This window comes from Erinaceus europaeus (genome assembly GCF_950295315.1).
Source record: "Erinaceus europaeus chromosome 6 unlocalized genomic scaffold, mEriEur2.1 SUPER_6_unloc_75, whole genome shotgun sequence".
Lineage (NCBI taxonomy): Eukaryota > Metazoa > Chordata > Mammalia > Eulipotyphla > Erinaceidae > Erinaceus > Erinaceus europaeus.
This window is the reverse complement of record NW_026647186.1, coordinates 97,218-169,306: the sequence shown is the minus strand read 5'-3', so window position 1 is coordinate 169,306 and position 72,089 is coordinate 97,218. Positions and strand designations below refer to the sequence as shown.

The following is a 72,089-nucleotide window of genomic DNA, read 5'->3' as shown; positions in this document are numbered from 1 at the left end:
CAGCAAGACACTGATATAGTAATTTTCTACAATGTATGTGATATGACATTCAGACAATTGATTGCTAAAACCTGGAGAGAAACTGTGCATCAGGAAAAGAATTGTCCAAAGGAGTAAAATCTCCAAATTATTAGCTATATGGAGCTCCAACGGGACCTAGCGAAAAAGGCTTGAGAATGATCTCATCCAGGAGACACTACACATGGACAGGCACCGCAAGTTTCCTAGTCTGGCAACACACACAGGGCAGCTGCTAGTTCCCAGTGCAAGCCTCAGTGCAAAAACCTCTCCCTCTTCAGTGTCTTGTAGTTTAAATAGGGAACATTCTTTAGAACCATGCAATAGTAATCCATTGTGCCTTGGATGTCACTGTCAAAAACAGGGCAGTAGTAGTTGTAGTAGTGTGTAGTATCTGCAGAAGGAAATGTATTGTGTGTCCAAAGTTCCCTTCAATTATAAGAGAAAATCTATCCGGCAGAAGAAATGACCCCCCATGTGATATTGGACTAAATATATAAATGAATATTCAAATATATGGGGATGTTCTAGGAGGATTTGAAAAATTAAAAAATAATAAAAACCACAGGAAGACCATAGGTCGAAAATTCTAAAAATGACAGATATATATATATGTATATTTATATATGTATATGGATGTATATCTTTATTATAAAGTCTGAGAGATACTGCCATGGATATGAGGAGACAGAATATGGCTTGTGTCAGAGAGATTTACAAAGCTGAGGCTCCAGTAGCCTAGGTATAATCACCAACAAAACAAGCCAGAGCTCAGCAGTGCTCTGGCAACTCTCTTTTTATATCTGGGCCTGTCAATAAAATAAGGATATAAGTACAATATTACTGAGTGCAGACAGAGTGAGTGAGAGTCTGTGAGAGTCAGACACAGAGAAGGAGAGAAAAGAAATAGAGGAGTTGGAAATAGACCAGAAGTCAAAAACCCCAGAGACTGTGTTCATTCATGACAGGTTCAAACCTGGATTGTAGATATTGTAAGGCAGCAGCTCTAATGCCCACAGACCCCAGACAAACCAAGCCTTCACCATATGTGTGTACTATTTGCAACAGGAAATGTATTGTGCGTCAAAAGTTCCCTTCAATTATAAGAGAAAATATATCAAGCAGAAGAAACGACCCTCATGTGATACCTGACTAAATAAATAAATATGAAAATAAATGGGGATGATTTAGGAGGACTTGAAAAAATAAAAAATAATGAAAACAAAAACCACAAGAAGACCTGATTGCAGTAGAAACATAGAACCATCTGCTGAGAAACAGAGGGCTGCTTCAAAAATTCCCTAACACTGCAGGGTCCAAAGAAATTAAGATTTCTGGAAATAGAAAACAAACACATACATATTGTAGCTTACACTAGAAAAAGGAGGGAAGTTCTGGGTTAGGATAACTACAATAAGGATGCTGACAGAAACAGGATTAGAAATGCTACTGGAAGTTTCTATTATTTATAATTGTATTAAATCCTGCTCCAACTATGTGGAAAATTATTTCTGAAATCTAGGCTTTTATAAATGTGGTAATTCTGAATTAAGGTCAAATACATAGGTCGACAATTCAAAAAATGACAGATATATAAATATATATGTTTATATATATGTATTTATCTCTGTATTATAATCTCTGAGTTATACTGGCATGGAAATGAGGGGACAGCATATGGATTGTGTCAGAAAGACTTACAAACTGATGCTCCAGTAGCCTAGGTAAATCGCCAACACAACAAACCAGAGCTCAGCAGTGCTCTGGTAACTTTCTTTGTATATCTTGGCCTGTCAGTAAAATAAGTATATAAGTAAAATATAAATGAGTGAAGACAGAGGGTATGAGACCATGTGAGAGTTAGAGACAGAGAAGGCGAGAAGAGAAATACATGAGTTGGAAAGAGACCAGAATTCAAAAACCTCCTACACTCTGTTCATTGATGACAGGTTCAAAGCTGGCTTTTAGATTGTAAGGCAGCAGCTCTCATGCCCACAGACCCCAGACAGCCCCAGCCTTCACCATATGCTGTACTACCAAACCTGACAGTTATGTGTGTGTGTGTGTCTGTCTGTCTATCTGTGTGTGTCTGTGTGTGCTCTGAGCTCACCTATAGTAGTCTCAGAGCATGGGTGTCAAGGTAGCCACCGTCACCTGCAACTTATGTACAGAGAAACTAGCTGGTCAGTGCAAGCCAGCTAGCCCAGATTCTGGCTAAGCAAGAATGCATATGCAAAGGGGCTCTCATGTCTCACTCTCCTGAGTTCCCCATTCAATCCCATGCTTCACTATCAATCAAACACTGCCAACGTGGGAAGCTGGGGCACCCCTCAGAATTCAGGGGCATGAGCCTGTCCAGTTATGTTTGGCTGCCTACTCAGCCTCCAGGCTCTCAGTCCACTGCTCAGGGCAGCAGATTACAAGCACAGAAAGTACCCAGAAATAGCTGTGTTTCAACATAGATGGGAACTGTGTTCGACCAAACAATAGTGAATGAACCAGGTCCCTTACACCTACCCTTTGGGTCCAGCTAAGGCAATTGCTCCTGTGGCCTCACAATCCCTGATCATGGTGTACTGGTGTCCACTCATCACACTAAGAGAGATTTCCAGATAGGTATGCATGAGTGTCCCATACAAAGTCCCTCTGCTTGCAGGAAGCACAAACTCCCCGGGCCCTTGCTATGGAGAGACAAAAGGAAGATGGATGCCTCCATTGGCTGAATTAGGAGCTACCAGTGGAGATCACAGTCCCGTCCCTCATCTGAGGGCCTGGCTGTTGCTAATAAAGGCAATTGGAAACATTTGTTACCACTTGGGGCCTGATGACATACTCAGGAGTCCCTCCAGGAGCTAGCAGTCTGGCAGACCTCCTGACCCCGGGATAGGTGTGCTCCTAGTTGGGAAGGACTTCTGGCCAGAGGTGAGAATATTCCCTAGAAACAAGAAAGAAATTCAGGTTTCAAATGGATTTTAAACCCCATGAGGCACATGGAAAATAATTTTCACAGCCATCAAAACACCCTCTTTCTGAACCCTGGAAGCTTCCGTTTTGCGTAAAAAATCTGGAGACTGGTGTGGTCATCAGTACCACAGATACTTTACATTGGGCCCAATAGACGGAAAGCACAATGTGTGTGCCAGGGGGATAGAGTTTCACTTCTCTTGATCTGGGGTCTCATGGAATAAGGCCAAGGATGCGGAGCAGGAAATTTTGGAGGGCTGAATTTAGGCTAAGTGTCAGCCGCAGGGCCCTGGAGAATCGGAGTCAAACATAGAGGGCCTGGACAGATGCAGCCAGAGATGGAAATATGCCTGTTACCTGCAGCAGGATCGCTGTCTCCTCAGTTCCCCAATATACTACGCCATATGCAGGAGAGTGAATAATCCAAAGGGCAAAGAAAGACAAATTTCAACACCAGGAAGTCCGAGTTAACAATTCATGCACTGACTTCCATAAAGGCCCAGTGAAGAAGGAATGTAGAGAGAGTCAGACAGACAGAATGACAGTGGCAGAAAAGGACTGAAATTCTGGCCCTGTGTAGATCAGTGCCAGAGCACTGAAGACAAGAGGCACTGTTATTTTATGTTTGTGAGGAAAGGTTACACTTAGAACATCTAGGTCTTAGCCCACTCTGAGATGCAACACTTGGCCTGCAGCCCACTCTCCAAAATTGCCCTCGCCTCTCCAATTTGTAAGTATTCTTAGTGATGCTCCATCCAATATGCAGGCTGGCATATTGCACTCCCTGCTCCAGCCTCAGACTGTCCTGTGTGCAGGGAACTGCACTATGTCTATTTATTCTTTGATTTACAGTTGGGATAGGACTTGGTGGACAAAAAGAGCAAGAGGGAAGTAGATGATTTGGCAGCGGTAGTTTGTGCTAAGAGATATTTGTAGAGTGATAAGAGGTATATGAATGCCTATGTGAGATGTTTCTCATGATTGTGGCTCAGAAGGGCCAAGTGTATCCGCATTCTTACCCTAATCCAGAGCTGTGCAGGTCTCTAGCTAAAAATATTTTCAGACCTCTACATGTTACATATATACATATATATATATATGTATGTATATATATATATATATATGTATATATATATATATAGAGAGAGAGAGAGAGACACTGATGCAGTCATTTTCTACAATGGATTCAATATGACATTCAGACAATTGATTGCTAAAACCTGGAGAGAAACTTTGCATCAGGAAAAGAATTGTACTAAGGCGTAAACTCTCAAAATCATTAGCTATATGCAGCTCCAAAGGGACAGAGCGAAAAAGGCTTTAGAAGGAACTCATCAAGGAGACTCTCCACATGGACAGGGACCACAAGTTTCCTAGTCTGGCAACAGACACAGTGCATCTAGTAGTTCCAATTGCAATCCTCAGGGCAAAAACCTCTCCCTCTTCAGTGTTTTTACATCTGAAAAGAAGCAAAGTGACCATGGTCAAAAAGAGCTACAATGGTGTCAGTATTGAGCTGTAAATCAGAATGTACCAAGTGTTTTGCAAAAAATCACTTTATTATAAACTCTGAGTGATACTGGCATGGAAAAGAGGAGACAGAATATGGCTTGTGTCAGAAAGACTTACAAACTGAGGCTCAAGTATCCTAGGTGAATTCGCCAACACAACAAGCCAGAGCTCAGCAGTGCTCTGGTAACTCTCTTTTTATATCTGGGTCTGTCAGTAAAATAAGTATATAAGTAAAATATTAATGAGTGAAGAGAGTTTGTGTGAGATCATATGAGAGTTAGAGACAGAGAAGGCGAGAAGAGAAATAGATGAGTTGAAAGAGACCAGAATTCAAAAACCTCCTACATTGTGTTCATTCATGACAGGTTCAAACCTGGCTTGCACAGATTGTAAGGCAGCAGCTCTCATGCCCACAGACCCAGACAGCCCCAGCCTTCACCATATGCTGTACTACCAGACCTGACAGTAATGTGTGTGTGTGTCTGTCTGTCTGTCACTGTGTGTCTGTGTGTGCTCAGAATTCACCTATAGTAGTCTCAGAGCATGGGTGGCAAGGTAGCCAGCCTCACCTGCAACTTATGTACAGAGAAACTAGCTGGCTAGGGAAAGCCAGCTAGCCAAGATTCTGGCTCAGCAAGAATGTATATGCAAAGTGACTCTCATGTCTAGCTCTCCTGAGTTCCTGATTCAATCTCATGCCTCACTATCATCCAAACACTCCCAATGGTGGAAGCTGGGGCACCCCTCAAAATTCAGGGGCAGGACATTTTCCAGTCACGTTTGGCTTCATACTCAGCCTCCAGCCTCCCAGTCCACTGCTCAGGGCAGCTGCTTAAAAGCCCAGAATGAACAAAGAAAGAGCTGTGTTTCAACATAGATGGGAACTGTGTTTGACCAAACAATAGTGGATGAACCCGGCCCTTTCCACCTACCCTTTGGGTCCGGCTAAGGCAATTGCTCCTGTGGTCTCACAATCCCTGATCATGGTGTCCTTGTGTCCACACATCACACTCAGAGAGATTCCCCGAAGTAGGCATGCATGAGTGTCCCATACAAAGTCGCTTTGCTTACAGGAAGCACAAACTCCATTGGCCCTTGCTATGGAGAGACAAAAGGAAGATGATGCCTCCATTGGCTGAATTAGGAGTTTCCAGTGGAGAACACAGCCCCGCCCCTCAACTGAGGGCCTGGCTGCTGCTAATAAAGGCAATTGGAAACACCTGTTACCAATTGGGTCCTGAGGACATACTCAGGAATCCCTCCAGGAGCTAGCAGACTGGCAGACCTCCTGTCCACGGGATAGCTGTGCTCTTAGTTGGGAGGGCCTTCGGGCCAGAGGTGAGAATATTCCCTAGATACAACGAACTTCAGGTTTCAGAAGGATTTGAAACCCCAGGAGGCACTTGGAAAAGACATTTTACAGCCATCAAAACACCCGCTTTCTGATCCCTGGAAGCTTCCGTTTTGCATGGAGACTCTGGACACTGGTGTGGCCATCAGTACAACAGAGACTTTACATTCGGCCCAATAGAGGGAAAGCACAATGTGTGTGCCAGGGTGGTAGAGTTTCACTTATCTTGACCTGGGCAGCTGCAGCTGGAGATGGACATATGCCTGTTACCTGCAGCAGGATCACTTTCTTCTTAGTTCCTCTCTGTACTATGCCATATCCATGAGAGTAAATAATCCAAAATGGCAAAGAATGGAAAATTTCAACTCCAGGAAGACTGAGTCTACAATGCATGCACTGACTTCCAGTAAGGGCCCAGTGAGGAAGGCACATAGAGACAGAGAGACAGGATGACAGAGACAGAAATGGACTGAAATTATGGCCCGCTTTTGATCAGTGCCAGAGCACTGAAGACAAACCCTCCATGCCCATGCATACTTCTTACAAGTGGCATTGTTATTTTATGTTTGTGAGGAAAGGTTACACTTATAATATCTAGGTCTTAGCCCACTCTGAGAAGCAACACTTGGCCTGCAGCCCACTCTCCAATACTGCCCTTGTCTCTCCAAATTGGAAGTAGTCTTAGTGATGCTCCAGCCACGATGAAGGCTGGCATATTGCATATCCCTGGTCCAGCTTCAGCCTGTCCTGTGTGCAGGGATTTGCACTATGTCTAATTCTTCTTTGAGTTACAGTTTTGGGATAGGACTTGGTGGACAAAAAGAGTAAGAGTGAAGTAGATGATTTGGCAGCTGTCTTGTAGGTTAAATAGGGAACATTCTTTAGAGCCATGCAATAATAATCCATTGTGCATTGGATGTCACTGTCAAAAACAGGGCAGTTGTAGTTGTAGTTGTGTGTAGTATCTGCAGGAGGAAATGTATTGTGTATCCAAAGTTCCCTTCAATTATAAGAGAAAATCTATCTGGCAGAAGAAATGACCCCCCATGTGATATTGGACTAAATATATAAATGAATATGCAAATATATGGGGATGATCTAGGAAGATTTGAAAAAATTAAAAAATAATAAAAAGGATATAAGTAAAATATTACTGAGTTCAGACAGAGTGAGTGAGAGCCTGTGAGAGTCAGACACAGAGAAGGAGAGAAAAGAAATAGAGGAGTTGGAAATAGACCAGAAGTCAAAAACCCCAGAGACTGTGTTCATTCATGACAGGTTCAAACCTGGATTGTAGATATTGTAAGGCAGCAGCTCTAATGCCCACAAACCCCAGACAAACCAAGCCTTCACCATATGTGTGTACTATTTGCAACAGGAAATGTATTGTGCATCAAAAGTTCCCTTCAATTATAAGAGAAAATATATCAAGCAGAAGAAATGACCCTCATGTGATACCTGACTAAATAAATAAATATGAAAATAAATGGGGATGATTTAGGAGGACTTGAACAAATAAAAAAATAATGAAAACAAAAACCACAAGAAGACCTGATTAAAGCAGAAACATAGAAACCATCTGCTGAGAAACAGAGGGCTGCTTCAAAAATTCCCTAACACTGCAGGGTCCAAAGAAATTAAGATTTCTGGAAATAGAAAACAAACACATACGTATTGAAGCTTACACTAGAAAAAGGAGGGAAGTTCTGGGCTTTGATAATTACAATAAGGATGCTGATAGAAACAGGTTTAGAAATGCTACTGGAAGTTTCTATTATTTATAATTGTATTGAATCCTGCTCCAACTATATGGAAAATTATTTCTGAAAAACTAGTTTTTTAAATGTGGTAATTCTGAATTAAGGTCAAATACATAGGTCGACAATTCAAAAAATGACAGATATATAAATATATATGTTTATATATATATGTATTTATCTCTTTATTATAAACACTGAGTGATACTGGCATGGAAATGAGAAGACAGCATATGGATTGTGTCAGAAAGACTTACAAACTGATGCTACAGTAGCCTAGGTGAAATCGCCAACACAACAAACCAGAGCTCAGCAGTGCTCTGGTAACTCTCTTTGTTTATCTAGGCCTGTCAGTAAAATAAGTATATTAGTAAAATATTAATGAGTGAAGACAGAGGGTATGAGAGCATGTGAGAGTTAGAGACAGAGAAGGCGAGAAGAGAAATACATGAGTTGGAAAGAGACCAGAATTCTACAACCTCCTACACTGTGTTCATTGATGAAAGTATCAAACCTGGCTTGTAGAGATTGTAAGGCAGCAGCTCTCATGCCCACAGAACCCAGAGATCCCCAGCCTTCACCATATGCTGTACTAACAAACCTGACATTAATGTGTGTGAGTGTGTCTGTCTGTCTATGTGTGTGTCTGTGTGTGCTATGAGCTTACCTATAGTAGTCTCAGAGCATGGGTAGGAAGGTAGGCAGCCTCACCTGCAACTTAGGAACAGAGAACCTAGCTTGTCAGGGAAGCCAGCTAGCCCAGATTCTGGCTAAGCAAGAATGCATATGCAAAGGGACTCTCATGTCTCGCTCTCCTGAGTTCCCCATTCAATCCCATGCCTCACTATCATCCAAACACTGCCAATGAGGGAAGCTGGCGCATCCCTTAGAATTCAGGGGCATGAGCCTGGCCAGTCATGTTTGGCTCCCTACTCAGCCTCCAGGCTCTCAGTCCACTGCTCAGGGCAGCAGATTACAAGCCCAGAAAGAACCCAGAGAGAGCTGTGTTTCAATATAGATGGGAACTGTGTTTGACCAAACAATAGTGGATGAACCCAGCCCCTTACACCTACCCTTTGGGTCCGGCTAAGGCAATTGCTCCTGTGGCCTCACAAGCCCTGATCATGGTGTACTGGTGTCCACTCATGACACTCAGAGAGATTCCAAGAAGTAGGCATGCATGAGTGTCCCATACAAAGTCGCTCTGCTTGCAGGAAGCACAAACTCCCTAGGCCCTTGCTATGGAGAGACAAAAGAAAGATGGATGCCTCCATTGGCTGAATTAGGAGCTTCCAGTGGAGATCACAGTCCCGCCCCTCACCTGAGGGCCTGGCTGATGCTAATAAAGGCTATTGGAAACAGATGTTACCACTTGGGCTCTGAGGACATACTCAGGAATCCTTCCAGTAGCTAGCACGCCGGCAGACCACCTGACCATGGGATAGGAGTGCTCCTAGTTGGGAAGGCCTTCTGGCCAGAGGGGCGAATATTCCCTAGATACAAGAAAGAACTTCAGGTTTCAAAAGCATTTGAAAACCCATGAGGCACTTGGAAAAGACATTTTACAGCCATCAAAACACGCTCTTTCTGAACACTGGAAGCTTCCGTTTTGCGTGGAAAATCTGGACACTGGTGTGGCCATCAGTACCACAGATCCTTTACATTTGGCCCAATAGAGGGAAAGCACAATGTGTGTGCCATGGGGATAGAGTTTCACTTCTCTTGACCTGGGCTCTCATGGAATAAGGACAAGGATGCTGTGCAGGAAGGTGAGGAGGGCTGCATTTAGGCTGAGTGTCAGCCTCAGGGCCCTAGAGAATGGGAGTCAAGCACAGAGGGCCTGGACAGCTGCAGCTGGTGATGGACACATGCCTGTTACCTGCAGTAGGATCGCTGACTCCACAGTTCCCCACTGTACTACGCCATATGCATGAGATTAAATAATCCAATGGGCATAGAAAGGAAAATTTCAACACCAGGAAGACCGAGTTAACGATGCATGCACTGACTTCCAGTAAGGGCCCAGTGAAGAACGCATGTAGAGACAGTCAGAGAGACAGAATGACAGTGACAGAAATGTACTGAAATTCTGGACCTGTGTTGATCAGTGCCAGAGCACTGAAGACAATTCCTCCATGCCGATGCATACTTCTTACAAGTGGCATTGCTATTTTATGTTTGTGAGGAAAGGTTACACTTAGAACATCTAGGTCTTACCCCACTCTGAGAAGCAACACTTGGCCTGCAGCCCACTCTCCAAAACTGCCCTCACCTCTCCAAATTGGAAGTAGTCTTAGTGAGGCTCCAGCCAAGAAGCAGGCTGGCGTATTGCATCTCCCTGGTCCAGCCTCAGCCTGTCCTGTGTGCAGGGAACTGCACTATGTTTATTTCTTCTTTGACTTACAGTTTTGGGATAGGAGTCGGTGGAGAAAAAGAACAAGAGGGATGTAGATGATTTGGCAGTGGTAGTTTGTGCTGAGCGAGATTTGTAGACTGATAAGATGTATAGGAATGGGTCTGTGAGATGTCTCTCATGACTGTGGCTCAGAAGGGCCAGGTGTATCTGAATACTTACAATAATTCAGAGCTGTGCATGTCTCTAGATAAAAATATTTTCAGACATATATATATATATATATATATATATATATACAGAGAGAGAGAGACTGATATATTCATTATCTATAGTGGATTCGCTATGACATTCAAACAATTTATTGCTAAAACCTGGAGAGAAACTGTGCATCAGGAAAAGAATTGTCCAAAGGAGTAAAATCTCAAAATCATTAGCTATATGCAGCTCCAACGGTACTGAGCGAAATAGGCTCAAGAAGGAACTCATCCAGGAGACTCTCCACATGGACAGGCACCCCAAGTTTCCTAGTCTGGCACCCACACAGGGCAGCTGACAGTTCCCAGTGCAAGCCTCAGGGCAAAAACCTCTCCCTCTTCAGTGTCTTTACATCTGAAAAGAAGAAAGGTTACCAAGGGCCAAGGAGAGCTACAATGGTGTCAATATTGAGCTGTAAATCAGAATGTGCCAAGTGTTTTGCACAAAATCACCTGTGCCACAGTGATTCTGTTGTTCTCTGTCTCTCACTCCCTCACACACACACAAACACACACTCTCACAGTCACACACATGCACATATCCACATATGCACAGGCACAAATGGAGTTATACACATGCGCACTGGACATCTTCTGCAAGGCAGGGCCCTGGGCTGAACACTGCTTGGCACTTCCTGGAAGCACTCCCAGGCTTTTAAGGCCAGCACTGAGCTCCCATAGTCGGGCTTCCTTCAAAAGGCCCGCCCACAGGGCACCAGCCATTTTCTGATAGGACAGAGGCCTAGGCCACGCCCAGAACCCCTGCCACCAATCTCATTGGCCAGTTTGCTTGGACACGCCCAGGAGGGTCTGCACTCCTAGTGATTGATTGTCCAGCGGCCTTGAGCACCAACACAACTGCCTTGGAGAACGCTCATTGGGCATCCTCTGGAAGGCCCGCCCACCAGCCACATCAGCTCAACTCTGATTGGCCTTTTGCCCCAGGGACACGCCCCCAGCCAGCCAGAGAATGTGAGAGTTAGAGAAGGTGAGAAGAGAAGTAGATGAGTTGGAAAGAGACCAGAATTAAAAAAACCTCCTACACTGTGTTCACTGATGACAGGTTCAAACCTGGCTTGTAGAGATTGTAAGGCAGCAGCTGTCATGCCCACAGACCCCAGACAGCTCCAGTCTTCACCATATACTGTACTACCAGACCTGACCGTAATGTGTGTGTGTGTGTGTGTGTGTGTGTGTGTGTGTGTGTGCTCAGAGCTCACCTGTAGTAGTCTCAGAGCATGGGTGTCAAGGTAGCTAGCCTCACCTGCAACTTATGTACAGAAAACCTAGCTGGTCAGAGCAAGCCAGCTAGCCCATTTTTTGGCTAATCAAGAATGCCAGAGAACTATGTAGAAGCCCAAGAACTCATTTTGAGCCCCTGGTCACCACTTACACAATTAGGGAAAAGCTGGGCTAGTGGCAAATCAGAGCTGCAGCTGTCTCTCTCTCTCTTTTCCTGCTTGGGCCCTGCTCTCTCAATTTATGACTGTTTCCTTCTCCTCAATAGGAAAGCTACAAATGACATACAGAAATACAGGGAAAGTGGGAAAAATTACCCCCATAGCCACTATTACATGTAACTGTTGACTGTAAAGCATTCATCCCCCAAGAAAGAACAGAATAAATATTTGTGAGGTTAAAAACATTGTAGGTTAAATAGGGAAAATTCTTTGAGCCATGCAATACTAATCCATTGTGCATTGCATGTCACTGTCAAAAACAGTGCAGTAGTAGTTCTAGTAGTGTCTAGTATCTGCAAAAGGAAATGTATTGTGTGTCCAAAGTTCCCTTCAATTATAAGAGAAAATCTATCAGGCAGAAGAAATGACCCCTTATGTGATATCTGACTAAATATATTGTTGTTGTGGTGGTCTGTTTTCGGGCTGCACCACGGAGAAGAGAGCGGACGTCCAGAGCAAATGGGTACACAAATCTTTATTATAGGCTAGGGGGGTTTGGTTCAGACCACGTGGAGTCAGCCGACAATGGCCGTCCCCACTATCTGACCATGGTGGGCAGAGCAGGAGCCAGATCTCAGAGAGGGAGAGCTGAGAGCCCAGAGAGAGAGTGGGGGGTGAGGGGGCTTTTTATTGGGCGACAACCAGGGGTGACGTGTAGGGCCAGGATTGGTTGAAAGGGGGCACTCTAGGATTTTGCGGGGCATAGAAAAACCTGGGGGCAGAGACTGCATCAGAATAACTCCTCAGCAACATCTCCTCCTATCCCTTTATATCTAAATGGACACAGTAAAGAAAAATGGAATGGAGCAGGCTTAAATGTTTTAGAGGAATGCCATGCTCAGGTGGGAAGATGTAGGACTTTCTGTGGAGGAGGGAAGGCTTAAATGGCTGCAAACCTTGTGACATTTATGCGTCCTCCTGTGCTCAACCCCTCTTTAAAAAGAGAGACTTACCTGGAGAGACTCATCTCATAGGTTTAAGTTCAGCCTGCTCAACCATCTCTTCACAATATCTCTACATCTTTTCTATCTTTCTATCTAGTCATTGTATAAGATGTACAAAATCTGTAAAAGACTATCATGGGGCAGAAACCTTTTGGGCATAAGCCTAAATGATATAACAAAATAGGAAGGGACAAGTAGGGGAGTAGTAAAAGCCAGTGTGGTGTGAAGGGAAGGATTGGTGTGTAAAGGAACATTCCCTGCTTGGGTGGGGAAAGGGGCAAGGGTACATAATGAGGGGGAGGCGGGAGGCATGACCCACCAAAAAGAGGGGCTATTTGGCATTGTATAGTCCTCAAGGCAATAGTCAGTAAAGTCTATGAATTACTCAGGATCAGTCTATGAAAAACCAGCAGCGTGAAGGGAAATAAGCTGCTTCAAAATTGTGTAAAATGTATATAGGGTATGTCAGAAAGTCCGATACAAGTCTCAGTCTGAAGTAGATGGCTATGGGAAGAATTTTCAGGGGATGCAACGCTGCATGAGGGAGGTCAGCCACTGGAATGTTGCTTTTCTGTAGATAGCCAGCTGGAACTGCCAACACGTGACAAGCAGGTCAGAAGCAGGAACGGTAACCAGGCATGAAGAAAGTTCTGTCCTTGATGTCTGTGTATCAGGTTCTTCAGATCGCATTGAGTGACATCTAGAGTTTTGGGGGGTGTGCCACGGTAGTCGTGCCATCTAGTGGGTGACTTCAGGGTGTGCAGGTGTTCAGATGGTTTTTCCGGGATTCCTGTGAAAGAAACACAAACAGTCTGCTTCTCGTGGTTAATTTGAACTTGTAACAAGTTATAGGTTTGTTATAGTTGATACCTCAATGATTATAATTGGTTTAGAATCTCTTTATGATTTTATTTAAAGGTCACCTAATGTGACCTCCTGTAGCAGCCTCTACCACAGGATCTTGAGACCAATTTTAGCTAAAATATATATTTTAAACAGACTCAAATTGCTTAGAGAGTTAACGCATATTCGTGACAATGATTTTAACGTTTACCGTGCCAGATTGATGCCAGATCTGTTGTGGATTAATTTCCACAAGATAGTTTACAGGGCACCTTTGGGGGCCCTTCAAAGGTGTCCTGTATATAAAATTTATATAGTTTAGTTTTGGGAATGAATAGTCACATTGAACATTTAGACTTTTACCTAAATAGTAAGTTACCTTAACAAATTAATTTTTACCTTGTCTGGTAAAAGTGTAGCTGTAGGGTTACACTTTTGACCGTTAAGTTAGTTTACCAAACTTGAGACATACCCATAAACATTTAGTTATAACAAACTGGAGGAAAAAGAATTTTTATTATAAAAACACATTATTTAAAAACAAATTTAAATATGTCATTAGTCACACAGTTTAAGACTAAACACTTACATATATACCAAAACTATATATAAAATTCAAAAGAGGGAGAAAGAAAAAAAATTTGGAATGTTTCTGGACGTCTCCAGAAATTTTGGCTGCATCCAGCATTTTTATATAAAGCCAATTACCTTTTAGAGTACTCCAAGCAGATGGGTCATGCAAAAAAAAAGTTTGTTTTTTTTTTGTCATTCAACACACTCACTCACAAAAACAACTGGCCAGTAATAACATAAGACACACAGGGAAAGGGTAGGAGAGAGGTCTCTGAGAGCCAGATTTTGTAGGTTCTGCCATGTCGTATTACGGTTCCTGGGATGTATCCTGCATCTGGTCCTCTTGTAGTATTTCTTGTTCTTCAGGAATAACAGCGCCCTCCTGCGGGTATTGTCGGACATGGCGGGCAGGAACCCAGACAGGTTTAGAGAAATTTTGAGGAAAAATGCATGCAAAACCCCTTCCCATGGTCAATAATGGGTCAGGCCCTTTCCAAATTTTATCTAGTGGGTATCTCCAATTGACCTTAATAGATGGGAGGGTAAATGGTGTTTTCCAGTGAAGAATAATAGGGGGGAAGACCGAGTTATTGTAAATATGAAAGAGATTTAATGTAGTTAAGGCTTTTGCTAGATGGATATTGGGGGGATATGTTCCTCCTTTATATTTATTTAGTTGAGCCTTCAGAGTTTGATGGGCCCTCTCGACAATGCCTTGTCCCTGTGGATTGTAGGGAATGCCCGTGGTATGAATAATATTCCAGAGGGAACAAAAATCTTTAAATTGTTTGCTTGTAAACATATGTGCATTGTCTATTTTCAAAAATAATGGGACCCCCATAACGCAAAACAAGAGAGTATATGGCTTACAAGCTTTTTAGCACTTTCTCCTGTCTGAGCCCACATAAATTTAGAAAAGGTATCAATTGAGAAAAACACATAGTTTTCATTCCCAAAGTTTGGTATGTGGATGACATCAATTTGCCAAATAGCATTAGCTTTTAAACCTTGGGGGTTAACCCGAAGGGTTCTGGATAGCAGGTGTCTTTATGAGACTTGCACAAGAAGAGCATGTAGCAAGGATATGTTTTAACTGTGGTACAGGAACATCAGGTAATCGAGCTTGAAGGCCTTTAAGATTAACATGGGTTAGAGAATGAAAATTAGCAGCATCAGAGACAGAGACTGGGAAAGTTCCCATGAAGGCAAGGCGGTCAACTGCAGCATTCCCTTCAGAAAGGGAACCAGGAAGAGGGAACGAAGGTGTTGAATATACGGTGGTTGGGTTCGAGAACAGAGCATAGAGGCGATTTGAATCAAGAGAGGGGAAAGTGGGTTGTCATCAATTTTCACATACGAACGAGCAAGCCATGGAAGTAAGTTAACAGTATACACACTGTCAGAAAAAAGGTTGAAGGATTCTGGTACAGCTTTTAGTGCAAGAAAAACAGCATAAAGTTCTTTGTACTGAGGGGAATTATCAGGAAGCTCAGTAAAGAGAGGTTTAGGAGATTGTTTGTCTGGGTAATATATAAGGGCAGCAGCTCCCCTTTTTCCGCGATCAGTAAAGATTGTAGGAGCAGAGGGAATGGGATCCCGAGAGAAAAGTTTAGGTGCTAGTAGAGGCAGAAGTGGTAAAGAAGCTATCAATTTATTAGAACGAAAATGGTTAACTATTTGTCCTGGAAACCCCACAAAGCTTATGGCAAAGTGGGAATGATGGCGTATAAGCCACTCTGTATCAGTGAGAAAAACGGGCAGAATGATTAAATCCGGTTCTTTCCCTAAGACCTGCACAGACCTATTTCTCCCTTGGCGAACCATGAATGCTAACGCGTCTATCTCAGTGAGGAGTCTTGGAGCTCCTCCTACTGGCGTGTGAAGCCATTCAAGAACCCCATGGTCTTGCCACAGTGCCCCTACTACTGTGGGGGTGGAGTTGAAGATTAGAAGGTTTACTGGAGAGGAGGGGGAGAATCGAACAAGGTGCATGTCCTGGAGGTCCTGGTTAACCCTTTCCAGTGCCAAGGAGGCCTCAGGAGTTAAGCTGTGCTCCTAGTTGGGAGGGCATTCTGGCCAGAGGTGAGAATATTCCCTAGTACAAGAAAGAACTTCAGGTTTCAAAAGGATTTGAAACCCCATGAGGCCCTTGGAAAAGACATTTCACAGTCATCAAAAAACCCTCTTTCTGAACCATGGAAGCTTCCGTTTAGTGTGGAAAATCTGGACACTGGTGTGGCCATCAGTACCACAGATCCTTTACATTCGGCCCAATAGAGGGAAAGCATGATGTGTGTGCCAGGGGGATAGAGTTTCACTTCTCTTGACCTGGGATCTCATGGAATAAGGACAAGGAAGAGGTGCAGGAAATTGAGGAGGGGTGCATTTAGGCTGAGTGTTAGCCTCAGGGCCCTGGAGAATGGAAGTCAAGCACAGAGGGCCTGGACAGCTGCAGCTGGAGATGGTCATATGCCTGTTACCTGCAGCAGGAACGCTGTCTCATCAATTCCCCAATGTACTACGCCATATGCAGGAGACTGAATAATCCAAAGGGCAAAGAAAGGAAAATTTCAACACCAGGAAGTCCGAATTCACGATGCATGCACTGAATTCCATAAGGGCCCAGTGAAGAAGGCACGTAGAGACAGTCAGAGAGACAGAATGACAGAGACAGAAAAGGACTGAAATTCTGGCCCTGTGTTGATCAGTGCCAGAGCACTGAAGACAAACCCTCCATGCCCATGCATACTTCTAACAAGTGGCATTGTTATTTTATGTTTTTGAGGAAAGGTTACACGTACATCATCTAGGTCTTAGCCCACTCTGGGGAGCAACACTTGGCCTGCAGCCCACTCTCCAAAACTGCCCCCGCCTCTCTAATTTGGAAGTAGTCTTAGTGATGCTCCAGCCAAGATGCAGGCTGGCATATTGCATCTCCCTTTTCCAGCCTCAGACTGTCCTGTGTGCAGGGAACTGCACCATGTTTATTTCTTCTTTGATTTACAGTTTTGGGATAGGAATCGGTGGATAAAAGCAAGAGGGAAGTAGATGATTTGGCAGTGGTAGTTTGTGCTGAGAGAGATTTGTAGAGTGATAAGAGGTATGCGAAAGGCTCTGTGAGATGTCTCTCATGACTGTGGCTCAGAAGGTCCAGGTGTATCTGCATTACTACCCTAATCCAGAGCTGTGCAGGTCTGTAGCTAAAAATATTTTCAGATCTCTAAATGTTACATATATATATATATATATATATATATATATATATATATAGAGAGAGAGAGAGAGAGAGAGAGAGAGACAGAGAGAGAGTGAGACACTGATGTAGTCATTTTCCACAATGGATTCGATACGACATTCAGACAATGGATTGCTAAAACTTGGAGAGAAACTGTGCATCAGGAAAAGAATTGTCCAAAGGAGTAAAATCTCAAAATCATTAGCTATATGCAGCTCCAATGGGACAGAGCAAAAAAGGCTTGAGAAGTAACTCATCAAGGAGACTCTCCACATGGACAGGCACAACAAGTTTCCTAGTCTGGAAACAGACACAGTGCATCTGGTAGTTCCCAGTGCAAGCCTCAGGGAAAAAACCTGTACCTCTTCAGGGTTTTTACATCTGAAAAGAAGAAAAGTGACCAAGGGCCAAAAAGAGCTACAATGGTGTCAATATTGAGCTGAAAATCAGAATGTAAAAAGTGTTTTGCAAAAAAATCACTTTTTTATAAACTCTGAGTAATACTGGCATGGAAATGAGGAGACAAAATATGGCTTCTGTCAGAAAGACTTACAAACTGAGGGTCCAGTAGCATAGGAGAAATCGCCAACACAAAAAGCCAGAGCTCAGCAGTGTTCTGGTAACTCTCTTTGTATATCCGGGCCTGTCAGTAAAATAAGTATATAAGTAAAATATTAATGATTGAAGACAGAGTGTGTGAGAGCATGTGAGAGTTAGAGACAGAGAAGGCGAGAAGATAAATAGATGAGTTGGAAAGAGACCAGATTCAAAAACCTCCTACACTGTGTTCATTGATGACAGGTTCAAACCTGGCTTGTAGAGATTGTAAGGCAGCCACTCTCATGCCCAAAGACCCCAGACAGCCCCAGACTTCCCCATATGCTGTACTACCAGACCTGACAATAATGTGTGTGTGTGTGTGTGTGTGTGTGTGTGTGTGTGTGTGTGTGTGTGTGTGTGTGTGTATCTCTGTCTGTGTGTGCTCAGAACTCACTTATAGTAGTCTAAGAGCATGGGTGGAAAGGTAGTCAGCCTCACCTGCAACTTATGTACAGAGAAACGAGCTGGTTAGGGAAATACAGCTAGCCCAGATTCTGGCTCAGCAAGAATGCATATGCAAAGGGACTCTCATGTCTTGCTCTCCTGAATTTCCGATTCAATCTCATGCCTCACTATCATCCAAACACTGCCAACGGGGGAAGCTGGGGCACCCCTCAGAATTCAGGGGCAGGACCCTGTCTAGTCACGTTTGGCTGCATACTCAGCCTCTAGGCTCCCAGTCCACATATCATGGGACAGCAGATTACAAGCCCTGAAAGAACCCAGAAAGAGCAGTGTTTCAACATATATGGGAACTGTTTTTGACCAATCAATAGTGGATGAAACCGGCCCCTTACACCTCCCCTTTGGGTCCTGCTAAGGCAATTGATCCTGTGGACTCACAATCCCTGATCACAGTTTCCTGGTGTCCACACATCACACTCAGAGAGATTCCCAGAAGTAGGCATCCATGTGTGTGTCCCATACAAAGTCACTCTGCTTGCAGGAAGCACAAACTCCCCAGGCCCTTGCTGTGGAGAGACAAAAGGAAGATGGATGCCTCCATTGGCTGAATTAGGAGTTTCCAGTGGAGATCACATCCCCGCCCCTCACCTGAGGGCCTGGCTGCTGCTAATAAAGGCAATTGGAAACACCTGTTACCACTTGGGACCTGAGGAAATACTCAGGAATCCCTCCAGGAGCTAGCAGGTAGGCAGACCTCCTGACCCAAAGATAGCTGTTATCCCAGTTGGGAGGGCATTGAGGCCAGAGGTGAGAATATTCCCTAGTTACAAGAAAGAACTTCAGGTTACAAAAGGATTTGAAACCCCATGAGGCACTTGGAAAAGACATTCACAGACATCAAAAAACCCTCTTTCTGAACCCTGGAAGCTTCTTTTTTGTGTGGAAAATCTGGACACTGGTGTGGCCATCAGTACCACAGATCCTTTACATTCGGCCCAATAGAGGGAAAGCCCAATATGTGTGCCATCGGAATAGAGTTTCATTACTCTTGACCTGGGCTCTCATGGAATAAGGACAAGGATGCAGTGCAGGAAATTGAGGAGTGCTGCATATAGGCTGAGTGTCAGCCTCAGAGCCTTGGAGAATGGGAGTCAAGCACAGAGGGCCTGGACAGCTGCAGCTGGAGATGGACATATGCCTTGTACCTGCAGCAGGATCGCTGTCTCCTCAGTTCGCCAATGTACTACGCCATAATCAGGGGACTGAATAATCCAAAGGGCAAAGAAAGGAAAATTTCAACACCAGGAAGTCCTAGTTCAGGATGCATGCACTGACTTCAATAGGGGCGCAGTGAAGAAGGCACTTAGAGACAGTCAGAGAGACAGAATGACAGAGACAGAAAAGGACTGAAATTCTGGCCCTGTGTTGATCAGTGCCAGAGCACTGAAGACAAACCCTCCATGCCCATGCATACTTCTAACAAGTGGCATTGTTATTTTATGTTTGTGAGGAAAGGTTACACTGAGAACATCTAGGTCTTAGCCCACTCTGAGAAGCAACACTTGGCTTGCAGCCCACTCTCCAAAACTGCACTCGCCTCTCCAATTTGGAAGTAGTCTTAGTGATGCTCCAGCCAAGATGCAGGCTGGCTTATTGCATCTCCCTGGTCCAGCATCAGACTGGCCTGTGTGCAGGGAACTGCACTATGTCTATTTCTTCTTTGATTTACAGTTTTGGGATAGGACTCGGTGGACAAAAAGAGCGAGAGGGAAGTAGATGATTTGGCAGTGGTAGTTTGTGCTGAGAGAGATTTGTAGAGTGATAAGAGGTATACGAATGGCTCTGTGAGATTTCTCTCATGACTGTGGCTCAGAAGGGCCAGGTGTATCCTCATTACTACCCTAATCCAGAGCTCTGCAGGTCTCTAGATAAAAAATATTTTCAGATCTCTACATGTTACATATATATACATATATATGTATATATATATAGAGAGAGAGAGAGACAGACAGAAAGAGCGAGACATTTATGTAGTCATTTTCTACAATGGATTCAATAAGACATTCAGACGATTGATTGCTAAAACTTGGAGAGTAACTGTGCATCAGGAAAAGAATTGTCCAAAGGAGTAAAATCTCAAAATCATTAGCTATATGCAGCTCCAACGAGACAGAGCGAATAAGGCTTGAGAAGGAACTCATCAAGGAGAATCTCCACATGGACAGGCACCACAAGATTCCTAGTCTGGAAAGAGTCACAGTGCATCTGGTAGTTCCAATTGTAAGCCTGAGGGCAAAAACCTCTCCCTCTTCAGTGTTTTTACATCTGAAAAGAAGAAAAGTGAACAAGGGCCAAAGAGAGCTATAATGGTGTTAATATAGAACTGTAAATCAGAATGTACCAAGTGTTTTGCAATAAAATCACTTTATTATTAACTCTGAGTGATGCTGGCATGGAAATGAGGAGACAGAATATGGCTTGTGTCAGAAAGACTTACAAACTGAGGCTCCAGTAGCCTAGGTGAAATCGCCAACACAACAAGCCAGAGCTCAGCAGTGCTCTTTTAACTCTCTTTGTATATCTGGGCCAGTCTGTCAAAATATATATATAAGTAAAATATTAATGATTGAAGAAAGAGTGTGTGAGAGCTTGTGAGAGTTAGAGACAGAGAAGGCGAGAAGAGAAATAGATGAGTTGGAACGAGACCAGAATTCAGAAACCTCCTACACTGTGTTCATTGACGACAGGTTCTAACCTGGCTTGTAGAGATTGTAAGGCAGCAGCTCTCATGCCCACAGACCCCAGACACCCCAACCTTCACCATATGCTGTACTACCAGACTTGACAGTAATATGTGGGTGTGTGTCTGTCTGTCTGTCTTTGTGTGTCTGTGTGTGCTCAGAACTCACCTATAGTAGTCTAAGAGCATGGGTGGCAAGGTAGTCGGCCTCACATGCAACTTATGTACAGAGAACCTAGCTGGTTAGGGAAAGACAGCTAGCCCAGATTCTGGCTAAGCAAGAATGCATATGCAAAGGGACTCTCATGACTTGCTCTCCTGAGTTCCCAATTCAATCTCATGCCTCACTATCATCCAAACACAGCCAACGGGGGAAGCTGGGGCACCCATCAGATTTAAAGGGAGGACCCTGTCCAGTCACGTTTGGCTGCATAATCAGCCTTCAGGCTCCCAGTCCACTTCTCAGTGGACAGCATATTACAAGCCCAGAAAGAATCCAGAAAGAGCTGTGTCTTAACATAGATGGGAACTGTTTTTGACCAAACAATAGTGGATGAACCCGGCCCCTTGTGGCCTCTCAATCCCTGATCAAGGTGTATTTGGGTCCACACATCACACTCCGAGAGATTCCCAGAAGTAGGCATCCATGAGTGTCCCATACAAAGTCGCTCTGCATGCAGGAAGCACAACCTCCCAGGTTCCTTACTATGTAGAGACAAAAGGAAGATGGATGCCTTCATTGGCTGAATTAGGAGTTTACAGTGGAGATCACAGCCCCACCCCTCATTGACGGCCTGGCTGCTGCTAATACAGGCAATTGGAAACACCTGTTACGACTTGGGACCTGAGGACATACTCAGGAATCCCTCCAGGAGCTAGCAGACTGGCAGACCTCCTGAACCCAGGATAGCTGTGCTCCTAGTTGAGAGGGCATTCTGGCCAGAGATGAGAATATTCCCTAGATACAAGAAAGAACTTCAGGTTTCAAAAGCATTTGAAACCCCATGAGGCACTGAGAAATGACATTTCACAGCCATCAAAAAACCCTCTTTCTGAACCCTGGAAGCTTCCGTTTTGCGTGGAAAATCAGGACACTGGTGTGGCCATCAGTACCACAGATCCTTTACATTCGGCACAATAGAGGGAAAGCACAATGTGTGTGCCAGGGGGATAGAGTTTCACTTCTATTGACCTGGTCTCTCAAGGAATAAGGACAAGGATGTGGTGCAGGAAATTGAGGAGGGCTGCATTTAGGCTGACTGTCAGCCTCAGGGACCTGGAGAATGGGAGTCAAGCACAGAGGGCCCGGGCAGCTGCAGCTGGAGATGGACATATGCCTGTTACCTGCAGCAGGAACGTTGTCTCCTCAGTTCCCCTCTGTACTACACCATATGCACGAGACTAAGTAATCCAAAGGGCAAAAAAGGGAAAATTTCAACACCAGGAAGACCGAGTTCACGATGCATGCACTGACTTCCATGAAGGGTCCTGGGAAGAAGGCACGTAGAGACAGTCAGAGAGACAGAATGACAGTGACTGGAATGGACAGAAATTCTGGCCGTGTTGATCAGTGTCAGAGCACTGAAGACAAACCCTCCATTCCCATGCATACTTCTTACAAGTGGCATTGTTATTTTATGTTTGTGAGGAAAAGTTACACTTAGAACATCTAGGTCTTAGCCCACTCTGAGAAGCAACACTTGGCCTGCAGCCCACTCTCCAAAACTTCCCTTGCCTCTCCAAATTGTAAGTAGTTTAGTGATGCTCCAGCCAAATGTAGGTTGGCGTATTTCATCTCCCTGGTCCAGCCTCAGCCTGACCTGTGTGCAGAGAAAAGCACTATGTCTATTTCTTCTTTGATTTACAGTTTTCGGATAGGACTCGGTGGAAAAAAGAGCAAGAGTGAAGTAGATGATTTGGCAGCTGTAGTTTGTGCTGAAAGAGATTTGTAGAGTGACAATAGGTAAACGAATGGCTCTGTGAGATGTCTCTCATGACTATGGCTCAGATGGGCCAGGTGTATCCGAATTACTACCCGAATCCAGAGCTGTGCACGTCACTAGCTAAAATATATTTTCAGACCTCTACATGTTATATATATATATATATATATATATATATATATATATATATATATATATATATATATATGGAGAGAGAGAGAGGGAGAGAGAGAGAGAGAGGGCAAGACACTGATATAGTCATTTTCTACAATGGATGCGATATGACATTTAGAAAATTGATTGCTAAAACCTGGAGAGAAACTGTGCATCAGGAAAAGAATTGTCCAAAGGAGTAAAATCTCCAAATCTTTAGCTATATGCAGCTCCAAATGGACCTAGCTAAAAAGGCTCGAGAAGGAACTCATCCAGGACACTCTCCACATGGACAGGCACCACAAGTTTCCTAGTCTGGCAACACACACAGTGCAGCTCCTAGTTCCCACTGCAAGCCTCAGGGTAAAAACCTATCCCTCTTCAGTGTCTTTACATCTGAAATGAATAAAAGTGTCCAAGGGTCAAGGAGAGCTACAATGGTGTCAATATTGAGCTGCAAATCAGAAAGTGCCAATTGTTTTGCATAATATCACCTGTGCCACAGTGATTCTGTTGTTCTCTCTGTCTCTCCCTCCCTCACACACACACACAAACACACACTCTCACAGTTATACACACGCACACATCCACAGAGGCACAGGCACAAACGGAGTTATACACATGCACACTGGACAGTTTCTGCAAGGCAGGGCCCTGGGTGAACCCTGCTTCGCACTTCCTGCAAGAACGCCCAGCCTTTTAAGGCCATCTCTAGCTCCCATTGTTGGGCTTACTTCAGAAGTTCCGCAGACAGGGCACCAGCCAGGCTCTGATATGCCAGAGGCCTAGGCCAAGCCCAGAACCCCTGCCAGCAATATCATTGACCAGTGCGCTAGGACACGCCCAGGAATGTCAAGGCCGCTAGTCATTGATAGGCCAGCAACCTTGAGCACCACCCACACAGCCCTGCAGCACGCTCATTGGGCAGCCTCTGAAAGGACCGCCCACCAGCCACATCTGGTGGAAAGAGATGAGAATTCAAAAACTGCCTACACTGTGTTCATTGATGAAAGGTTCAAAGCTGGCTTATAGAGATTGTAAGGCAGCAGCTCTCATGCCCACAGACCCCAGACAGCCCCAGCCTTCAACATATGCTGTACTACCAGACCTGACAGTAATGTGTGTGTGTGTCTGTCTGTCTGTGTCTGTGTTTGCTTAGAGATCACCTATAGTAGTCTCAGAGCATGGGTGGGAAGGTAGCCAACCTCACCTGCAACTTATGTACAGAGAACCTAGCTGGTCAGGGCAAGTTAGCTAGCCCAGATATTGGCTAAGCAAAAATGCACATCAAAGGGACTCTCATGTCTCCCTCTCCTGACTTACCAGTTCAATCTCATGCCTCACTATGATCCAAACACTGCCAACGGGGTAATCTGGGGCACCCCTCAGACTTCAGGTGCATGAGTCTGTCCAGTCACATTTGGCTGCCTACTCAGCCTCTAGACTGTCAGTCCACTGCTCAGGGCAGCAGATTACAAGCCCAGAATGAACCCAGAAAGAGCTGTGTTTCAACATAGATGGGAACTGTGTTTGACCAAACAATAGTGGATGAACCTGGCCGCTCACACCTTCCCTTTGGGTCTGGCTAAGGCAATTGCTCCTGTGGCCTCACAATCCATGATCATGGTGTCCTTCTGGCCACATATCACACTCAGAGAGATTCCAGAAGTAGGCATGCATGAGTGTCACGTACAAAGTCGCTCTGCATGCAGGAAGCACAAACTCCCTGTGCACTTGCTATGGAGAGACAAAATTAAGATGGATGCCTCCATTGGCTGAATTAGGAGTTTCATTGGAGATCACCGCCCCGCCCCTCACCTGAGGGCCTGGCTGCTGCTAATAAAGGCAATTGGGAACACCTCTTGCCACTTGAGGCCTGAGGACATACTCAGGAATCCCTCCAGTGTCTAGCAGGCTGGCAGACCTCCTGACCCCGGGATAGCTTTGCTCATAGTTGGGAGGGCCTTCGGGCCAGAGGTGAGAATATTCCCTAGATATAAGAACGAACTTCAGGTTTCAAAAGGATTTGAAACCCTAGGAGGCACTTGGAAAAGACATTTCACAGCCATCTAAACACCCCCTTTCTGAACCCTGGAAGTTTACGTTTTGCGTGGAAACTCTGGACACTGTGCCAGGGGGATAGAGTTTCACTTCTCTTGACCTGGGCTCTCATGGAATAAGGACAAGGATGTGGTGCAGGAAATGGAGGAGGGCTGCATTTAGGCTGAGTGTCAGCCACAGGGCCTTGGAGAATGGGAGTCAAGCACAGAGGGCCTGGACAGCTGGAATTGGAGATGGACATATGCCTGTTACCTGCAGCAGGATCGCTGTCTCCTCAGTCCCACTCTGTTCTACGCCATATGCATGAGACTAAGTAATCCAAAGGGCAAAGAAAGGAAAATTAAAACACCAGGAAGATGGAGGTCACGATGCATGCACTGACTTCCACGAAGGGCCCAGGGAAGAAGGCACGTAGAGACAGTCAGGGAGACAGAATGACCGTGACTGGAAAGGACAGAAATTCTGGCCCTGTGTTGGTCACTGCCAGAGCACTGAAAACAAACCCTCCATTCCCATGCATACTTCTTACAAGTGGTATTGTTATTTTATGTTTGTGAGGAAAGGTTACACTTAGAACATCTAGGTCTTAGCCCACTTTGAGAAGCAACACTTGGCCTGCAGCCCACTCTCCAAAACTGCCCTTGCCTCTCCAAATTGGAAGTAGTTTTAGTGATGCTCCAGCCAAATGCAGGCTGGCGTCTTTCATCTCCCTGGTCCAGCCTCAGCCTGTCTTGTGTGCAGGGATCTGCACTATGTCTATTTCTTCTTTGATTTACAGTTTTGGTATAGGACTCAGTGCACAAAAAGAGCAAGAGGGAAGTAGATGATTTGGCAGCTGTAGTTTGTACTGAGAGAGATTTGTAGAGTGACAAGAGGTAAACTAATGGCTCTGTGAGATGTCTCTCATGACTGTGGCTCAGAAGGGCCAGGTGTATCCACATTACTACCGAATCAAGAGCTGTGCATGTCTCTAGCTAAAATATTTTCAGACCTCTACATGTTATATATATATATATATATATATATATAGAGAGAGAGAGAGAGAGAGAGAGAGAGAAACAGAGAGAGAGAGAAACAGAGAGAGAGAGAAACAGCAAGACACTGATGTAGTCATTTTCTACAATGGATGCGATATTACATTCAGACAATTGATTGCTAAAACCTGGAGAGAAACTGTGCATCAGGAAAAGAATTGTCCAAAGGAGTAAATTTCCAAATCATTAGCTATATGCAGCTCCAACGGGACCTAGCGAAAAAGGCTAGAGAAGCAATTCGTCCAGGACACTCTCCACGTGGACAGGCACCACAAGTTTCCTAGTCTGGCAACACACACAGGGCATCTGCTAGTTCCCAGTGAAAGCCTCAGGGCAAAAACTTCTCCCTCTCCAGTGTCTTTACATCAGATAAGAAGAAAAGTGACCAAGGGCCAAGGAGAGCTACAATGGTGTCAATATTGAGCTGTAAATCAGAATGTGCCAAGTGTTTTGCACATCACCTGTGCCACAGTGATTATGTTGCGCTCTCTCTATCTCCCTCCTTCACACACACATACAAACACACACTCTCACAGTTACTCACACTCACACATCCACAGAGGCACAGGCACAAACGGAGTTATACACATGCACACTGGACAGCTTCTGCAAGGCAAGGCCCTGGATGAACCCTGCTTCGCACTTCCTGGAAGTATGCCAAGCCTTTTAAGGCCAGCTCTGAGCTCCCATTGTAGGGCTTACTTCAGAAGGCCTGCAGACAGGGCAGCAGCCATGCTCTGATATGCCAGAGGCCTAGGCAACGCCCAGAACCCCTGACAGCAATGTCATTGGCCAGTGTGCAAGGACACGCCCAGGAGTGTCAAGCCCCCAGTCAGTGATTGGCCAGCAACCTTGAGCACCGCCCACACGGCCCTGCAGCACGCTCATTGGGCAGCCTCTGGAAGGCCCGCCCACCAGCCACTTCTGCTGGAAAGAGATGAGAATTCAAAAACCTCCTATACTGTGTTCCTTGATGACAGGTTCAAAGCTGGCTTGTAGAGATTGTAAGGCAGCAGCTCTCATGCCCACAGACCCCAGACAGCCCCAGCCTTCACCATATGCTGTACTATCAGACCTGACAGTAATGTGTGTGTATCTGTCTGTCTGTCTGTGTGGGTCTGTGTGTTCTCAGAGCTCACCTATAGTAGTCTCAGAGCATGGGTAGGAAGGTAGCCAGCCTCACCTGCAACTTATGTACAGAGAACCTAGCTGGTCAGGGCAAGCCAGCTAGCCCAGATTCTGGCTAAGCAAGAATGCACATGCAAAGGGACTCTCATGTCTCCCTCTCCTGAGTTTCCTATTCAATCTCATGCCTCACTATCATCCAAACACTGCCAACGGGGTAAGCTGGGCCACCCCTCAGAATTCAAGGGCAGGATCCTGTCCAGTCACGTTTGGCTGCCTACTAATCCTCCAGACTCTCAGTCCACTGCTCAGGGCAGCTGATTAGAAGCCCAGAATGAACACAGAAAGAGCTGTGTTTCAACATAGTTGGGAACTGTGTTTGACCAAACAATATTGGATGAACCCGTCCCCTTACAACTACCATTTGGGTCCGGCTAAGGCAATTGCTCCTGTGGTCTCACAATCCCTGATCATGGTGTCCTTGTGTCAACACATCACACTCAGAGAGATTCCCAGAAGTAGGCATGCATGAGTGTCCCATACAAAGTCGCTTTGCTTACAGGAAGCACAAACTCCATGGGCCCTTGCTATGGAGAGACAAAAGGAAGATGGATGCCTCCATTGGCTGAATTAGGAGTTTCCAGTGGAGAACACAGCCCGGGCTCTCAACTGAGGGCCTGGCTGCTGTTAATAAAGGCAATTGGAAACACCTGTTACCACTTGGGGCCTGAGGACATACTCAGGAATCCCTCCAGGAGCCTGCAGACTGGCAGACCTCCTGACCCTGGGATAGCTGTGCTCTTAGTTGGGAGAGCCTTTGGGCCAGAGGTGAGAATATACCCTAGATACTAGAACGAAATTCAGGTTTCAAAAGGATTTGAAACCCCAGGAGGCACTTGGAAAAGACATTTCACAGCCATAAAAACACCCTATTTCTGATCCCTGGAAGCTTCCGTTTTGCATGGAGACTCTGGACACTGGTGTGGCCATCAGTACCAGAGATGCTTTACATTCGACCCAATAGAGGGAAAGCAAAATGTGTGTGCCAGGGTGGTAGAGTTTCACTTATCTTGACCTGGGCAGCTGCAGCTGTAGATGGACATATGCCTGTTACCTGCAGCAGTAACACTGTCTCCTCAGTTCCACTGTATACTACTCCATATGCACGAGACTAAGTAATCCAAAGGGCAAAGAAAGGAAAATTTCAACACCAGAAAGACCGAGTTCAGGATGCATGCACTGACTTCCAAAAAGGTTCCAGGGAAGAAGGCAGACAGAAACAGTCAGAGATACAGAATGACAGTGACTGAAAAGGACAGAAATTCTGGCCCTGTGTTGATCAGTGCCAGAGCACTGAAAACAAACCCTCCACCCATGCATACTTCTTACAAGTGGCATTGTTATTTTATGTTTGTGAGGAAAGGTTACACTTAGAACACCTAGGTCTTAGCCAACTCTGAGAAGCAACACTTGGCCTGCAGCCCACTCTCCAAAACTGCCCTTGCCTCGCAAAATTGGAAGTAGTTTTAGTGATGCTCCAGCCAAATGCAGGCTGGCATATTTCATCTCCTTGGTCCAGCCTCAGCCTGTCCTGTGTGCAGGGAACTGCACTATGTCTATTTCTTCTTTGATTTACAGTTTTCGGATAGGACTAGGTGGATAAAATGAGCAAGAGGGAAGATGTTATGGCAGCGGTAGTTTGTGCTGAGAGAGATTTGTAGAGTGATAAAAGATATGGCTCTGTGAGATGTCTCTCTTGACTGTGGCTCAGAAAGGCCAGGTGTATCCATTATACTACCCTAATCCAGACCAGTGCAGGTCTCTAGCTAAAAATATTTTCATATCTCTACATGTTACATATATATATATAGAGAGAGACCTCTACATATATAGAGATAGAGACACTGATGTAGTCATTTTCTACAATGGATTAGATATGACATTCAGACAATTGATTGCTAAAACCTGGAGAGAAACTGTGCATCAGGAAAAGAATTGTCCAAAGGAGTAAAATCTCAAAATCATCAGCTATATGTAGCTCCAACGGGACCGATCGAAAAGGCTTGAGAAGGAACTCATCCAGGAGACACTCCACATCGACAGACACCACAAGTTTCCTAGTCTGGCAACACACACAGGGCAGCTGCTAGTTCCCAGTGCAAGCCTCAGGGTAAAAACCTCTCCCTCTTCAGTGTCTCAGATTTCAAAAAAAACTCCTACACTGTGTTCATTGATGACAGGATCAAACCTGGCTTGTAGAGATTGTAAGGCAGCAGCTCTCATGCCCACAGACCACAGACAGCCGCCCCTCACCTAAGGGCCTGGCTGCTGCTTATAGAGGCAATTGGAAACAGCTGTTACAACTTGGGCCCTGAGGACATACTCAGGAATCCCTCCAGTAGCTCGCCAGCTGGCCGACCTCCTGACCCCAGGATAGGTGTGCTCCTAGTTGGGAAGGCCTTCTGGCCAGAGGTGAGTATATTCCCTAGATTCAAGAAAGAACTTCAGGTTTCAAAAGGATTTGAAAACCCATGAGGCACTTTTAAAAGACATTTCACTGCCATCAAAACACCCTCTTTCTGAACCCTGGAAGCTTCCGTTTTGCATGGAAAATCTGGACACTGGTGTGGCCATCAGTACAACAGATCCTTTACATTCGGCCCAATAGACGGAAAGTACAATGTGTGTGCCAAGAGGATAGTGTTTCACTTCTCTTGACCTGGGCTCTCATGGAATAAGGACTAGGATGCTGTGTTGGAAGGTGAAGAGGGCTGCATTTAGGCTGAGTGTCAGCCTCAGGGCCCTAGAGAATGGGAGTCAAGCACAGAGGGCCTGGACAGCTTCAGCTGGAGATGGACATATGCCTGTTAACTGTAGTAGGATCGCTGCCTCCTCAGTTCCCCACTGTACTGTGCCATATGCACGAGATTAAATAATCCAAAGGGCAAAGAGTGGAAAATTTCAACACCAGGAAGACCAAGTTAACAATGCAAGCACTGAGTTCCAGTAAGGGCCCAGTGAAGAAGGCACGTAGAGACAGTCAGAGAGACAGAATGACAGTGACAGAAAAGTACAGAAATTCTGGACCTGTGTTGATTAGTGCCAGAGCACTGAAGACAAATCCTCCATGTCCATGCATACTTCTTACAAGTGGCATTGTTATTTTATGTTTGTGAGGAAAGGTTACACTGAGAACATCTAGGTCTTACCCCACTCTGAGAAGCAACACTCGGCCTACAGCCCACTCTCCAAAACACCCCTGGCCTCTCAAATTGGAATTAGTATTAGTGATGCTCCACCCCATATGCAGGCTGGCTTATTGCATCTCCATGGTCCAGCCTCAGCCTGTCCTGTGTGCAGAAAACTGCACTATGTTTATTTCTTCTTTAATTTACAGTTTTGGCATAGGACACGGTGGAGAAAACGAGCAAGAGGGAAGTAGATCATTTGGCAGCGGTAGTTTGTGCTGAGAGAGATATGTAGCGTGATAAGAGGTATAGTAATGGCTCTGTGAGATGTCTCTCATGACTGTGGCTCATAACTGTGGCCTGGTGTATCCGCATTACTACAATAATCCAGAGCTGTGCAGGTCTATAGCTAAAAATATTTTCAGACCTCTACATGTTACATATATATATATATATATATATGTATATGTATATATATATATAGAGAGAGAGAGAGATAGAGAAACAGCAAGACACTGATGTAGTTATTTTCTACAATGGATACGATATGACATTCAGACAATTGATTGCTAAAACCTGGAGAGAAACTGTGCATCAGGAAAAGAATTGTCCAAAGGAGTAAAATCTCCAAATCATTAGCTATATGCAGCTCCAATGGTACAGAGCAAAATTGGCTCGAGTAGGAACTCATCCAGGAGACTCTCCACATGGACAGGCACCACAAGTTTCCTAGTCTGGCAAAACACACAGGGTAGCTGGTAGTTCCCAGTGTAAACCTCAGGGCAAAAACTTCTCCCTCTTCAGTGTCTTTACATCTGAAAATAAGAAAAGAGACCAAGGGCCAAGGAGAGCTACAATGGTGTCAATATTGAGCTGTAACTCAGAATGTGCCAAGTGTTTTGCACAAAATCACCTGTGCCACAGTGATTCTGTTGTTCTCTCTGTCTATCCCTCCCTCAAACACACACACAAACACACACTCTCACAGTTACACACACGCACACATCCACAGAGGCACAGGCACAAATGGAGTTACACACATGCACACTGGACAGATTCTGCAAGGCAGGGCCCTTGGGGAACCCTGCTTCGCACATCCTGGAAGCACGCCCAGCCTTTGAAGGCCATCTCTGAGCTCTCATTGTTGGGCTTAGTTCAGAAGGCCCGCAGACAGGGCACCAGCCATGCTCTGATATGCCAGAGGCCAAGGCAACGCCCAGAAACCCTGCCAGCAATATCATTGGCCAGTGTGCTAAGAAACGCCCAGGAGTGTCAAGGCCCCTAGTCAGTCATTGGCCAGCAACCTTGAGCACCGCCCACATGGCTCTGAAGCACTCTCTTTGGGCAGACTCTGGAAGGCCAGCCCACCAGCCACATCTGTGGAAAGAGATGAGAATTCAAAAACCTCCTACACTGTGTTCATTGATGACAGCTTCAAAGCTGGCTTGTGGAGATTGTAAGGTAGCAGCTCTCATGCCCACAGATCCCAGACAGTCCCAGCGTTCACCATATTCTGTACTACCAGACCTCACAGTAATGTGTGTGTGTGTCTCTCTGTCTGTCTGTCTGTCTGTGTGTGCTCAGAGCTCACCTACAGTAGTCTCAGAGCATGGGTGAGAAGGTAGCCAGCCTCAACTGCAACTTACGTACAGAGAACCTAGTGGGTAGGGCAAGCCAGGTAGCCCAGATTCTGGCTTAGCAAGAATGCACATGCAAAGGGACACTCATGTCTCCCTATCCTGAGATCCCGATTCAATCTCATGCATCACTATCATCCAAACACTTCCAACGGTGTAAGCTGGGGCACCCCTCAGAATTCAGGGGCAGGAGAGTGTCCAGTCACATTTGGCTGCCTACTCAGCCTCCAGATTCTCAGTCCACTGCTCAGGGCAGCTGATTAGAAGCCCAGAATGAACCCAGAAAGAGCTGTGTTTCAACATAGATGGGAACTGTGTTTGACCAAACAATAGTGGATGAAACCGGCCCCTCACACCTTCTCTTTGGGTCCGGCTAAAGCAAATGCTCCTGTCGCCTAACAATCCATGATCATGGGGTCCTGGTGTCCACACATCACACTCAGAGAGATTCCCAGAAGTAGGCACGCATGAGTGTCTCACACGAAGTCGCTCTGCTTGCAGGAAGCACAAACTCCCCGGGCCCTTGCTATGGAGAGACAATAGGAAGATGGATGCCTCCATTGGCTGAATTAGGATCTTCCAGTGGAAATCACAGCACCGCACCTCACCTGAGGGCCTGGCTGCTGCTAATAAAGGCAATTGGATACACCTGTTACCACTTGGGGCCTGAGGACATACTCAGGAATCCCTCCAGGAGCTAGCAGGCTGGCAGAACTCCTGACCCGGCATAGCTGTGCTCCTAGTTGGGAGGGCCTTCTGGCCAGAGGTGAGAATATTCCCTAGATACAAGAACGAACTTCAGGTTTCAAAAGGATTTGAAACCCCAGGAGGCACTTGGAAAAGACATTTCACAGCCATCAAGACACCCTGTTTCTGAAACCTGGAAGCTTCCGTTTTGCATGAAAAATCTGGACACTGGTGTGGCCATCAGTTCCACAGTTCCTTTACATTTGGCACAATAGAGTTAAAGCACCATGTGTGTGCCAGGATGGCAGAGTTTCACTCCTCTTGACCTGGGATCTCATGGAATAAGGACAAGGATGTGGTGCAGGAAATTGAGGAGGGCTGCATTTAGGCTGAGTGTCAGCCACAGGGCCGTGGAAATGGGAGTCAAGCACAGAGGGCCTGGACAGCTGCAGCTGGAGATGGAAAAATGCCTGTTACCTGCAGCAGGAACGCTGTCTCCTAAGTTCTCCTCTGTACTACGCCATATACATGAGACTAAGTAATCCAAAGGGCAAAGAAAGGAAGATTTCAACACCAGGAAGACCGAGTTCATGATGCATGCACTGACTTCCACGTAGGGTCCAGGGAGGAAGGCACGTAGAGACAGTCAGAGAGACAGAATGACAGTGACTGAAAAGGACAAATTCTGGCCCTGTATTTATCAGTGCCAGAGCACTGAAGACAAACCCTCCATGCCCATGCATACTTCTTACAAGAGGCATAGTTATTTTATGTTAATGAGGAAAGGTTACACTTAGAACATCTAGGTCTTAGCCCACTCTGAGAAGCAACACATGGCCTGAGCCCACTCTCCAAAACTGCCCTTGAGTCTCCAAATTGGAAGTAGTTTTAGTGATGCTCCAGCCAAATGCAGGCCTCCGTATTTCATCTCCCTGATCCAGCCTCAGCTTGTACTGTGTGCAGGTAACTGAACTATGTCTATTTCTTCTTTGATTTACAGTTTTGGGATAGGACTCGGTGGACAAAAAGAGCAAGCGTGAAGTAGATGATTTGGCAGCTGTAGTTTGTGCTGAGAGAGATTTGTAGAGTGACAAGAGGTAAACGAATGGTTCTGTGAGACGTCTCTCATGACTGTGGCTCAGAAGGGCCAGGTGTATCCGCATTACTACCCTAATCCAGAGCTGTGCAGGTCTCTAGCTAAAATATATTTTCATACCTCTACATGTTGCATATATATATATATATATATATATAGAGAGAGAGAGAGAGAGAGAGAGAAAGAGAGAGAGAGCAAGACACTGATGTAGTCATTTTCTACAATAGATGTGATATGCAATTCAGACAATTGATTGCTAAAACCTGGAGATAAACTGTGCATCAGGAAAAGAATTGTCCAAAGGTGTAAAATCTCCAAATCATTAGCTATATGCTGCTCCAACTGGACCTAGCTAAAAAGGTTCGAGAAGGAACTCATCCAGGAGACTGTCCACATTGACAGGCACCACATGTTGCCTAGTCTGGCAACACACACAGCGCAGCTGCTAGTTCCCAGTGCAAGCCGCAGGTCAAAAACTTCTCCCTCTTCAGTGTCATTACATCTGAAAATAAGAAAAGTGAACAAGGGCCAAGGAGAGCTACAATGGTGTCAATATTGAGCTGTAAATCAGAATGTGCCAAGTGTTTTGCACAAAATAACCTGTGCCACAGTGATTCTATTATTCTCTCTGTCTATCCCTCCCCCAAACACACACACAAACACACACAAACACACACTCTCACAGTTACACACACGCACACATCCACAGAGGCACAGGCACAAACGGAGTTATACACATGCACACTGGACAGCTTCTGAAAGGCAGGGCCCTGGGGAAACCCTGCTTCGCATATCCTGGAAGCACACCCAGCCTTTTAAGGCCATCTCTGAGCTCCCATTGTTGGGCTTACTTTAGAAGGCCCACAGACAGGGCACCAGCCATGCTCTGATATGCCAAAGGCCTAGGCAACGCCCAGAACCCCTGCCAGCAATATCATTGGCCAGTGTGCTAGGACACGCCCAGGAGTGTCAAGGCCCCTAGTCAGTAATTGGCCAGCAACCTTGAGCACCGCCCACACGGCCTTGAAGCACGCTCATTGGGCAGTCTCTGGAAGGCCCGCCCACCAGCCAAATCTGTGGAAAGAGATGATAATTTAAAAACCTCCTACACTGTGTTCATTGATGACATGTTCAAAGCTGGCTTGTCGAGATTGTAAGGCAGAAGCTCTCATTCCCACAGATCCCAGACATCCCCACTCTTCACCTTATTCTGTACTACCAGACCTCACAGTAATGTGTTGTGTGTGTGTGTGTCTGTCTATCTGTCTGTCTGTGTCTGTGTGTGCTCAAAGCCAACCTATAGTAGTCTCAGAGCATGGGTGGGAAGGTAGGCAGCCTCACCTGCAACTTACATACAGAGAACCTAGCTGCTCAGGACAAGCCAGCTAGCCCACATTCTGGCTAAGCAAGAATGCACATGCAAAGGGACTCTCATGTCTCCCTCTCCTGAGTTCCGATTCAGTCTCATGCCTCACTATCATCCAAACACTGCCAAAGGTGTAAGCTGGGGCACCCCTCAGAATTCAGGTGCAGGAGTCTGTCCAGTCACGTTTGGCTGACTACTCAGACTCCAGACTCTTAGTCCATTGCTCAGGGCAGCAGATTACAAGCCCAGAAAGAATCAAAAAATAGCTGTGTTCCAACATCTATGTGAACTGTGTTTGACCAAACAATAGTGGATGAACCCAGGCCCTCACACCTACCATTTGGGTCCGGCTAAGGTAATTAGTCCTGTGGCCTCACAATCCCTGATCATGGTGTCCTGGTGTCCGCACATCACAGTCAGAGAGATTCCCAGAGTAGGCATGCATGAGTGTCCCATACAAAGTAGTTCTGCTTGCAGGAAGCACAAACTCCCCGGGTCCTTGCTATGGAGAGACAAAAGGAAGACGGATGCCTCCATTGGCTGAATTAGGAGCTTCCAGTGGAGATCACAGCACCGCCCCTCACCTGAGGGCCTGGCTGCTGGTAATAAAGGCAATTGGAAACACCTGTTACCACTTGGGGACTGAGGACATACTCTAGAATCCCTCCAGGAGCTAGAAGGCTGTCAAACTTCCTGACCCCGGGATAGCTGTTCTCCTAGTTGGGAGGGCCTATGGGCCAGAGGTGAAAATATTCCCTAGATACAAGAACGAACTTCAGGTTTCAAAAGGATTTGAAACCCCAGGAGGCACTTGGAAAAGACATTTCACAGCCATCAAGACACCCTCTTTCTGAACCCTGGAAGCTTCCTTTTTGCGTGGAAAATCTGGACACTGGTGTGGCCATCAGTACCACAGATCCTTTACATTTGGCCCAATAGAGGGAAAGCACAATGTGTGTGCCATGGTGGTAGAGTTTCACTTCTCTTGACCTGGGATCTCATGGAATAAGGACAAGGATGCTGTGCAGGAAATTGAGGAGGCTGAATTTGGGCTGAGTGTCAGCCACAGGGCACTGGAGAATGGGAGTCAAGCACAGAGGGCATGGACAGCTGCAGCTGGAGATGGACATATGCCTGTTACATGCAGCAGGAATGCTGTCTCCTCCGTTCCCCGCTGTACTAAGCCATATAAACGAGAATAAGTAATCCAAAGGTCAAGGAAAGGAAAATTTCAACACCAGGAAGACCGAGTTAACGATGCATGCACTGACTTCCATTTAGGGTCCATGGAAGAAGGCACATAGAGACAGAGAGACAGAATGACTGTGACTGGAAAGGACAGAAATTCTGGCCCTGTGTTGATCAGTGCCAGAGCACTGAAGACAAACCCTCCATGCCCATGCATACTTCTTACAAGTAGCACAGTTATTTTATGTTTGTGAGGAAAGGTTACACTTAGAATATCTAGGTCTTAGCCCACTCAGATAAGCAACACAAGGCCTGCAGCCCACTATCCAAAGCTGCCCTTGCCTCTCCATATAGAAGTAGTTTTAGTGATGTTCCAGCCAAATGCAGACTAGCGTATTTCATCTACCTGGTCCAGCCTCAGCCTGTCCTGTGTGCAGGGAACTGCACTAAGTCTATTTCTTCTTTGATTTACAGTTTTGGGATAGGACTCAGTGGACAAAAAGAGCAAGAGTGAAGTAGATGATTTGGCAGCTGTAGTTTGTGCTGAGAGAGATTTGTAGAGTAACAAGAGGTAAACGAATGGCACTGTGAGATGTCTCTCATGACTGTGGCTCAGAAGGGCCAGGTGTATCCAGATTACTACCCGAATCAAGAGATGTGCACGTCTCTAGCTAAAATATATTTTCAGACCTCTACATGTAATATATATATATATATATAGAGAGAGAGAGAGAGAGAGAGACAGAGAGAGAGAGAGACAGAGAGAGACAGAGAGAGAGACAGCAAGACACTGATGTAGTCATTTTCTACAATGGATGCGATATGACATTCGGACAATTGATTGCTAAATCCAGGAGAGAAACTTTGCATCAGGAAAAGAATTGTCCAAAGGATTAAAATCTCAAAATCATTAGCTATATGTAGCTCCAAGTGGACATACCGAAAAAGGATTGAGAAGGAACTCATCAAGGAGACTCTTCACATGGACAGGCACCACAATTTTCCTAGTCTGGCAACAGACACAGTGCATCTGGTAGTTCCCAGTGAAAGCCTCAGGGCAAAAACATCTCCCCCTTTAGTGTTTTTACATCTGAAAAGAAGAAAAGTCACCAAGGGTCAAAGAGAGCTACAATGGTGTCTATATTGAGCTGTAAATCAGAATGTACCAAGTTTTTTTGCAAAAAAATCACTTTATTATAAACTCTGAGTGATAGTGGCATGGAAATGAGGAGACCGAATATGGCTTGTGTCAGAAAGACTTACAAACTGAGGCTCCAGTAGCCTATGTGAAATCGCCAACACAACAAGCCAGAGCTCAGCAGTGCTCTGGTAACTCTCTTTGTATATCTGAGCCTGTCAGTAAAATAAGTATATAATTTAAATATTAATGAGTGAATACAGAGTGTGTGAGAGCATGTGAGAGTTAGAGACAGAGAAGTCGAGAAGAGAAATAGATGAGTTGAAAGAGACCGGCATTCAAAAACCTCCTACATTGTGTTCATTGATGACAGGTTCAAAGCTGGCTTGTAGAGATAGTAAGGCAGCAGCTCTCATGCCCACAAACCCCAGACAGCCCCAGCCTTCAACATATGCTGTACTACCAGACCTGACAGTAATGTCTGTGTGTGTATATCTGGCTGTCTGTCTGTGTGTATCTGTGTGTGCTCAGAACTCACCTATAGTGCTTTAGAGCATGGTGTCAATGTAGCCAGCCTCACCTGCAACTTATGTACAGAGAACCTAGCTGGTTAGGGAAAGCCAGCTAGCCCACATTCTGGCTAAGCAAGAATGCATATGCAAAGGGACTCTCATGTCTCACTCTCCTGAGTTCCTGATTCAATCTCATGACACACTATCATCCAAACACTGCCAACAGGGGAAGCTGGGGCACACCTCAGAATTCAGGGGCAGGACCCTCTCCAGTCACGTTTGGCTGCATACTTGTCCTCCAGTCTCCCAGTCCACTTCTCAGTGGACAGCAGATTACAAGCCCACAAATAACCCAGAAAGAGCTGTGTCTCAACATAGATGGGAACTGTGTTTGACGAAACAATAGTGGATGAACCCGGCCCCTTACACCTCCCCTTTTGGTCCTGCTAAGGAAATTGCTCCAGTGGCCTCAGGATTTAGGAGGACTTGAAAAAATAAAAATAATAAAAACCAAAACCACAAGAAGACCTGATTACAACAGAAACATAGAAACCATCTGCTGAGAAACAGAGGGCTGCTTCAAAAATTCCCTAACACTTCAGGGTCCAAGGAAATTAAGATTTCCAGGAAAAGAAAACAAACACATAAGTATTGAAGCTTACACTAGAAAAAGTAGGGAACTTCTGGGCTATGATAATTACAATAAGGATGCTGATAGAAACACCATTAGAAATGCTACTGGAAGGTTCTATTTTTTATAATTGTATTGAATCCTGCTCCAACTATATGGCCAATTATTTCTGAAAAACTAGGCTGTTATAAATGTGGTAATTCTGAATTAATGTCAAATACATAGGTCGACAAATCAAAAAATGACAGATATATAAATATATATGTTTTAAATATATGTATGTATCTCTTTATTATAAACTCTGTGTGATACTGGCATGGAAATGAGAAAGAATATGGCTTGTGTCAGAAATACTTACAAACTGAGGCTCCAGTAGCCTAGGTGAAATCGCCAACACAACAAACCAAAGCTCAGCAGTGCTCTGGTAACTCTCTTTGTATATCTATGCATGTCAGTAAAATAAGTATATAAGTAAAATATAAACGAGTGAAGACAGAGTGTATGAGAGCATTTGAGAGTTATAGAAGGCGAGAAGAGAAATACATGAGTTTGAGAGAGACCGGAATTCAAAAACCTCCTACACTGTGTTCATTGATGACAGGTTCAAACCTGGCTTGTAGAGATTGTAAGGCAGCAGCTCTCATGCCCACAGACCCCAGGCAGCCCCAGCCTGCAATATATGCTATACTACATAACCTGACAGTAATGTGTGTGTGTGTGTGTCTGTCTTTATATCTGTGTGTGTCTGTGTGTGCTCTGAGCTCACCAATAGCAGTCTCAGAGGATGGGTGTCAAGGTAGCCAGCCTCACCTGCAACTTATGTACAGAGAACCTAGCTGGTCAGGGCAAGCCAGCTAGCCCACATTCTGGCTAAGCAAGAATGCATATGCAAAGGGACTCTCATGTCTCGCTCTCCTGAGTTCCCATTCAATCTCATGCCTCACTATCATCCAAACACTGCCAATGGGGGAAGCTGGGGTACCCCTCAGAATTCAGGGGCATGAGCCTGTCCAGTCATGTTTGCCTGCCTACTCAGCCTCCAGGGTCTCAGTCCACTTCTCAGGGCAGCAGATTACAAGCAAAGAAAGGTCCCAGAAAGAGCTGTGTTTCAACATAGATTTGAACTGTGTTCAGCCAAACAATAGTGGATGAACCCGGTCCCTTACACTTACCCTTTGGGTCCGGCTAAGGCAATTGCTCCTGTGGCCTCACATCCCTGATCATGGTGTCCTGGTGTCCACACATCACACTCAGAGAGATTCCCAGAAGTAGGCATGCATGAGTGTCCCATACAAAGTCTCTCTGCTTGCAGGAAGCACAAACTCCCCGGGCCCTTGCTATGGAAAGACAAAAGAAAGATGGATACCTCCATTGGCTGAATTCGGAGCTTCCATTGGAGATCACAGCCCCACACCTCACCTGAGGGCCTTACTGCTGCTAATAAAGGCAATTGGAAACACTTGTTACCACTTGGACCCTGAGGACATACTCAGGAATCCCTCCAGGAGCTAGCAGGCTGGCAGACCTCCTGACCCCAGGATAGCTGTGCACCTAGTTGGGAGGGCATTCTGGCCAGAGGTGAGAATATTCCCTAGATACAAGAAAGAACTTCAGGTTTCAAAAATATTTCAAACCTCATGAGGCACTTGGAAAAGACATTAAACAGCCATCATAAACCCTCTTTCTGAACCCTGGAAGCTTCTGTTTTGCGTGGAAAATATGGACACTGGTGGGGCCATCAGTACCACATATCCTTTACATTCGGCCAATATGGGAAAGCACAATGTGTGTGCCAGGGGGATAGAGTTTCACTTCTCTTGACCGGGGCTCTCATGGAATAAGGACAGGTGCAGGAAATTGAGGAGGGCTGCATTTAGGCTGAGTGTCAGCCTCAGGGCTCTGGAGAATGGGAGTCAAGCACAGAGGGCCTGGACAGCTGCAGATGGACATAGACATATGCCTGTTTCCTGCAGCAGGATCACTGTCTCCTCTGTTCCCCAATGTACTACGCCATATGCAGGAGACTGAATAATCCTAAGGGCAAAGAAAGGAAAATTTCAACACCAGGCAGTCTGAGTTCATGATCCATGCACTGACTTCCATAAGGGCCAAGTGAAGAAGGCAATTAGAGACAGTCAAAGAGACACAGGATGACAGAGACAGAAAAGGACTAAATTCTGGCCCTGTGTTGATCAGGGCCAGAGCACTGAAAACAAACCCTACATGCCCATGCATACTTCTTACAAGTGGCATTGTTATTTTATGTTTGTGAGGAAATGTTACACTTAGAACATTTAGGTCTTAGCCCACTCTGAGAAGCAACACTTAGCCTGCGACCTCTCTCCAAAACTGCCCTCACCTCTCCATTTGGAAGTAGTCTTAGTGATGCTCCAGCTAAGATGCAGGCTGGTGTATTGCATCTCCCTTGTCCAGCCTCAGACTGTGCTGTGTGCAGGGAACTGCACTATGTCTATTTCTTCCTTGATTTACAGTTTTGGAAAAAGACTCAGTGGACAAAAAGAGCAAGAGGGAAGTAGATGATTTTGCAGCAGTAGTTTGTGCTGAGACAGATTTGTAGAGTGATAAGAGGTACATGAATGGCTCTGTGAGTTGTCTCCCATGACAGTGGCTCAGAAGGGCCAAGTGTATCAGCATTCTTACCCTAATCCAGAGCTGTACAGTTCTCTAGCTAAAAAATATTTTCAGATCTCTACAGGTTACATATATATATATATATATATATATATATATATATATATATACACATAGAGAGAGAGAGAGAGAGAGAGAGACACTGATGTAGTCATTTTCTACAATGGTTTCGATATGACATTTAGACAATTGATTGCTAAAACCTGGAGAGAAACTGTGCATCAGGAAAAGAATTGTCCAAAAAAGTAAAATCTCAAAATCATTAGCTACAAGCAGCTCAAACGGGACATAGCGAAAAAGGCTTGCGAATCAACTATTCAAGGAGACTCTCCATATGGACAGGCACCACAAGTTTCCTAGTCTGGCAACTGACAGAGTGCATCTGGTAGTTCCTATTGCAAGCCTCAGGGCAAAAACCTCTCCCACTTCAGTGTTTTTACATCTGAAAAGAATAAAAGTGACCAAGGGCCAAAGAGAGCTACAATGGTGTCTATAGTGAGCTGTAAATCAGAATGTACCAAGTGTTTTGAAAAAAAATCACTTTATTATCAACTGTGAGTGATACTGGCATGGAAATTAGGAGGCAGAATATGGCTTGTGTCAGAAAGACTTACAAACTGAGGCTCCAGTAGCATAGGTGAAATCGCCAAAACAACAAGCCAGAGCTCAGCAGTGCTCTGGTAACTCTGCCTGCCTGAGCTAGGCTGGCCATGCTCTTGGGGCACACCCATAAACACTGTCTCGACTCTTTCCCCATGGAGCCTTAGTCCCGCACTGGTGCTGCCCTCTTGTGGACACCCAGCAGAATGCAGCTGAGCACAGGGATTCACAAGCTCCCAGTAGAGTCATCCCAGAAAAAGAGAGAAGCCCCTTCCACTTGCAAAGCCAAATGGGGGATCCCCCCACCCCACAGGAAAGAACAGATGTCTAGGGCACTCTACGTCAATTTCAACCTTGCTATCCATGGGCCACAAATCCCAGAGTTCTCCTCATTCCACAGAATCACTACACTCAACTATGGGCTTTGCTGCCACCTTGTGGACACACAGAAGAATGCAGCTGAGCTCCCCCATGCCACTCCTCTTTGAGTCTACACAGAAAATTACACACAGCATGGGAATAGTAAAGGAAAGAACCCATCTGAGGACCACCTGGGAGAATGCACAACAGTGTCCAGAATATCCAATGTGCCATTCATATTTGAAAAACCACTTGTGCAGTGGAAACTTCCTTTGTCAAAGCACAACCCAGTTCCTAAGGCCCTGCGTCAGGAATAAAGAAACAACAGCTGTAATCATAACTGAAACACACTTATGTACACATACACACACACACCTTCCCACAGAGACGCACACACTTTTCCCTGAAATAACGTGGATTGGGGTTGCTGTTTTGCACTCAAGTAAAAGGTCAAAGTTTCATGGGTGGAGGGGAGAAGTGTTAAGTTTTTGGCATATGAAGGTGAAAAGTGCCTAGAGCAAATCAAAAGTTACATGGACAACGAAGGGAGCATGGGTTGCAGGCACAGCTGTTGGAGATGCCAGGGAACTAATTGGAAGCCCAGGACCCCTTTTTGAGCCCCTGCTCACCACTTACCCAGCTAGGGAAAAGCTGGGCTAGTATCAAATCAGAACTGCAGCTGTCTCTCTTTCTCTCTTCCTGCTTGGGCCCTGCTCTCTCAATTTACGACTGCTTCCTTCTCCTCAGTAAGAAAGTTAAAATTATGTACAGAAATACAGGGAAAGTGGAAAAAACTACCCCTGTGCCCACTATGACATGTAACTGTTGACTGTAAACCATTCATCCCCCAAGAAAGAACAGAATAAATATTTGTGAGGTTAAAAACATTGTAGGTTAAATAGGGAACATTCTTTAGAGCCATGCAATACTAATCCATTGTGCATTGGATGTCACTGTCAAAAACAGTGCAGTAATAGTTGTAGTAGTGTGTAGTATCTGCAAAAGGAAATGTATTGTGTGTCTAAAGTTCCCTTCAATTTAAGAGAAAATCTATCAGGCAGAAGAAATGACACCTCATGTGATATGGGAGTAAATAAATAAATAAATAAATATGCAAATGAATGGGGATGATCTAGGAGGATTTGAATAAAATAAAACCAAAAACCACAGGAAGACCTGATTACAGCAGAAATAAAGAAAAACGTCTGCTGAGAAACAGAGGGCTTCTTCAAAACTTCCCTGACACTTCAGGGTCCAGGCAAATTAAGAATTCCCAAGAATGAAAAGAAAGACATACGGATTGAAGCTTACACTAGAAAATGGAGGCAAGCTCTGTGCTATGATAACTACAATGAGGATACTGATAGAAAGGCTATTGGAAATGCTCCTGGAAGGTTTATAATTTTTAATTGTAGTGAATCCTGCTCCAACTATGTGACCAATTATTTATGAATAAGAAAGCTATTATAAATGTGGTAATTCTGCATTAAGATCAAATAAAAAGGTCAACAATTCTAAAAATGACTGATATATATATATATATATGTACATATATGTATGTGTATCTTTATTATAAACTCTGAGGGATACTGGCATGGCTATGCAGAGACAGAGTATGACTTGTGTCAGAGAGGCTTACAAAGCTGAGGCTCCAGAAACCTAGGTGAAATCTCCAACAAAACAAGTGACTCTCTTATAATATCAGAGCCTGTCAGTAAAATAAGTATATAAGTAAAATATTAATGAGTGAAGACAGAGAGAGAGAGAGAGCCTGTGAGAGTCAGAGACAGAGAAGGCAAGAAGAGAAATAGAAGAGTGGGAAAGAGACCAGAATTCAAAAACCTCCCACACTGTGTTCACACATGACAGGTTCAAACCTGGGTTGTCAAGATTGTAAGGCAGCAGTCTCATGTCCACAGACACCAGCCCACCCTAGCCTTCACCATATGTGTGTAGTATTTACGACAAGAAATGTATTGTGAGTGTAAACTTCCATTCAATTATAAGAGAAAAATCTATCAAGCAGAAGAAATGAGCCCTCATGTACTATAGGACTAAATAAAAAAATAAATCTGCAAATAAATGGGGATGATCTAGGATTATTTGAGAAAAATGAAAAATAAAAACAAAAAGCACAAGAAGACCTGATAACAGTAGAAAATGGAAACCATCTGCTGAGAAACAGAGGGCTGCTTCAAAAATTCAGAGAAACTTCAGAGTCCAGAGATATTAAGATGTCGGGAGAATGAAAACAAACTCATATGTACTGAAGCTTACACTAGTGAAAGGAGGCAAGTTCTGTACTATGATAATTACAATAAGGATGCTGATATAAATGCTATTAGAAATGCTACTGGAAGGTTCTCTTATTTATAAGTGTATTGTATCCTGCTCCAACTAGGTGGACAATTATTAATGAAAAAGGACTGTTATAAAAGTGTTAATTCTGATAAAGATCAATTACATAGGACGACAATTCTAAAAATGACAGGTATATATATATGTGTATATTTATATATACATATATGGATGTATATGATTATTATAAAGTCTGAGAGATACTGCCATGGATATGAGGAGACAGAATATGGCTTGTGTCAGAGAGATACAAAACTGTGGCTCCAGAAGCCTAGGTTATATCACCAACAAAACAAGCCAGATCTCAGCAGTGCTCTAGTAACTCTCTTTATATATCAGGGCCTGTCAGTAAAATAAGTATATAAGTAAAATATCAATGATTGAATAGAGAGTGTGTGAGAGCATGTGAGAGTTAGAGACAGAGAAGGCGATAAAAGAAATAGATGAGTTGGAAAGTGACCAGAAGTCAAAAACCTCCTACAATGTGTTCATTGATGACAGGTTCAAACCTGGCTTGTAGAGATTGTAAGGCAGCAGCTCTCATGCCCAGAGACCCCATACAGCCCCAGCCTTCACGATATGCTGTACTACCAGACCTGACAGTAATGTGTGTGAGAGTGTGTGTGTGTCGTCTGTCTGTCTGTGTGTCTGTGTGTGCTTAGAGATCACCTATAGTAGTCTCAGAGCATGGGTGTCAAGGTATCCAGCCTCACCTGCAACTTATGTACAGAGAACCTAGCTGGACAGGGCAAGCCAGCTAGCCCAGATTCTGGCTAAGCAAGAATGCATATGCAAAGGGATTCTCATGTCTCCCTCTCCTGAGTTCCTGATTCAATCCCATGCCTCACTATCATCCAAAAACTGACAACGGCATAAGCTGGGGCACCCATCAGAATTGAGGGGCATGAGGCTGAGTAGGCAGTCACGTTTGGCTGCCTACTCATCCTCCAGAATCTCAGTCCACTGCTCAGGGCAGCAGATTACAAGCCCAGAATGAACCCAGAAAGAGCTGCATTTCAACATAGATGGGAACTGTGTTTGACCAAACAATAGTGGATGAACCCGGCCCCTTACACCTACCCTTTGGTTCCGGCTAAGGCAATTGCTCCTGTGCCTCGGAATCCCTGATCATGGTGCCCTGGTGTCCATACATAACACTCAGAGAGATTCCTAGAAGTAGGAATGCATGAGTGTACCATACAAAGTCGCTCTGCTTGCAGGAAGCACAAATTCCATGGGCCCTTGCTATGGAGAGACAAAAGGAAGATGGATGCCTCCATTGGCTGAATTAGGAGCTTCCAGTGGAGATCACAGCCCTGCCCCTCACCTTAGGGCCTGGCTGCTGCCAGTGAAGGCAATAGGAAACACCTGTTACCACTTGGGGCCTGAGGACATACTCAGAAATCCCTCCAGGAGCTAGCAGGCTGGCAGACGACCTGACCCCGGGATAGCTGTGCTCCGTGTTGGGAGAGCCTTTGGGTCAGAGGTGAGAATATTCCCTAGATACAAGAACGAACTTCAGGTTTCAAATGGATTTGAAACCCCAGGAGGCACTTGGAAAAGACATTTCACAGCCATCAAAACATCCTCTGTCTTAACCATGGAAGTTTCCGTTTTGCAAGGAAAATCTGGACACTTGTGAGGCCATTAGTACCAGAGATCCTTTACATTCGGCCCAATAGAGGGAAAGCACAATGTGTGTGCCAGGGTGGTAGAGTTTCACTTCTCTCGACCTGGGCTCTCTTGGAATAAGGACAAGTATGTGGTGCAGGAAATTGAGTAGGACTGCATTTAGGCTGACTGTCAGCAACAGGGCCTTGGAGAATGGGAGTCAAGCACAGAGGGCCTGGACAGCTGCAGCTGGAGATGGACATATGCCTGTTAGCTGCAGAAGCAACGCTGTCTCCTAAGTTCTTCTCTGTACTACTCCATATTCACAAGACTAAATATTCCAAAGGGCAAAGAAAGGAATATTTCAACACCAGGAAGACCGAGTGCACGATGCATGCACTGAATTCCACGAAGGGTACAGGGAAGAAGGCACGTAGAGACAGAGAGACAAGTTGACAGTGACTGAAAAGGACAAATTCTGGCCCTGTGTTGATCAGTCCCAGAGCACTGAAGACAAACCCTCCATGCCCATGCATACGTCTTACAAGTGGCTTTGTTATTTTATTTTTGTGAGGAAAGGTTATACTTAGAACATCTAGATCTTAGCCCACTCTGAGAAGCAACACTTGGCCTGCAGTCCACTCTCCAAAACTGCCCTTGCCTCTCCAAATTGGAAGTAGTTTTAGTGATGCTCCAGACAAATGCAGGCTGGCGTATTTCATCTCCCTAGTCCAGCCTCAGGCTGTCCTGTGTGCAGGGAACTGCACTATGTCTATTTCTTCTTTGATTTAGTTTTGGGATAGGACTCGCTGGACAAAAAGAGCAAGAGAGAAGTAGATGATTTGGCAGCTGTAGTTTGTGCTGAGAGAGATTTGTAGAGTGACAAGAGGTAAACGAATGGCTCTGTGAGATGTCTCTCATGACTTTGGCTCAGAAAGGCCAGGTGTATACGAATTACTACCCGAATCCAGAGCTGTGCAGGTCTCTAGCTAAAATATATTTTCAGACCTCTATATGTCATATATATGTATATATATATATATATATATATATAGAGAGAGAGAGAGAGAGAGAGAGAGCAAGACACTGATGTAATCATTTTCTACAATGGATGTGAAATGACATTCAGACAATTGACTGCTAAAACCTGGAGAGTAACTGTGCATCAGGAAAAGAATGGTCCAAAGGAGTAAAATCTCATCGAGGAGACCTTCCACATGGACAGGCACCACAAGTTTCGTAGTCTGGCAACACACACAGGGCAGCTGCTAGTACCCAGTGAAAGCCTCAGGGCAAAACCTCTCCCTCTTCAGTGTCTTTACATTGGAAAATAAGAAAAGTGACCAAGGTCCAAGGAGAGCTACAATGGTGTCAATATTAAGCTGTAAATCATAATGTGCCAAGTGTTTTGCACAACATCACCTGTGCCACAGTGATTCTGTTGTTCTCTCTCTCTCCCTCCCTCACATACACACACAAACACCCAAAAATTCACACTCTCACAGATACACACACGCACACATCCACAGAGGCACAGGCATAAAAGGAGTTATACACATGCACACTGGACAGCTTCTGCTAGGCAAGGCCCTGGGTGAACCCTGCTTCGCACTTCCTGCAAGCACGCCCAGCCTTTTAAGGCCAGCTCTGAGCTCCCATTGTCGGGCTACTTCAGAAGGCCTGCAGAGAGGTCTCCAGCCATGCTCTGATATGCCAGAGGCCTAGGCCACGCCCAGAACCCCTGCCAGCATTATCATTGACCAGTTTGCTAGGACACGCCCAGGAGTGTCAAGGCTTCTAGTCAGTGATTGGCCAGAAATTTGAGCACCGCCCACACGGCCCTATAGCAGGCTCATTGGGCAGCCTCTGGAAGGCACCCCAACAGCCACTTCTGCTGTAAAGAGAAGAGAATTCAAAAACCTCCTACACTGTGTTCATTGATGACACATTCAAAGTTGGCTTGTAGAGATTGTAAGGCAGCAGCTCTCAGGTCTACAGACCCCAGACAGCCCCAGCCTTCACCATATGCTGTACTACCAGACCTGAAAGTAATGTGTGTGTGTGTGTGTGTGTGTGTGTCTGTCTGTCTGTCTGTCTGTGTCTGTGTGTGCTCAGAGCTCACCTATAGTAGTCTCAGAGCATGGGTGAGAAGTTACCCAGCCTCACCTGCAACTTATGTACAGAGAACCTAGCTGGAAGGGAAAGCCAGCTAGCCCAGATTCTGGCTAAGCAATAATGCACATGCAAAGGGACTCTCATGTCTCCGTATCCTGAGTTCCCGATTCAATCTCATGCCTCACTATCATCCAAACACTGCCAACAGGGTAAACTAGGGCAACCCTCAGAATTCAAGGGCAGGAGCCTGTCCAGTCACGTTTGGCTGCCTACTCAGCCTCCATACTCTCAGTCCACTGCTCAGGGCAGCAGATTACAAGCCCAGAATGATTCCAGAAAGAGCTGTGTTTCAACATAGATGGGAACTGTGTTTGACCAAACAATAGTGGATGAACCTGGCCGCTCACACCTTCCCTTTGGGTCTGGCTAAGGCAATTGCTCCTGTGGCCTCACAATCCTTGATCATGGTGACCTGGTGTCCACACATCACACTCAGAGAGATTCCCAGAAGTAGAAATGCATGAGTGTCCCATACAAAGTCGCTCTGCTTGCATGATGCACAAACTCCCAGGGCCCTTGCTATGGAGAGACAAAAGGAAGATGGATGCCTCCATTGGCTGAAGTAGGAGCTTCCTGTGGAGATCACAGCCCTGCCCCTCACCTAAGGGCCTGGCTGCTGTTAATAAAATTGGAAACACCTGTTACCACATGGGTCATGAGGACAAACTCAGGAATCCCTCTAGGAGCTAGCAGGCTGGCAGACCTCCTGACACCGGGATAGCTGAGCTCCTAGTTGTAAGGGCCTTTGGGCCAGAGGTGAGAATATTCCCTAGATACCAGAACGAACTTCAGGTTTCAAAAGGATTTGAAACCGCAGGAGGCACTTGGAAAAGACATTTCACAGCCATCAAAACATCCTCTTTCTGAACCCTGGAAGCTTCCGTTTTGCATGGAAAATCTGGACACTGGTGTGGCCATCAGTACCACAGATCCTTTACATTCGGCCCAATAGAGAGAAAGCACAATGTGTGTGCCAAGGTGGTAGAGTTTCACTTCTCTTGACCTGGGCTCTCATGGAATAAGGAAAAGGATGCGGTGCAGGAAATTGAGGAGGACTGCATTTAGACTGATTGTCAGCCACAGGTCCCTGGAGAATGGGAGTCAAGCACAGAGGGCCTGGACAGCTGCATCTGGAGATGGATATATGCCTGTTACCTGCAGCAGGAACACTGTCTCCTCAGTTCCACTCTGCACTACGCCATATGCACGAGAGTAATAATCCAAAGGGAAAAGAAAGGAAAATTTCAACACCAGGAAGACCAAGTTCACGATGCATGCACTGACTTCCACAAAGGGTCCAAGGAAGAAGGCACACAGAGACAGTCAGAGAGACAGAATGACAGTGACTGAAAAGGACAGAAATTCTGGCCCTGTGTTGATCAGTGCCAGAGCACTGAAGACAAAGCCTCCATGCCCATGCATACTTCTTACAAGTGGCCTTGTTATTTTTTCTTTGTGAGGAAAGGTTACACTGAAAACATCTAGGTCTAAGCCCACAATGAGAAGCAATACTTGACCTGCAGCCCACTCTCCAAAACCGCCCTCACCTCTCCAATTACAAATTAGTCTTAGTGATGCTGCAGCCGAGATGCAGGCTGGCGTATTGCATCTCCCTGGTCCAGCCTCAGACTGTCCTGTGTGCAGGGAACTGCAGTATGTCTATTTCTTCTTTGATTTCCAGTTTTGGGATAGGACTGGTGGACAAAAAGAGCAAGAGGGAAGTAGATGACTTGGCAGAGGTAGTTTGTGCTGAGAGAGATTTGTAGAGTGATTAGAGGTATACGACTGGCTCTGTGAGATGTCTCATGACTGTGGCTCAGAAGGGCTAAGTGTATCCGAATTCTTACCCTAATCCAGAGCTGTGCAGGTCTCTAGATAAAAAATATTTTCAGATCTCTACATGTTACATATATAGAGAGAGAGTGAGATACTGATGTAGTATTTTTCTACAATGGATTCTATATAACATTCAAACAATTGATTGCTAAAACCTGGAGGGAAACTGTGCATCAGTAATATAATTGTCCAAAGGAGTAAAATCTCAAAATCATTAGCTATATGCAGCTCCAACGGGACTGAGCAAAAAAGGCTCTAGTAGGAACTCATCCAGGAGACACTCCACATGGACAGGCTCACAAGTTTCCTAGTCTGGCAACACACACAGGGCAGCTCCAGTTCCCAGTGCAAGCCACAGGGAAAAAACCTCTCCCTCTACAGTGTCTTCACATCTAAAAAGAAGAAAAGTGGCCAATGGCCAAGCAGAGCTATAATGGTGTCATAATGACCTGTAAATCAGAATGTGCAAAGTGTTTTGCACATAATCACATGTGCCACAGTGATTCTGTTGTGATTCTGATTCTATCTCTCTCTCCCTACCTCACACACACAAACGGAGTTATACACATGCGCACTGGACAGCTTCTGCAAGGCAGGGCACTGTTGAACCCTGCTTCACACTTACTGGAAGCATGCCCAGCCTATTAAGGGCAGCTCTGAGCTCTCATTGGCGGGCTTCCTTCAGAAGGCCCTTACACAGGGCGCCACCAGGCTTTGATAGGGCAGAGGAGAGGCCTAGTCCAGGCCCAGAACCCCTGACAGTAATCTCATTGGCCAGTGTGCTTGGACACGCCCAGGAGGGTAAGGACCCCTAGTCAGTGATAGGCCAGCACCATATGCTGTATCATCAGAACTGACAGTAATGTGTGTGTGTGTTTTTGTGTATGTCGGTCTCTCTCTCTGTGTGTGTCTGTGTATGTTCAGAGCTCACGTGTAGTAGTCTCAGAGCATGGGTGTCAAGGTAGCCAACCCCAACTGCAACTTATGTACAGAGAACCTAGCTGCTCTTGGCAAGCCAGCTAGCCCAGATTTTGGCTAAGCAAGAATGCCAGAGAACTATGTGGAAGCCAGGACCATATTTTGAGCCCCTGGTCACCACTTACCCAGCTAGGGAAAAGCTGGGCTTGTGGCAAATCAGAGCTGCAGCTGTCTCTCTGTCTCTCTTCCTGCTTGGGCCCTGCTCTAACAATTTATGACTGTTTCCTTCTCCTCAATAAGAAAGTTACAAGTGATGTACAGAAATACAGGGAATGTGGGAAAAATTACCCCCGTGCCCACTATTACATGTAACTGTTGACTGTAAACCATTCATCCCCCAAGAAAGAACAGAATAAATATTTGAGAGGTTAGATACATTGTCGGTTAAATAATGAGCATTCTCTAGAGCCATGCAATACTAATCCATTGTGCATTGGATGTCACTGTCAAAAACAGTGCAGTAGTAGTTGTAGTAGTGTGCAGTATCTGCAAAAGGAAATGTATTGTGTGTCAGAAGTTCCCTTCAATTATAAGAGAAAATCTATCAGGCAGAAGAAATGACCCGTCATGTGATATTGGACTAAATAAATAAATAAATATTCAAATAAATGGGGATGATCTACGAGGATTTGAAAAAAATAAAAACAAAGACCACAGGAAGACCTGATTACAGCAGAAATATAGAAAACGTCTGCTGAGAAACTGAGGGCTGCTTCGAAAATTCCCAGACACTTCAGGATCCAGGCAAATTAAGAATTACCGAGAATGAAAAGAAAGGAATACGTATTGAAGCTTACACTAGTAAATGGAGGCAAGTTCTGTGCTATGATAATTACAATGAGGATACTGATAGAAAGGCTATTTGAAATGCTCCTGGAAGGTTTCTAATGTAAAATTGTAGTGAATCCTGTTCCAACTATGTGACCAATTATTTATGAATAAGGAGGCTGTTATAAATGCAATAATTCTGCGTTAAGATCAAATAAAAAGGTCAACAATTCTAAAAATAACTGATATATATATATTTATATATATGTACATATATGTATGTGTATATTTATTATCAACTATGAGGGATACTGGCATGGCTATGAGGAGACAGAGAGACTCTTGTGCCAGAGAGACTCACAAAGCTGAGGCTCCAGAAACCTAGGTGAAATCGCCAACAAAACAAGCCAGAGCTCAGCAGTGCCCTGGTGACTCTCTTTGTATATTTGGGCCTGTCAGTAAAATAATATATAAGTAAAATATTACTGAGTTCAGACAGAGTGAGTGAGAGCCTGTGAGAGTCAGAGACAGAGAAGGCAAGAAGAGAAATAGAAGAGTTGGAAAGAGACCAGAATTCCAAAACCTCCCACACTCTGTTCATCCAAGACAGGTTCAATCCTGGGTTGTAGAGATTGTAAGGTAGCAGTTTCATGTCGACATACCCCAGACAACCCCACCCTTCACCATATGTGTGTAGTATTTACGACAGGAAATGTATTGTGAGTGTAAACTTCCCTTCAATTATAAGAGAAAAATCTATCAAGCAGAAGAAATGACCAGTCATGTAATATAGGACTAAATAAATAAATAAATATGCAAATATATTTGGATGATCTAGGAGTATTTGATAAAAATAAAAAAAAATTAAAAAGCACAAGAAGACCTGATTAGAGCAGAAATATAGAAACCATCCGCTGAGAAACAGAGGGCTGCTTCAAAAATTCTGAGACTCTTCAGAGTCCAGGGAAATTAAGATTTCAGGAGATTCAAAAGAAACTCATATGTATTGAAGCTTACACTAGAGAAAGGAGGCAAGTACTGTACTATAATAATTACAACAAGGTTGCTGATAGAAATGCTACTGGAAGGTTCTATTATTTATAATTGTATGAATCCTGCTCCAACTATGTGGCAAATTATTAATGAAAAAGGAGGCTGTTATAAATGTGTTAATTCTGATTGAGATCAATTACATAGTTTGACAATTCCAAAAATGACAGATATATATATGTATATTTATATATGTGTATATATATATGTATATGCATTTATATCTTTATTATAAACTCTGAGACATACTGACATGGATATGAGGAAACAGAATATGGCTTGTGTCAGAGAGACTTACAAAGCTGAGGCTCCAGTAGCCTCGGTGAAATCACCAAAACAAGCCAGAGCTCAGCAGTGCTCTGGCAACTCTCTTTGTATATCTGGGCCTGTCAGTAAAATAATATATAAGTAAAATATTACTGAGTGCAGACAGAGTGAGTGAGAGCCTGTGAGAGTCAGAGACAGAGATGGCGAGAAGAGAAATAGAGTTGTAAATAGACCAGAAGAGAAAACCCCCTAGACTGTGTTCATATATGACAGGTTCAAACCTGGGTTGTACAGATTGTATGGCAGCAGCTCTAATGCCCACAGACCCCAGACAACCCATGCATTCACCATATGAGTGTAGTAGTTTCCCCTGGAAATGTATTGTGTGTCAAAAGTTCCTTTCAATTATAAGAGAAAATCTATCAAGCAGAAGAAATGACCCCTCATGTGATACCTGACTAAATAAATCAATATGCAAATAAATGGGGATGATCTAGGAGGACTTGAAAAAATTTAAAAAAAAATGAAAACAAAAACCACAAGAAGACCTGATTACAGCAGAAACATAGACACCATCTGTTGAGAAACAGAGGGCTGCTTCAAAAATTCCCTAACACTTCAGGATCCAGGGAAATTAATATTTCCAGAAAAAGAAAACAAAAGCATACGTATTGAGGCTTACACTAGAAAAATAAAGGAAGTTCTGTGCTATGATAATTACAATAAGGATGCTGATAGAAACACTATTAGAAATGCTACTGGAAGGTTCTATTATTTATATTTGTATTGAATGCTGCTCCAACTATATGGCCAAATATTTCTGAAAAACTAGGCTGTTATAAATGTGGTATTTCTGAATTAAGGTGAAATACATATGTCAACAATTCTAAAAATGACATATATATAAATATATGTGTATATATATTCATATATGTATGTATATCTTTAATATAAACTCTGAGTGATACTAGCATGGAAATAAGGAGACAGAATATGGCTTGTGTCAGAAAGACTTACAAACTGAGGCTCCAGGAGCCTAGGTGAAATAGCCAACACAACAAGCCAGAGCTCAGCAGTGCTCTGGTAACTCTCTTTGTATATCTGGGCCTGTCATTAAAATACTTATATAAGTAAAATATTAATGAGTGAAGACAGAGTGTGTGAAAGCATGTGAGAGTTAGAGACAGAGAAGGCGAGAAGAGGAATAGATGAGTTGGAAAGAGACCAGAATTAAAAAACCTCCTACATTGTGTTCATTGATGACAGGTTCAAACCTGGCTTGTAGAGATTGTAAGGCAACAGCTCTAATGCCCACAGACCTCATACAGCCCCAGCCTTCACCATATGCTCTACTACCAGACCTGTCATTAATGTGTGTGTCTGTTGGTCTGTCAGTGTGTGTCGATGTGTGCTCAGAACTCACCTATAGTAGTCTCAGAGCATGGGTGTCAAGGTAGCCAGTTTCACGTGCAACTTATGTACAGAGAACCTAGCTGGTTAGGGAAAGCCAGAAAGCCCAGATTCTGGCTCAGCAAGAATGCATATGAAAAGGGACTCTCATGTCTCTCTCTCCTGAGTTCCCGATTCAATCTCATGCCTCACTATCATCCAAACACTGCCAACTGGGGAAGCTGGGGCAACCCTCAGAATTCATGGGCAGGACCCTGTCCAGTCACGTTTGGCTACATACTCAGCCTCCAGGCTCCCAGTACACTTCTCAGGGCAGCAGACTACAAGCCCAGAAAGAAACCAGAAAGAGTTCCAACATAGATGGGAACTGTGTTTGATTAAACAATAGTGGATGAAACCAGCACCTTACACCTCCCCTTTGGGTCCTGGTAAGGCAATTGCTCCTGTGGCCTCACAATCCCTGATCATGGTGTCCTGGTGTCCACACATCACACTCAGAGAGATTCCCAAAAGTAGGCATCCATGAGTGTCCCATACAAAGTCGCTCTGCTTGCAGGAAGCACAAACTCCCTGGGCCCTTGCTATGGAGAGACAAAAGGAAGATGGATGCCTCCTTTGTCTGAATTTGGAGCTTACTGTGGAGATCACAGCCCTGGCCCTCACCTGAGGGCCTGGCTGTTGCTAATAAAGGCAATAGGAAACACCTGTTACCACTTGGGATCTGAGGACATACTCTGGAATCCCTGCAGGAGCTAGCAGGCTATAAGACCTCCTGACACCGGGATAGCTGTGCTCCTATTTGGGAGGGCATTCTGGACAGAGGTGAGAATATTCCCTAGAAACAAAGAACTTCAAGTTTCAAAATAATTGGAAATGCCATGCGGCACGTGGAAAAGACTTTTCACAGCCATCAAAACACCCTCTTACAGACCCCTGTAAGCTTCCATTTTGCCTGGAAAATCTGGACACTGGTGTGGCCATCAGTACCACAGATCCTTTACATTCGGCCCAATAGAGGGAAAGCACAATGTGTGTGCCAGGGGGATAGAGTTTCACTTCTCTTGACCTGGGCTCTCATGTAATAAGGACAAGGATGCGGTGCAGGAAATTGAGGAGGGTTGCATTTAGGCTGAGTGTCAGCCTCAGGGCCCTGGAGAATGGGAGTCAAGCAAAGACAGCCTGGACAGCTGCAGCTGGAGATGGACATATGCCTGTTACCTGCAGCAGGATCGCTGTTTCCTCAGTTCCCCAATGTACTATGCCAAATGCAGGAGAGTAAATAATCCAAAGGACAAAGAAAGGAAAATTTTAACACCAGGAAGTCCGAGATCACGATGCATGCACTGACATCCATAAGTGCCCAGTGAAGAAGGCACGTAGAGACAGAGAGAATGACAGTGACAGAAAAGGACAGAAATTCTGGACCTGTGTTGATCAGTGCCAGAGCACTGAAGACAAACCCTCCAGACTCATACATACTTCTTACAAGTGGCATTGTTATTTTATGTTTGTGAGGAAAGGTTACACTTAGAACATCTAGGTCTTAGCCCACTCTGAGAAGCAACACTTGGCCTGCAGCCCACTCTTGAAAACTGCCCTCGCCTCTCCATTTGGAAGTAGTCTTAGTGATGCTCCAGCCAAGATGCAGGCTGGTGTATTGCATCTCCCTGGTCCAGGCTCAGACTGTGCAGTGTGCAGGGAACTGCACTATGTCTATTTCTTCTTTGATTTACAGTTTTGGGATAGGACTCGGTGGACAAAAAGAGCAAGAGGGAAGTAGATGATGTGGCAGTGGTAGTTTGTGCTGAGAGAGATTTGTAGAGTGATAAGAGGTATACGATGCCTCTGTAAGATGTCTCCCATGACTGTGGCTCAGAAGGGCCAAGTGTATCCGCATTCTTACCCTAATCCAGAGCTGTGCAGGTCTCTAGCTAAAAAATATTTTCAGACCTCTACATGTTACATATATATATATATATATATATATATATATATAGAGAGAGAGAGAGAGAGAGAGAGAGAATGATGTAGTCATTTACTACAATGGATTCAATATGACATTCAGACAATTGATTGCTAAAACCTGGAGAGAAACTGTGCATCATGAAAATCATTGTCCAAAGGAGTAAAATCTCCAAATCATTAGCTATGTGCAGCTCCAACGGGACAGAGCAAAAAAGGCTTGAGAAGGAACTCATCAAGGAGACTATCCACATGGACATGCACCACAAGATTCCTAGTCTGGCAACAGACACAGTGCATCTGGTAGTTGCCAGTGCAAGCCTCAGGGCAAAAACCTCTCCCTCTTCAGGGTTTTTAAGTCTGAAAAGAAGAAAATTGACCAAGGGCCAAAGAGAGCTACAATGGTGTCAATATTGATCTGTAAATCAGAATGTACCAAGTGTGTGGCTAAAAAATCACTTTATTATAAACTCTGAATGAAACTGGCATGGAAATGAGGAGACAGAATACGGCTTGTGTCAGAAAGACTTACAAACTGAGGCTCCAGTAGCCTAGGTAAAATCACCAACACAACAAGCCAGAGCTCAGCAGTGCTCTGGTAACTCTCTTTGTATATCTGGGCCTGTCAGTAAAATAAGTATATAAGTAAAATATTAATGAGTGAAGACAGTGTGTGAGAGCATGTGAGAGTTAGAGACAGAGAAGGCGAGAAGAGAAATTGATGAGTTGGAAAGAGATCAGAATTCAAAAACCTCATACACTATGTTCATTGATGACAGGTTCAAACCTGGCTTGTAGAGATTGTTAGGCAGCAGCTCTCATGCCCACAGACCCCAGAAAGCCCCAGCCTTCACCATATGCTGTACTACCAGACCTAACCGTAATGTGTGTGTGTGTGTGTGTGTGTGTCTGTCTGTCTGTCTGTCAGTGTGTGTCTGTGTGTGCTTAGAACTCACCTATAGTAGTATCAGACCATGGGTGGCAAGGTAGCCAGCCTCACCTGCAACTTATCTACAGAGAATCTAGCTGGTAAGGGAAAGCCAGCTAGCCCAGATTCTGGATAAGCAAGAATGCATATGCAAAGGGACTCTCATTTCTTGCTCTCCTGAGTTCCCAATTCAATCTCATTCCTCAATATCATCCAAACACTGCCAACGGGGGAAGCTGGGGCAACCCTCAGAATTCAGGGGCAGGACCCTGTCCATTCTCGTTTGGCTGCATACTCAGCCTCCAGGATCCCAGTCAACTTCTCAGAGAACAGCAGATTACAAGCCCAGAAAGGACCCAGAAAGAGTTGTGTCTCAACATAGATGGGAACTTTGTTTGACCAAACAATAGTGTATGAACCCGGCCCCTTACACCTCCCCTTTGGGTCTTGCTAAGGCAATTGCTCCTGTGGCCTCACAATCCCTGATCATTGTGTCCTGGTGTCCACACATCACACTCAGAGAGATTCCCAGAAGTAGGCATCCATGAGTGTCCCCTAGAAAGTCGCTCAGCTTGCAGGAAGCACAAACTCGCTAGACCCTTTCTATGGAGAGACAAAAGGAAGATGGATGCCTCCATTGGCTGAATTAGGAGTTCCAGTGGAGATCACAGCCACGCCTCTCACCTGAGGCCCTGGCTGCTGCTAAGAAAGGCAGTTGGAAACACCTGTTACCACTTGGGTCCTGAGGACATAATACTTAGGAATCCCTCCAGGAGCTAGGAGGCTGGAGACCTCCTGAGCCCAGAATAGCTGTGCTCCCAGTTGGGAGGGCCTTCTGGCCTGAGGTGAGAATATTCCCTATATACAAGAAAGAACTTCAGGTTTCAAAAGGATTTGAAACCCCATGAGGCACTTGGAAAAGACTTTTCACAGCCGTCAAAACACCTACCTTCAGAACCCTGGAAGCTTCCATTTTGCGTGGAAAATCTGGACACTGGTGTGGCCATCAGTACCACAGATCCTTTACATTCGGCCCAATAGAGGGAAAGCACAATGTGTGTGCCAGCGGGATAGAGTTTCACTTCTCTTGACCTGGGCTCTCATGGAATAAGGAAAAGGATGCCGTGCAGGAAATTGAGGAGGGTTGCATTTAGGCAGAGTGTCAGCCTCAGGGACCTGGAGAATGGGAGTCAAGCACAGAGGCCATGACAGCTGCAGCTGGAGATGGACATATGCCTGTTACCTGCAGCAGCATCGCTGTCTCCTCAGTTCCCCAATGTACTACGCCATATGCAGGAGACTGATTAATCCAAAGGGCAAAGAAAGGAAAATTTCTACACCAGGAAGTCTGAGTTCACGATGCATGCACTGACTTCCATAAGGGCCCAGTGAAGAAGGCATGTAGACACAGTCAGAGACACAGGATGACAGAGACAGAGAAGGACTGAAATTCTGGCCATGTGTTGATCAGTGCCAGAGCACTGAAGACAAAACCTCCATACCCATGCATACTTCTTACAAGTGGCATTGTTATTTTATGTTTGTGAGGAAAGGTTACACTTAGAACATCTAGGTTTAGCCCACTCTGAGAAGCAACACTTGGCCTACAGCCCACTCTCCAAAACAGACCGCGCCTCTCCAATTTGGAAATAGTCTTAGTGATGTTCCAGCCAAGATGCAGGCTTGAGTATTGCATCTCCCTGCTCCATCCTTAGACTGTCCTGTGTGCAGGGAACTGCACTATGTCTATTTCTTCTTTGATTTACAGTTTTGGGATAGGACTCGGTGGACAAAAAGAGCAAGAGGGAAGTAGATGATTTGGCAGCAATAGTTTGTGCTGAGAGAGATTTGTAGAATGATAAGAGGTATACGAATGGCTCTGTGAGATGTCTCTCATGACTGTGGTTCCGAAGGTTCAGGTGTATCGCACTACTACCCTAATCCAGAGTTGTGCAGGTCTCTAGCTAAAAAATATTTTCAGATCTCTACAGCATATATATATATATTTAGAGAGAGAGAGATAGAGTGAGCGAGACACTGATGTAGTCATTTTCTACAATGGATTCGATATGACATTCAGACAATTGATTGCTAAAACCTGGACAGAAACTGTGCATCAGGAAAAGAATTGTCCAAAGGAGTAAAATCTCAAAATCATTAGCTATATGCAACTCCAACGGGACAGAGCGAAAAAGGCTATAGAAGGAACGCATCAAAGAGACTCTTCACATGGACAGGCACCACAAGTTTCCTAGTCTGGCAACAGACACAGTGCATCTGGTAGTTCCAGTGCAAGCCTTAGGGCAAAAACCTCTCCCTCTTCAGTTATTTTACATCTGAAAAAAGAAAAGTGACCAAGGGCCAAAGAGAGCTACAATGGTGTCAATAGTGACCTGTAAATCAGAATGTACCAAGTGTTTTACAAAAAAATTACTTTATTATAAATTCTGAGTGATACTGGCATGGAAATGAGGAGACAGAATATGGCTTGTGTCAGAAAGACTTACAAACTGAGGCTCCAGTAGCCTAGGTGAAATCGCCAACACAACAAGCCAGAGCTCAGCAGTGCTCTGGTAACTCTCTTCGTATATCTGGGCCTGTCAGTAAAATAAGTATATAAGTAAAATATTAATGAGTGAAGACAGAGTGTCTGAGAGCATGTGAGAGTTAGAGACAGAGAAGGCGAGAAGAGAAATTGATGAGTTGGAAAGAGACCATAATTCAAAAACCTCCTACACTGTGTTCATTGATGACAGGTTCAAACCTGGCTTGTAGAGATTGTAAGGCAGCAGCTCTCATGCCCACACACACCAGACAAACCCAGCCGTCACCATACGCTGTACTACCAGACGTGACAGTAATGTGTTTGTGTGTGTGTGTGTGTGTGTGTGTGTCTGTCTGTCTGTCTGTGTGTGTCTGTGTGTGCTCAGAACTCACCTATAGTAGTCTCAGAGTATGGGTGGCAAGGTAGCCAGCCTCACCTGCAACTTATGTACAGAGAACCTAGCTGGTCAGGGAAAGCGAGCTAGCCCAGATTCTGGCTAAGCATGAATGCATATGCAAAGGGACTCTCATGTCTTGCTCTCCTGAATTCCCGATTCAATCTCATGCCTCACTATCACCCTAACACTGCCAAAGGGGGAAGCTGGGGCAACCCTCAGAATTCAGGGGCAGGACCCTGTCCAGTCACGTTTGGCTGCATACTCAGCCTCCAGGCTCCCTGTCCACTTCTCAGTGGACAGCAGATTACATTCCCAGAAAGAACCCAGAAAGAGCTGTTTCTCAACATAGATGGGAACTGTGTTTGACCAAACAATAGTGGATGAACCAGGCCCCTTTGGGTCCTGCCAGGAGCCATTTCTCTGCTTGATAGATGATAAGCTTTGAGACAATGGAACCCCTCAGGACAAGTGTTAATTCCCCCCTGGGCAGGCCATTTCCCCTTGGGTAAACCATTTATTACTATTCAAGTGATTCACACAAGTGAGTCAACACACAGATTGGTTCCTGCCATTTGTTGCAAGGAACATTCCTCTTTGAAGTTTGCTCCCTTCTCCCCCCTTTTCCAGCATTCCCTCTCCTTCCCCAAAGCCTTATAATGCCTGTATTCAAAATAAAATTTTACAGCTTGATCAGAAACTTGACTTGCTGTCATTCTTCGTGTCTCATGTTCCTTAATTTCAGGTCTCATTGGGTTCCTAGCCCCTGTTCACCGCCCTGCTGGTCGGGGCATTCTGGCGCCCGGAACTTGGGTCAAAGAAGCCTTCTGGACCTAGAAACTCTGCTGATAGAGAGGGTAGGCCTACCCGAATTCACTAAGTCACCACGGCCAGAGGGGGGTAATGCAAAGACTCACATAGATTGCCACGGAGATACCTGACCATGAGTCGAATCTGGAGGAGAGTGTCACAGAGGCTTAGGTAAGCAATACCATGGGACATGAATTCAGCAAACTATTTATTCATTAAAGGACTCAAGGAGTCACTCAAGACACGAAGAAATAGGGTTAAAAAGAAAGAATTAAAGAAGTTTTTAAATTATATTAAAAATATTTCCCCCTGGTTACCCCAGGAAGGCACTATATGAGAAACGTTGGAGAATTGGTGATTGTCTTAATGATCACTATCATTCTTTTGGTCCTGAACGTGTACCGGTTTCTGCCTTTTGTTACTGGAATTTAATTATTGATATCTTAAAATCTATATTAACCACCCTGATATTAAAAACCTTATTACAGAGGGTGAAAAGGTCCTCCAGCAACTTTCTAGTCCACCGTCCAGGACAAAGTCCCCATCCCCATGCCCTTCTGTGATTATTGATCTTGATCCCCCAGTACCCAGTCAAAATAAAAGCCTCCCAGCACCCATTGAAAGTAAAAGCCCTGTTCCCCACCCTACAGGTCCCACTGTACTTACTAAAGTTCCCTCCATTGACTCTCCTATTGCTAATTCTCATAAGAATGAAACCCAGCATTCTCTTCCCCGCCTCTATCCAGTTTTACAAAACCCTCCCTCTCCTGAAGTACTTCCCGTGAAGAATGAGGCTTTGCTAGAAAAAGAGGATGCCAGATACTACAATCCTGATTGATGTCCTCCCCCCTTTAATTCCCCTCCCTATATCTGTGCCCCTGCTCTCCAGCCTGACCCTCTCCTTGACAATCTTTCTGTCAGGTAGGCACGCTCAGGAGCCCTTACAGGAATTTCCACCCTCCACAAGGTCCTTGCTGACCGGAGAGAGCAGCTTCAATTAATGAAAGAAATTGCTGCAGTTACAGAAGAGCTTACATTTTTAGCCTCACCAAAAAACCCAATCCCTAAAACTAAAACTAAGACTAAACCATCCAAATCAAACCCGGTTTTGGCTTTACCTGTTACTTGGAGCCAGGCTCAAACTGGCTAACCCTAACCCCTAAGCTCTTCCTTGTCCAGACTGCCTCCCTACACCACTGCCCCTCCGTTTTGTGCTCCGGTCCTTGACTTGGCCAATAATACTGATTAGACCACTTTCTTTAAAACTGTAAAATGTACCTTAGCCCAGAAAAAAAAAATTTCAAAGATTTTTCTCTGCCCAGCGTCGGTAAACTAAGTCCGCCTGTTACGCCTGCACAGCCAATCACAGCACAGAGCCCCTGCTCCACAGATTGGCAAAGACTGCAGTCAATCATTCCCTAGCCACTTAAGCCCCTCCTGGGTAGATAGGCTGTGAGTTAGGAATCCAAAATCCAAAGCGGTTTTTCAAAGGGTAAATTTTTCTCTTCACCAAAAATGTATGTTTTAGGTCTGTGCTAACCTTGTTTTCATTAATGTGTGTTAACCCGTAAGTAACTAAAGTTTGTTTTAAGTTTTAAATAAGATTTAGTTAAGCTAAATGTGGTTTTAAAGATCCAGACTCATAGAGTTGGCACACCTTTACCAGAGAAAACTATAGGACAGTTTCGTCCTTCTGATAGCTAATATCAGCAGCAATTCATTAGTTAAAAGATTTTCTGAGATGTCTAGGCATGGTAAAATGCCTCTGCAGTCTCTCTCACTCTTGTGAAAATTGTAGATATTACCAGCACCCCAATATCAACTGCCACTGTTTGTTAATTAATTCCATCCTTGAACTGACTTTCTAATAACCCAGTCAGTGTAGAGCAGTGGCCTTGCCAGGAAAAAAGGGTTAAATGTGCTATTCCTGGCCTGAAAAAAAATTATTCAACAGATGTGATTCAACAAAATTATTTAGTGTAAAATGGTCATCTAAAAGAAATGTTAACAGTAAAAATTTATTTTAACATTTCAGCTATAAGGTTTATCTTAGCTTTTTAAGTTACCTATCCAAATCAAAGTGAAAGATCAATTAAGTTGTGTACCCACCCTTGTTCATAGCTGCCCTAAGGGTGTGATAGCTTTGTGATAAACAAAGGTCCTAGCAAACAAAGTTTAACATTTTACTTAAAATTGTTTTTAAGACTGCCTTGGGTTAGTGAAAGATAACACAATAGTTATGTTAATTATTTACATGCCAGAGGCTCTTGCGCTGGTTTTCCTCTTTATATCTTTCTGCTTTTAAAAATTATCTGGTTTGTTTTAAGACACTGCCAGAGGTTTATTCTTGATAAATTAAGGTAATACATTGTGTTTTTGGTCTGATAGAAGATTTGTTTTGGCAAATCCTGATTTAACAAAATTAATATTTTGAACATTTAAACTATGTGGTTTTATTTTAGCCTTTTAAGTTGCCATATTAGAGTTCTAAAGAGTAAAATCTATTTATATCTATGCTTACTCATGATAGCCTTGTGATGAGTAAAGATCTTAATAAAATAAAGGTATAATAGTGTGCTTAAACTGTCTAATCAGTTTAAAATAATGCCAAAAAATGGTAAACATTTTATCATGTGTACACAATAGGTATTGACTTTCTATAACATATTGGTATATTCTAATAAAGAGCCTTCTAAAATCATAGAAAAAAAAACAAGTCATTTCTAACCATTAGATCATCAATTAACTTGGTACAAGTTCTCTCCCTAAGTAAATAATTATAGGTACATCTGCACATGAAGAACTGACTGCTCATATGGCAAGATTTAAAACTAAACATTTTTAATTATTTATGGGTGTGTGATGACTCCTAAAGTCACTCATATCCTAAAATTTTTCTCATTTTTTTACAAGCCTCTGAAAATTTTAATGCTTGACCTGGCATAGTGAGAGCACTTTACTCCCTCCTGCATTATTTAATTAAGATCTTGCTATTCAGACTTTTAAGATTAATCTCCATTGATAAAAGCCAATGCTCTCTGACAGATTGATGTAATTCACCTGCCCATGTTCAGTAAACAAAACCTTTTTTTTCTCTCAGTTGATTTTTTTCTAAATTTATGTGGGCTACAGCTCAAACAAGAAAAAATAAAACACTTAAGCTTAATTAATTTAGAAAAAAGGGGGAATGCACCCCCCAGTATTCAGTTGGCTAAAGTGTCAATGAAGTAACATACTAAACCTTTTTAATATTTACAAAAATTTGAATTGTCCATTTATTATATCTCATTGACAAAGCCACCCACTTTTACAGTTAGAGACATATTTCCCTTTTCTCTTTTTTCAACACTGGATGTCCATGTTTGTTTTCCTTTTATTATGGTGGATGACATTGCTCTTGCAAAATCCACAGAGTCCCTGTGGCAAGTCCTTACCACAAAGGACGCCATGGCAGTATATACTCCAGCTAACCTCACCAGCTTATCCAAGTCTTCTCTTTCTGCTGATCTACCGCTGCTGACTTCATCTTTGCATGCTTATTGACTGATGACTTTTCTCACAATGTTCTTTGATGTTCAAGGAACCTCACCTTGACTTCTAATGTGTATGCACCTCCTCTGTGTTTTGGTAAACACCATCCTGTATTTTCATGTCAATTCTTCTCTACCTGGTCCTTGCCTCCTAGTTTTGCTTGTTCCACAGCTGACCCTCTATGATGTAGAAAAATTTCATAAGTTGGCGCTGACCAGAAGACCAGACGTGCTGGTGGCATGCTAGGACACTCTATATATTCCTCCCATAAATTTTCTGACAAATTACAACAGGTTATAGACTCCACCACAAATAGTCTTCAGTCACTACAGAGCCCCTTATGAGAACCTTAGTAGTCTTTTGTTAATGATTACCTTAAGACCCTTTATTTTTAATAAGATTACTGATTTTATAAAATGGCAGATTGATTCCTTGGCATCAAAACCTTGGCAAATACATTATCACAGACTTGATTTGGCTGACAGAGGCCTGGCTGAACCTGAGGATGACAGACCCCCTTTTTGGATGGCATAAAACTCAGAATTATGCATTGAGGCATCCAACCATGGCAGGGAAAGGACACCAGTAAGGGGTGAAAGGCAAAGCACTGCAGGGGGAGAACCCTGTAGTACGCCTCTTAGTCCCCCGTGAAGCAAACCTGATTTGCATGTAGGTTGGTGTCAGCAACAAAAATTGTTTCCCTAGAAACTGTGGCTCTGCCTCCCCTCCCCAAAAGACACCAAGAGCCTTATAAGATGCGGGAAGGTTAGTTTTGCACCCACCCCATGGGAGGAATCAGGTCAATATTTCCCTCCTCTGGTTAAGCCCACCAAACCTGCTGTTAGTGTCTCTGCTCCTCACCCCCATTGCCTGCCTCAATTTAAAATTATAACAAAAGGAGGATATGCCAGGAGCCATTTCTCTGCTTGGTAGATGATAAGCTTTGAGACAACAGAACCCCTCAAGACAAGTGTTAATTCCCCCCTGGGCAGGCCATTTACCCTTAGGTAAACCATTTATCAGTAATCAAGTGAGTCAACAGAAGTGAGTCAACACACAGTTTGGTTCCTGCCATTTTTTGCAAGGAACATTCCTCTTTGAAGTTTGCTCCCCCTCCCCCATCATCCATCATTCCCTCTCCTTCCCCAATGCATTTATAATGGCTGTGTTCACAATAAAATTTTACAGCTTTATGATAAACTTGACTTGCTGTCATTCTTCCTGTCTCATGATCCTTGATTTAAGGTCTCATTGAGTTCCTAGCCCCTGTTCACCGCCCTGCTGGTCTGGGCACCCGGGCCTTTGCTATGGAGAGACAAAAGGAAGATGGATGTCTCCATTGGCTGAATTAGGAGATTCCAGTGGAGATCACAGCCCCGTCCCTCACCTGAGGGCCTGGCTGCTGCTAAGAAAGGCAATTGGAAACACCTGTTACCATTTGGGACCTGAGGACATACTCAGGAACCCCTCCAGGAGCTAGCAGGCTGGCAGACCTTCTGACCCCAGAATAGCTGTACTCTGAGTTGGGAGGGCATTCTGGCCAGAGGTGAGAATATTCCCTAGATACAAGAACGAACTTCAGGTTTCAAAAGGATTTGAAACCCCATGAGGCACATGGAAAAGACATTTCACAGCCATCAAAAAACCATCTTTCTGAACCCTGGAAGCTTCCGTTTTGCGTGGAAAATCTAGACACTGGTGTGGCCATCAGTACCACAGATCCTTTACATTCGTCCCAATAGAGGGAAAGCATGATGTGTGTGCCAGGGGGATAGAGTTTCACTTCTCTTGACCTGGGCTCTCATGGAATAAGGAGAAGGATGCGGTGCAGGAAATTGATTAGGGCTGCATTTAGGCTGAGTGTCTGCCTCAGGGCCCTGGAGAATGGGAGTCAAGCACAGAGGGCCTGGACAGCTGCAGCTGGAGATGGACATATGTCTGGTATCTGCAGCAGGATTTCTGTCTCCTCAGTTCACCAATGTACTACGCCATATGCAGGAGACTGAATAATCCAAAGGGCAAAGAAAGGAAATTTTCTACACCATAAAGTCCGAGTTCACGATGCATGCACTCACTTCCATAAGGGCCCAGTGAAGAAGGCATGTAGACACAGTCAGAGAGACAGGATGACAGAGACAGAAAAGGACTGAAATTCTGGCCCTGTGTTGATCAGTGCCAGAGCACTGAAGACAAAACCTCCATACCTATGCATACTTCTTACAAGTGGCATTGTTATTTTATGTTTGTGAGGAAAGGTTACACTTAGAACATCTAGGTTTTACCCCACTCTGAGAAGCAACACTTGGCCTGCAGCCCACTCTACAAAACTGCCCTCGCCTCTCCAATTTGGAAGTAGTCTTAGTGATGCTCCAGCCAAGTTGCAGGCTGGCGTATTGCATCTCCCTGAGCCAGACTCAGAAGGTCCTGTGTGCAGGGAACTGAACTTTGTCTATTTCTTCTTTGATTTACAGTTTTGGGATAGGACTCGGTGGACAAAAAGAGCAAGAGGGAAGTAGATGATTTGGCAGTGGTAGTTTGTGCTGAGAGAGATTTGTAGAATGATAAGAGGTATACGAATGGCTCTGTGAGATGTCTTTCATGACTGTGGCTCATAAGGGCCAGGTGTATCCGCATTACTACCGTAATCCAGAACTGTGCAGGTCTCTAGCTAAAAATATTTTCAGATCTCTACATGTTACATATATATATATATATATATATATATATATATATATATATATATATATGGAGAGAGAGAGAGAGAGAGATTGATGTAGTCATTTTCTACAATGGATTCGATATGACATTCAGACAATTGATTGCTAAAACTTGGAGAGAATCTGTGCATCAGGAAAAGAATTGTCCAAAGTAGTAAAATCTCAAAATCATTAGCTATATGCAGTTCCAACGGGACATAGCGAATAGGCTTGAGAAGGAACTCATCAAGGAGACTCTCCACATGGACAGGCACAACAAGTTTCCTAGTCTGGCAACAGACACAGTGCATCTGGTAGTTCCCAGTGCAAGCCTCAGGGCAAAAACCTCGCCCTCTTCAGTGTTTTTACATCTGAAAAGGAGAAAAGAGACCTAGGGCCAAAGAGAGCTACAATGGTGTCAATATTGATCTGTAAATCAGAATTTATCAAGTGTTTTGCAAAAAAATCAATTTATTATAAACTTTGAGTGATACTGTCATGGAAATGAAGAGACAGAATATGGCTTTTGTCATAAAGACTTACAAACTGACGCTCCAGTAGCCTAGGTGAAATCGCCAACCCAACAAGCCAGAGCTAAGCAGTGTTCTGCTAACTCTCTTTGTATATCAGTGCTGTCAGTAAAATAAGCATAAAAGTAAAATATTAATGAGTGCAGATAGAGTAAGTGAGAGCCTGTGAGAGTCAGAGACAGAGAAGGCAAGAAGAGAAATAGAAGAGTTGGAAAGAGACCAGAAGTCAAAATCCTCCCACACTGTGTTCATACATGACAGGTTCAAACCTGGGTTAAAGAGATTGTAAGGCAGCAGTCTCAAGTCCACAGACCCCAGACCACCCCAGGCTTCACCATATGTGTGTAGTATTTACGACAGGAAATGTATTGTAAGTGTAAACTTCCCTTCAATTATAAGAAAAAATCTATCAAGCAGGAGAAATGACCCCTCATGTAATATAGGAATAAATAAATATGCAAATAAATGGGGATGATATAGGAGGATTGAAATAAATGAAAAATAAAAACAAAAAGCACAAGAAGACCTGATTACAGCAGAAAATGGAAACCATATGCTGAGAAACAGAGGGCGGCTTCAAAAATTCCGAGACACTTCAGAGTTCAGAGAAATTAATATTTCAGGAGAATGAAAAGAAACTCATATGTACTGAAGCTTACACTAGAGAAATGAGGCAACTTCTGTACTATGATAGTTACAATAAGGCTGCTGATAGAAATGCTGTTAGAAATGCTACTGGAAGGTTCTATTATTTATAATTGTATTGAATCCTGCTCCAACTAGGTGGCCAATTATTAATGAAAAAGGAAGCTGTTATAAATGTGTTAATTTTGATAAAGATCAACATAGGTCGACAATTCTAAAAATGACATATATATTTGTATGTGTATATATATATGTGTGTTTATTATAAAATCTGAGAGAAACTGCCATGGAAATGAGGAGACAAATATGGCTTGTGTCATAGAGACTTACAAAGCTGTGGCTTCAGTAGCCTAGGTGATATCACCAACAAAACAAGCCAGAGCTCAGCAGTGCTCTGGTAACTCTCTTTGTATATCTGGGCCTGTCAGTAAAATAAGTATATAAGTAAAATATCAATCAGTGAAGAAAGAGTGTGTGAGAGCATGTGAGAGTTAGAGACAGAGAAGGCAAGAAGAGAAATAGATGAGTTGGAAAGAGACCAGAAGTCAAAAACCTCCTACACTGTGTTCATTGATGACAGGTTCAAACCTGGCTTTTAGAGATTGTAAGGCAGCAGCTCTCATGCCCACAGACCCAATATGACCCCAGCCTTCACCATATGATGTACTACCAGACCTGACAGTAATGTGTGTGTGTGTGTGTGTCTGTCTGGCTGTCTGTGTGTGTCTGTATGTGCTCAGAGCTCACCTATAGTAGTCTCAAGGCATGGGTGTCAAGATAGCCAGCCTCACCTGCAACTTATGTACAGAGAACCTAGCTGGTCGGGGCAAGCCACCTACCCTAGATTCTGGCTAAGCAAGAATGCATATGCAAAGGTACTCTCATGTCTCCCTCTCCTGTGTTCCCGATTCAGTCCCATGCCTCACTATCATCCAAACACTGCCAACGGGGTAAGCTGTGGCACTCCTCCGAATTCAGGGGCATGAGCCTGTCCAGTTACGTTTGGCTACCTACTCAGCCTCCAGACTCTCAGGCCACTGCTCAGGGCAGCAGATTACCAGCCCAGAAAGAGCTGTGTTTCAACATAGATGAGAACTGTGTTTGACCAAACAATAGTGGATGAAACCGGCCCTCAAACCTACTCTTTGGGTCCAGCTAAAGCAATTGCTCCTGTGGCCTCACAATCCATGATCATGGTGTCCTGGTGTCCACACATCACACTCAGAGAGATTCCCAGAAGTAGGCATGCATAAGTGTCCCATACAAAGTCTCTCTGCTTGCAGGAAGCACAAAATCCCCGGGCCCTTGCTATGGAGAGACGAAAGGAAGATGGATGCCTCCATTGGAGGAATTAGGATCTTCCAGTGGAGATCATGGCCCCGCCCACACCTGAGGGCCTGGCTCCTGCTAATAATTGCAATTGGAAATACCTGTTACCACTTGGGGCCTGAGGACATACTCAGAAATCCCTCCAGGAACTAGCAGGCTGGCAGACCTCCTGACCCCGGGATAGCTGTGCTCCTAGTTTTGAGGACATCGGGCCAAAGGTGAGAATATTCCCTAGATACAAGAAATAACTTCAGGTATCAAAAGGATTTGAAACCCCAGGAGGCACTTTGAAACGCCATTTCACAACCATCAAAACACCCTCTTTCTGAACCCTGGAAGCTTCCGTTTTGCATTCAAAATCTGGACACTGGTGTGGCCATCAGTAACACAAATCCTTTACATTCGGCCCAATAGAGGGAAAGCACAATGTGTGTGCCAGGGTGGTAGAGTTTCACTTCTCTTCACCTGGGCTCTCATGGAATAAGGACAAGAATGTGGTGCAGGAAATTGAGGAGGGCTGCATTTAGGCTGAGTGTCAGACACAGGGTTCTGGAGAATGGGAGTCAAGCACAGAGGGCATGGATAGCTTCAGCTGGAGATGTACATATGCCTGTTACCTGCAGCAGGAATGCTGTCTCCTCAGTTCCCCTCTGTACTATGCCATATGCACGAGACTAAATAATCCAAAGGACAAAGAAAGGAAAATATCAACACGAAGAAGACCGAGTTCACAATGCATGCAATGACTTCCAGGAAGGGTCCAGGGAAGAAGGCATGTAGAGACAGTCAGAGAGACAGAATGACAGTGACTGAAAAGGACAGAAATTCTGGGCCTGTGTTGATCAGTGCCAGAGCACTGAATACAAACCCTTCATGTCCATGTATACTTCTTACAAGTGGCATTGTTATTTTATGATTGTGAGGAAAGGTTACACTTAGAACATCTAGATCTTAGCCCACTCTGAGAAGCAACACTTGGCCTGCAGCCCACTCTCCAAAACTGCCCTTGCCTCTCCAAATTGGAAGTAGGTTTAGTGATGCTCCAGAAAAATGCAGGCTGGCGTATTTCATCTCCCTGATCAAGCCTCAGCCTGTCCTGTGTGCAGGGAACTGCACTATGTCTATTTCTTCTTAGATTTACAGTTTTGGTATAGGACTCGGTACACAAAATGAGCAAGAGGGAAGTAGATGATTTGGCAGCTGTACTTTGTGCTGAGAGAGATTTGTAGAGTGATAAGAGGTAAAAGAATGGATTTGTGAGATGTCTCTCATAACTGTGGCTCAGATAGGCCAGGTGTATCCGCATTACTACCCGAATCCAGAGTTGTGCAGTTCTCTAGCTAAAATATATTTTCAGAACTCTACATGTTACATATATATATATAGAGAGAGAGAGAGAGAGAGAGAGACAAAGAGACAGAGCGAGACACTTATGTAGTAATTTTCTACAATGTATGCAATATGACATTCAGACAATTGATTGTTAAATCCTGGAGAGAAACTGTGCATCAGGATAAGAATTGTCCAAAGGAGTAAAATTTCCAAATAATTAGCTATATGCAGCTCCAAAGGGACTGATCGAAAAAGGCTCGAGAAGGAACTCATTCAGGAGACTCTACACATGGACAGGCAACACAAGTTTCCTAGTCTGGCAACACACACAGGGCAGCTGCTAGTTCCCAGTGCAAGCTTCAGGGCAAACACCTCTCCCTCTCAATGTCTTTACATCTGAAAATATGAAAAGTGACCAAGGGCCAAGGAGAGCCACAATGGTGTCAATATTGAGCTGTAAATCAGAATGTGCCAAGTGTTTTGTACAAAATCACCTGTGCCACAGTGATTCTGTTGTTCTCTCTCTCTCTCCCTCCCTCACACACACACAC

General features: G+C 44.4%; 1 long non-coding RNA gene across 1 annotated transcript; it reads right to left on the bottom strand.

The window, feature by feature from the left end:
- Positions 1-35,648: 35,648 nt before the first annotated feature.
- On the bottom strand, positions 35,649-40,093 carry LOC132536229 (uncharacterized). The gene is made up of 3 exons (XR_009547888.1): positions 39,944-40,093; positions 37,431-37,580; positions 35,649-35,804 (listed from the first exon to the last, which is right to left on the bottom strand). It is a non-coding gene; the product is annotated as an uncharacterized LOC132536229 (long non-coding RNA).
- Positions 40,094-72,089: the final 31,996 nt, after the last annotated feature.